Genomic DNA, 72,089 nt, shown 5'->3' with positions numbered 1-72,089 from the left:
TGACATGGGAACACAATTGTAATACAGTCAAGTTGCTACTGTGGGCAGTATGGTAGCATGGTGGTTAGCACAACAGTTTATAATACCTGTCACCCGGGTTCAATTCCCACCCCGCCTGTAAAGTGTTTGTACATTCTCCTCGGGACCATGTGTTTCCTCCTGATGCTCTGTTTTCCTCCCACAGTCCAAAGACATGCAGGTTAGTAGACTAATTGGTCATTGTAATTATCCCATGATGAGGCTAGCACTAAATCAGGGAATTGCTAGGTGGCATGGCTCGAAGAGCTGGGAGGGACTATTCCATGCTGTATCCCGATAAATAAATAAACAAACAAACAAACAAACAAACAAACAGATAGATAGATAAATAAATAAATAAACAAATAAACAAACAAACAAACAAACAAACAAACAAATAAATAAATAAATGCATAAATAAATAAGAAAGAAAGAAAGACTGGAGATCAGAGATAGATCCAGCACTCACTCTTTCTGACAGGCAACCTTAAATATAACCTTAAGTCCTGTCCCTGTCCCTGACCTCAAGCTCAACTTCTGTCCCTGATGTGATCTTACCTCATCTCCAGTCATCATGCTGCTCCTTACATCAAACCCAAAGACCAAACTGAACCCCAGTCTTTGAGAAGCCATTGGTGACCATGGGAGAAGGAAGGGAAAGCTCTGACTCAGACAGAAGCACACTGAAGTGATCATGAGGCCAGCACTAACTGCTGCTGAGGTCACAGAAAAAAGTGCTTATTCCACTGCTCTATCCTCTACCCTCATGATGGTGTAACTAGGCACGGCTCTATAAATTCACTGGCGTTGGCAGAATCTGTGCTGGGGATAAGAAGACATACAGGAGTGAGATAGATCAGTTGATTGAGTTGTGTCACAACAAAACTTTGCTCTCGATATCAATGAAGCCAAGGAATTGATTGTGGGTGTCAGGAAGTGCATACCATGAGAACACACATTAGGTGTCATTGAGGGGTCGGTCATGAAAGGGGTGAGCAGCTTCAAGGTTCTGGGTGTCAACATATTGCAGAATCTATCCTGAGCCCAATATACTGATGTAATCACAAAGAAGGCACACCAGTGCCTATATTAGATCCTCAGTTTGAGGAGATTTGGTATGTCACCAAAGAGTCTCTCAAATTTCTACAGATGTATCTCAGAGTTCATTCTGTCTATAAATCTAAATAAATTTATCTGTCTAAATAAATCTAAGATAGTGAGCAGAAAAGATGTCGGGAAAGATAGGCAGGTGATGGGGCAATTGTGTAGCCATTGGGATGAGTTGAAGTGCAATAAAGTTGCAGTGAAATCAAAGCAAAAAGTATCAAATACTGGTCTTAAGGTGTTGTACTTAAATGCACGCAGCATAAGGAATAAGGTGGATGATCTTGTTGTACAGCTACAGATTGGCCGGTGTGATATTGTGGCCATCACTGAGACCTGGCTAAGGGATGCATGTCTCTGGGAGCTGAACGTCCAAGGATACACGGTGTATCGGAAGGATAGGAAGGTAGGCAGAAGGGGAGGCGTGGCTTTATTGGTAAGAAATAATATTAAATCATTAGAAAGAGATGATATAGGATCGGAAGGTGCAGAATCTTTATGGGTTGAGCTAAGGAATAGCAGGGGTAAAAGGACCCTAATGGCAGTTATTTATAGGCCTTCAAACAGCTGCAGGGATGTGGACTGCAAATTACAACTGGAAATAGAAAAGGCTTGTCAGAAGGGCAGTGTTATGATAATTGTGGGGGATTTTAACATGCAAGTAGATTGGAAAAATCAGGTTGGCACTGGATCTCAAGAGAGAGAATTTGTAGAATGTCTGCGAGATGGCTTTTTAGAACGGCTTGTTGTTGAGCCTACTAGGGGATCGGCTGTACTGGATTGGGTATTGTGTAATGAACCGGAGGTGATTGGAGAGATTGAGGTGAAGGAACCTTTAGGAGGCAGTGATCATAACATGATTGAGTTCACTGTGAAATTAGAAAAAGAGAAGCCGAAATCTGATGTGTCGGTGTTTCAGTGGAGTAAAGGAAATTACAGTGGCGTGAGAGAGGAACTGGCCAAAGTTAACTGGAAAGAGACACTGGCGGGAAAGACGGCAGAGCAGCAGTGGCTGGAGTTTATGCGAAAAATGAGGAATGTGCAAGACAGGTATATTCCAAAAAAGAAGAAATTTTCGAGTAGAAAAAGGATGCAACCGTGGTTGACAAGAGAAGTCAAAGCCAAAGTTAAAGCAAAGGAGAGGGCATACAAGGAAGCAAAAATTAGTGGGAAGACAGAGGATTGGGAAGTCTTTAAAACCTTACAAAAGGAAACCAAGAAGGTCATTAAGAGAGAAAAGATTAACTATGAAAGGAAAGTAGCAAATAATATCAAAGAGGATACTAAAAGCTTTTTCAAGTATATAAAGAGTAAAAGACAGGTGAGAGTAGATATAGGACCGATAGAAAATGATACTGGAGAAATTGTAATGGGAGATGAGGAGATGGCAGAGGAAATGAACAAGTATTTTGCATCAGTCTTCACTGAGGAAGACAGCAGGATACCGGACACTCAAGGGTGGCAGGGAAGAGAAGTGTGCGCAGTCACAATTACGACAGAGGAAGTACTCAGGAAGCTGAATAGGCTAAAGGTCGATAAATCTCCTGGACCAGATGGAATGCACCCTCGTGTTGTGAAGGAAGTAGCTGTGGAGATTGCAGAGGCATTAGCGATGATCTTTCAAAAGTTGATAGATTCTGGCATGGTTCCGGAAGATTGGAAGATTGCAAATGTCACTCCGCTATTTAAGAAGGGGGCAAGGAAGCAAAAAGAAAATTATAGACCTGTTAGCTTGACGTCGGTGGTTGGGAAGTTGTTGGAGTCGATTGTCAAGGATGAGGTTACAGAGTACCTGGAGGCATATGACAAGATAGGCAGAACTCAGCATGAATTCCTTAAAGGAAAATCCTGCCTGACAAACCTATTACAATTTTTTGAGGAAATTACTAGTAGGCTAGACGAGGGAGATGCAGTGGATATTGTATATTTGGATTTTCAGAAGGCCTTTGGCAAGGTGCCACACATGAGGCTACTTAACAAGATAGGAGCCCATGGAATTACGGACAAGTTAAATATGTGGATAGAGCATTGGCTGATCGGCAGGAAACAGAGAGTGGGAATAAAGGAATCCTATTCTGGTTGGCTGCCAGTTACCAGTGGTGATCCACAGGGATCAGTGTTGGGGCCGCTTCTTTTTACATTGTACATCAACGATCTGGATTATGGAATAGATGGCTTTGTGGCTAAGTTTGCTGACGATACGAAGATAGGTGGAGGGGCCGGTAGTGCTGAGGAAACGGAGAGTCTGCAGAGGGACTTGGATAGATTGGAAGAATGGGCAGAGAAGTGGCAAATGAAGTACAATGTTGGAAAGTGTATGGTTATGCACTTCGGCAGAAAAAATAAACGGGCAGACTATTATTCAAATGGGGAAAGAATTCAAAGTTCTGAGATGCAACGGGACTTGGGAGTCCTCGTGCAGGATTCCCTTAAAGTTAACCTCCAGGTTGAGTCAGTAGTGAAGAAGGCGAATGCAATGTTGGCATTCATTTCTAGAGGAATAGAGTATAGGAGCAGGGATGTGATGTTGAGGCTCTATAAGGTACTGGTGAGACCTCACTTGGAGTACTGTGGGCAGTTTTGGTCTCCTTATTTAAGAAAGGATGTGCTGACGTTGGAGAGGGTACAGAGAAGATTCACGAGAATGATTCCGGGAATGAGGAACGTTTGTCCGCTCTTGGACTGTATTCCTTGGAGTTTAGAAGAATGAATGGAGACCTCATAGAAACATTTCGAATGTTAAAAGGCATGGACAGAGTGGATGTGGCAAAGTTGTTTCCCATGATAGGGGAGTCTAGTACGAGAGGGCATGACTTCAGGATTGAAGGGCGCCCTTTCAGAACAGAAATGTGAAGAAATTTTTTTAGTCAGAGGGTGGTGAATCTATGGAATTTGTTGCCACGGGCAGCAGTGGAGGCCAAGTCATTGGGCGTATTTAAGGCACAGATTGATAGGTATCTGAGTAGCCAGGGCATCAAAGGTTATGGTGAGAAGGCGGGGCAGTGGGACTAAATAGGATAAAATGGATCAGCTCATGATAAAATGGCGGAGCAGACTCGATGGGCCGAATGGCCTACTTCTGCTCCTCTGTCTTATGGTCTTATGGTCTGGTGGCATCATCACCTGGTATGCTGGCTCCAATGCCCAGGATTGAAAGATGCTGCAGAGTTGTAGACTGTCACAAGCCAGTCCTTTCTCTTTCTGCATGTTCCAGTGACTCCTCAGGCACCAGGGAGTAACCCACTGATGCAGTTATGTGTCCATCCTTCATCAGGGACAGCAAACATTTTAAAATATTAAAAAACATACACAACAAGAGCCAGAGAGAAATGGAACCAGATAGAGCAGAGGATAACGCGCACACAGCAGAGCTTAACACATGCAATTCAATCCAGTTCCTTAAGGTTGTTATAGCCGACAGTTGTCGTGGGGCATAAGCTCCCACTACCTATTAAGTGCTCGAAATAGCCTGTGGCTCAAATAGTCTTTGACAACCATCCTCCTGGCCTTCACCTCTGGCTCAGCTACAAAGTCCAGTGGAACCACTTCTACTGACAGAATGGGCAAAGGAAGGTTCTTGGTGTCTCAAAACCAGTCGCTTCGTGCAGATGGGGTTCAGCTGCTGTGGTTGGCAGTTCATCTAGGTGAAAGAAAACTCTGATCTCAAACCTGCACTGCTTTGTGGCTATACCCACTTTTGGGGAAGGCCTCGGAAGTAAACCCCTGCAATCCCTAAGACAGTCCTACATTGAGTTCAATGCTGACTGGCAGCTGCTACGACACTGCTGGTGCCAAACTGTATCGGTCTCTGCCATTCCTTTGGGTTCATCAGATGCATGGAGAGGGAGAGCTTGCTATATGCGTAACAACTTGCTCTCCATATTGCACGGCCCAGGCTTGGATATCTAGACAGCTAGGATGCAACATCATGGTCGACCCTGACCAACGGACTCCTCATCATCATCACCTCATCAATTCAGAGTAAACAATGTAACATCTTATACATCGGAGAAACAGGTAATAGCTTAAGAGTAAGGTTCACAGGCATCCTTATTGATGTTATGGGGAGAACAGAACAGATCTGATAACAGGCACCTCCAGTAGCATTAGACCCGCTCTTTGGAGATGTTGGGCCAGGAATTAACATGTACTGGTCACCCTTCAGAAAAAGAGTTCAGAGTCATTACGAACCTATTCAGCAAACAGACTCAAAAACTGTAATCAAAGGTATAAAATTCTGTCCACAGAGTCACACCTTCCCTATTAATTTATATCTAACCGGGGACTCAAACACATATACATAGAAGCATAGAAAACATACAGCACAATACAGGTCCTTCGGCCCACAAAGCTGTGCTGAACATGTCACTACCTTAGAACGACTTAGACCAGCGGTCCACAACCACTGGGCCGTGGACCGGTACCGGGCCGCAAAGCATGTGCTACCAGGACACGAGGAAATGATATGATTTGGCGATAGGAGTCAGCTGCACCTTTCCTCATTCCCTGTCACGCACTGTTGAGCTTGAACGCACACGAGGCCATTACGCACGCGAGGTCATTACCCGCACGTCATCCATGTCAGCGCGGGAAGGAGATCAACTCCTCGAGCTTGCAAATGACAGCGGGCAGTAGAGGAGGCCATGTATGGACACAGGATTGGGGGACCACTTCGTCGAGCACCTCCACTCCGTCCGCCACAACAGACAGGATCTCCCGGTAGCCACCCACTTCAACTCTGCTTCCTATTCCCATTCAGCTATGTCCATACATGGCCTCCTCTACTGCCATGATGAGGCTAAACTCAGATTGAAGGAGCAACACCCCATATACCACCTAGGTAGTCTCCAGCACCTTGGTATGAACATAGAATTCTCCAACTTGCGTTAATTCCCTCCCCCTCCCTTCCTCTATCCCTATTTCACTCTACCCCCTCCCCCAGCTCCCTCATGGTTCCGCCTCCTTCTTCTACTACCCATTGTTTTCAGGGCTATGACGTCAATGCTTCCCCTCCCCCACCCCTTTGTCTTTCAAATTACTTGTCTCTCAACTGAAGCTACAAGCATACTTCAAATCCTTCCCCATCTTTCATTCTTCAGTCCTGACGAAGGGTTCTGGCCCAAAACGTCAACTCATCGTTTCTGACTGATGCTGCCCCACCTGCTGAGTTCATCCAGCGTACTGAAAACATTGTGTTTACCCCAAGAAAGACTACCATGACCATGAAGCCTTGCGTGGGCACCTGTGTGCGCATGCGTGGCTTGCGCCTGCGTGTACGTGCCGATTTTTTTCTACAATCGTTTTTGGCGATTCTGTGTTTTTGTGGGGGGGGGGTGGAATCACGACCGGAATATAGGTGATAAGTGGCTAATACACTCAATTTCGTTTCTAAAAGGGTTTATCTAACGAATTTAATATTAAACACACAGCGCATATTTTCTTCGCATGAATATACTGATAAGTCAATTATCAGGGGAGGAGAGGGGAGCTTGAAGTAAGTGTTGAACGAACTTCCAGTAGAAGTGGTAGAGGCAGGTTCAATATTATCATTCAAAGAAAAATTGGATAGGTATATCGACAGGAAAGGAATGGAGGGCTATGGGCTGAGTGCAGGTCGGTGGGACTAGGTGAGAGTAGCTTTCAGCACGGACTAGAAGGGCCGAGGTCGTCTGTTTCCGTGCTGTAATTGTTATATGGTTATATGGTTATATAAGTCACTTATAAGTCAATAGCATCATAACATTTTAAGTAACGTTTGGATATTAAACACACCACATATTTTTCCCATATGAACATATAAAATCATTGCAACGCACCAATATCGCTGAATCAGTGGAAGCCCTGGGCTTGTTCTCCTGCAACAACACAGTCCTATCGAGGGGTGATGGGAGACGGCGATACTCGAAGGGGCTTCCTTATGTCCAGTCTATTCTGCAATTTAGTTTTCGTTGCATTCATTGCAGAGATATGTTGGAAATGGAAGCAACGTTTTCAGTGCTTTCATGGCTATCTCAAGATGTTTAGCCTTGAGTTTGATCCAGAATGCCAGCAGAGATGTTATGTCAAACATACTTTTCAGCCCGCCGTCATTTGCAAGCTCGAGGAGTTGATCTCCTTCCCACGCTGACATGGATGACATGCGGGTAATGACCTCACGTGCGTTCAAGCTCAACAGCGGCCGTGACAGGGAATGAGGAAAGGTGCAGCTGACTCATATTGCCAAGTCATATAATTTCCACGCGGCCCGGTACCCGTCCAGGGCCCGGTGATTGGGACTAAAGAGACCCTATCATTTCCACCTCCACCACCGCTACCGGCAGCCCATTCCACACACTCACCACTCTCTGCGTAAAAAACTTACCCCGGACATCTCCTCTGTACGTACCTCCATGCACCTTTAAATTATGCCCTTTCGTGCTAGCCATTTCAGCCCTGGGAAAAAGCCTTTGGCTATTCACATGATCAATGCCTCTCATTATCTTGTACACCTCTATTAGGTCACCTCTCATCCTCCGTCACTCCAAGGAGAAAAGGCCGAGTTCACTCAACCTATTCTCATAAGGCATGCTCCCCAATCCAGGCAACATCCTTGTAAATCTCCTCTGCACCCTTTCTATGGTTTCCACATCCTTCCTGTAGTGAGGCGACTAGAATTGAGCACAGTACTCCAAGTGGGGTCTGACCAGCGTCCTATGTAGCTGCAATATTACCTTTCGGCTCTTAAACTCAATCCCACAATTGATGAAGCCCAATACACCATATGCCTTCTTAACCACAGAGTCAACCTGCGTAGCAGATTTGAGTGTCCTATGGACTCAGACCCCAAGATCCCTCTGATCCTCCACACTGCCAAGAGTCTTACCATTAATGCTATACAGTATTCTGGGGTGTATGGGGTTTCAGGGAGGGGTAGCAGCTCTGTTGTGGAACATGTCGCATCCTTTTCAAGGCAGTTAGTCCACCTTTGGTCCCCACCTGGCACTCAGCTCTCACCTGTGGCTCCTCGTAGTTGTTTGCAGGCGACAGCGGCCACACCCCGGGCAAGAGCTTCGACAAGCCGGCTAAACCAGGTGAGGGTAGCCGACGGGTCTCAATCCCTCGGTGAGATAGGGAGTTGTCTATCCCAGCATGTGAAAACAGACTCCGGCGGATTGAGTGGACGAGACCAATGGAAAGTCCAATGGTCAAGAAGGCGGTCTCTGCAGGCGTCATGGAACGTATAGAGCACAACAAGGCACAGAAGACGTCCAGGTCATCCTCTGAACCTAATCCCATCTCCAGCCAACTCGACTCTGTCTTGCTACTGGATCCAGATGGGAATTAGGAAGAGAGAGTGAGGCTGACTCTCCCTCACTTAAATCCAAATCATGCGCTAGTGCTGACACCATCAATGGTGTTGAGGTCTTCATCAATGACGACGATGGACGAACAACATTCAGTATTCTGCCATCATATTTGACCTACAGTGCCTATACTGTGCACTGCAGTTAATTGGGCTATCGGTTTATCAGGGCAGCTATTTATTTGGGATAACACTGAAAGAAAGAAGACTAAATCAGGAACATAGCTGGGATTTCCATCATTTATTTGGGACACTATGCTGCTTAATTGGGTCAGTAATTTGTTGCCAAACAATTTCTAACTAGTGTAATCATATCCACATGTGTGGCCATTTGACACTACATCTTGCTAAGAGCAATTAGTTTTTAAATAGTGTCACTTATGTGTTTGTGTTCAAAAAGCAGTGCTGTTGTCACTGATAGTTGGTGAGAAACAAGCACTAAGACAATTCACAAATGTTTTGCTCACCGTAGTTTCAAGCATTCAGGTATGGAGATGCCAAAATCAGCTGGGAGTGAAAAGGAAACAATTTCACTACATCAACAAGCAAGGAATTTTGAAGAATTTGAAGGCATCTTGAAAGTTACAATGAAAATGAAGATTTGGAAGATGCAATCATCTAAAGCATTATAGGAAAGCAGTCCATTATCTGCACTAGGTTCTACTTTGGTTCATTTATGGTCAACCATATGAGCTCAGCAGCTTAATTATTTTGCAGATAACCATTTTGAAATAGTACAGTTTTGTAGTACGGTGGAGGTATTGGCAGTGTTCTAATTTGTTCTGTATTTCATTTACACACATGAAATGTTACTCGATTAAATAGTAATTTGTCTTTATTATCCCTTTTAACTAATTCCATGAAACTTTGGCTAATTGGGGCAGCTGCTTAACTGGGGCAAAATGTACTGGTCCCAATGTATCCCAATTAACCGGAATCCACTGTAGATACAATGAAGGTCCTGCCAATCCTGGGAAAATCAGACGGACAGAAAAGATAACATCCTAATAACCTTTGCCCCACAGCACATAGATGCCGCTACACACACTAATTTAACCCCGGGATGTCCGCTCACATGGTAGACTATAATGCACTGTCGGGTAATGTTATGGGTGACAGATGACCCATATATTGATAATAGAATCTGTTCTGCATAATTCACAAACAACGTCATTGAGGTATTGTGTTCATTTCAGAGACAGTGTTTGACGTTATGACATCTATGTAAGGTGACTATTTCTTGTTTTTTTTCATAAAGGAAGTAAAGGACTGCAGCTTTTGTTTCGCATGTAAAACGATTCTGGCATGTTTTATTGACAAAATCCTGTGTTAGTGATCCCGACTGTCTCTGATGATTCCAGAGTTACTCAATGACATTTTGACGGACTCAGTCGCTTTGATGCTGCTGGAGTTTTGGGAGCTGAACGCAACCATGTAGTTTGCACCGGCTGCGAGAAACTACCATGGCCAATAACAAATTTTAGTACGTTAAGTGGCAACATCTCTCATTCGTTCCACTGCCTCCAGAGTGGTGAATCTACCCGCAGATCCGCCTCACTCTGAAAACTCTCCTATCACAGACTTCTGGATTGTCCGAGTCTCAGCACGCCAAACAGTTGCTCTCCTTTACCCGCGCTGGAGGGCTTCAGAACTAATGGACCACATGCTCTCTTCTCCTGGGCAATCACCATCCTTATTCTATTTTTAAAGAACTCTTTATGCAACAAATAACAGATCAAATTCACACAGCTCTCAATAATATACCCGTGAATGTCTATATGTACCTTGCAAAAATGCTGATAGTCTACATTATGATATACTTGTACATGCTGACGATTAAAGTTGGTGCATTCGCGCCCTTGTTTTTATCCGAAATATCTGTCTCGAAACATGGTGGCAGCGGTGGGGCTCAGAAAATTGCTCTTTTTCAACCGCAGCGCCCGATTTTTTCAACTTGCGGTTGGCAGCGTAATATAGCGTTACTCTGAAACATCGGAGGGTGAGTGTAAGGGTAGAAAAATGTCGACCGAGACGAGCAACCAGCACAAATAGTAGCAATGCAGTAGCAATGCCTGGAGGTGAGACGGCAGAATCTCATTGGCACCCAGCACCCGAGGGCGACCCCGTGCCGGGGAACCATGGTCGGGGCAGAAGTCCTCCCCAAGTCAGCGGCATGGGCCTGCCACCAGCCATGACGGTCAAGCACGGAGTGACAGACGGGTGGAAGATGTGGCGGCAGATGTGGACTAACTACAGCATCGTAGCACAACTACACAAACCAGTTCTTGCATTCCAGACGGCATTATTTTTGCATACAATTGGACCGTCAGGACTTGAGGTCTGAAACAGTTTTGTGTTCGCAGATGAAGCCAAGGCCTCACAAAGATTTTAGCTGCATTTTACAGATATGCTGTCCGTGAGAAAAATGAGACATATGAACGGTACTTGTTCAATAAGCGGCAACAAGAACAAGGTGAGATCTTTGCATCGTTTCTTGCCAGCCTTAGATCTCTTGCAAAGACACGTAATTTTTGCTCGTATATGTCAGACAGTCTGCTGAGAGACAAGATTGTACTGGGTATTAACAACTCCTAAACCAGAAAACATCTGTTACAACAGCGGTCCCCAACCACCGGGCCACAAAGCATGCGCTACCGGGCCGTGAGAAAACGATATGACTTGGAGATATGAGTCAGCTGCACCTTTCCTCATTCCTTGTCACGCCCACTGTTGAGCTGGAACGCTCGCGAGGTCATTATGCAGGTGAGGTCATTACCCGCGCGTCATCCATGTCAGCGCGGGAAGGAGATCAACTCCTCAAGCTTGCAAATGATGGTAGGCTGAAAAGTATGTTTGGCATATCATCTCTGCCGGCATTCTGGATCAAAGTCAAGGCTAAATATGCTGAGATAGCCATGAAAGCACTGAAAACGTTGCTTCCATTTCCAACATATCTCTGCAATGAATGCAACGAAAATTAAATTGCGGAATAGACTGGACATAAGGAACCTTCTGAGTATTGCTGTCTCCCATCGCCCTTCGATGGGATTGTATTGTTGCAGGGAAACAAGCCCAGGGCTCCCATTGATTCAGCGATATTGGTGTGTTGCAATGATTTTATATGTTCATACCAGGAATATGTGCTGTGTGTTTAATATCCAAACGTTACTTAAAATGTTATGATGCTATTGACTTATAAGTGACTTATATAACCATATAACAATTACAGCACGGAAACAGGCCATCTCGGCCCTTCTAGTCCGTGCCGAACGCTACTCTCACCTAGTCCCATCGACCTGCACTCAGCCCATAACCCTCCATTCCTTTCCTGTCCATATACCTATCCAGTTTTTCTTTAAATGATAATATCGAACCTGCCTCTACCACTCCTACTGGAAGTTCTTTCAACACTTACTTCAAGCTCCCCTGTCCTCCCCTGATAATTGACTTATCACTGTATTCATGCGAGGAAAATATGCGCTGCGTGTTTAATATTAAATTCGTTAGATAAACCCGTTTAGAAACGAAATTGAGTGTATTAGCCATTTATCAGCTATATTCCGGTCGTGATTAACTCGGCAAAAACGATTTGCAGAAGAGAAAAATCGGCATGTACACGCATGCGCACTTGTGCCCGCGCAAGGCTTAATGGTCATTGTAGTCTTTTTTGGATAAGCTCAACGTATTTGACTGCTACTCTTGTCCGTTCGCAACCCTACCCCCCACCCCCACCCCCTACCCCACCGGGTTGGCCGGTCGGCAAAAACATTGTCAATATTAAACCGGTCCACGGTGCAAAAATGGTTGGGGAACTCTGTGTTACAAGAGAGAAAGCTATCGATCAATGACTGCATTGAAATCTGTAAAAGCACAGAAATGGCTGAATCACACATTGACGCATTTAGTACAGCTGCAGATAGCAGGTCCGCTACTGTCCATGGGATTAAACCTCGCACTAACAAGAAAGGTTCAAAGCATCCTGGACAGAAGGCTAGTGATAGTGGTGGAGCCAGAGCAAACGCAAGCAAAGTGAACCCTTGCAGGGACTGTGGCACGGAACACGCAGGAGAAAAGCATCAATGCCCAGCATACAGACAGGTGCGCAAGGCGTGTAGCATTCAAAATCACTCTGCACAGATATGCGAGCAGAAGCCCGTGTATCGGGTCGAAGCACAAAGCGATGACCAAACTAACAGTGACAGCAGTACCGAGTTTATCGACAATGTCACACTGGTGGTCAACAGTTTGAAGACAAAGGATGCCGTATTCGCACAGATGCTCATCAATGGAAAGCCAATGGATTTCCAAGTCGACAGCGGGGTGAGCATTAACATTGTGCCCCACAAATACTTGGAGGGAGTGACGCCAGCAACAAAGGCCTAGGGGCAGCACTCCTCCAGAATGGACGTCCGATCGCATATGCAGGTAGAGCGCTAACGGACACAGAAACGCGTTACACAGCGATCGAAAAGGGAATGCTCGCAATTGTTTTCACACCTGAGCGTTTTCATCACTAGACTTTTGGCCGCTTCACAAGATTACTCAGTGATCACAAGCCGCTCGAAATGATAGTTAAGAAGCCGTTGGTGAAAGCACCAAAGCGCTTACAGGGAACGCTTCTTCACCTGCAGAGCTATGACTTCGGTATCACCTACTGTCAAGGAAAGCTCATGCACCTCGCGGATACGCTATCGCGATCAGTTAGCGGTACTCCAGGCCAGGAAAACAGCCTCGACGAAGTCAACATGCTATCGCACCTGCCAATCAGTGATGAGCGTCCAGAGCAGATTCGCATTGAAACAGCGAAAGATGACACACTACAGATGTTGAAATGCGTAATCGTCAGTGGATGGCCGAGCGAACGTGACGCGCTACCAGAACAACTCACACCTTACTATAGCTATAGGGATAAGCTCGCAGTCCAAGACGGCTTAATCTTCAAAGGTGAGCGTGTCATCATTCCGCAAAGTGAGCGAAAGCAAACGAAGGAAATAATTCATTCGTCACATTTGGGCGTAGAAGGATGCCTCAAACGCGCACGCGAATGTCTTTTTTGGCTAGGCATGAGCAGCGACATCAAGCAATATATTGCTCCATGTGATGATTGTCGCACATACGAAATGAGTCAGCAGAAAGAATCGCTTATGAGTCATGAGTTACCCGCTCGGCCGTGGGAAAAGATAGGTACCGATCTGTTTACATTCGAAGGAAAAGAGTACCTCGTCACCGTTGATTACTACAGGTAGATCTTCTCTGCTATACGACCAGTGCAGCCATTATTCACAAATTGAAGGCTCATTTTGCGAGATATGGTAGCCCAACACAAGTGGTTAGTTACAATGGGCCACAATACACTTCAGCAGAGTTTCACAGATTTGCAAGAGAATGGGATTTTGAGCACATGTGTAGCAGCCCGGGAAACAGCAGAGCGAACGGAAAAGCTGAATCAGCAGTTAAAACGGCTGAGCGGATCTTCACAAAGAGCAACAAATCGCGAGCAGATCCCTACCTCGCACTTCTAGACCATCGCAACACAACTTTGCAAGGGCTCAGCACGAGTCCTGCCCAGCGTTTGAATGAATCGCCCACACGCACTCGGATAACGACACCTCCATTCTTAGTTTGGAGTTCCACGGCAAGGCCTGCACCACGGCTATTGGAGTTCAAAGGCACCTCTCCCGTCGCCCCCTCCCCTTGGAATCGCTATAAAGATCGGTTCCGAAGCCCGAAGGCTGCAACGTTCATGGTCGAATGAGGTGCTGTTCCTCAAACTGGTGTCAGTCCTCACAGTCACCGGGCAGGAGAACACACATCAATAGGACCGAGTGAAGATAATAAACTGACAGGAGGCACTGGAGACTGCAGCTGCTGGAATCTAGGGCAACGGACCAGCTACCGGAGGAGCTCAGCAAATGAAAAAGTGCAGGTGAATCACTGATTCACCTGGAAGGAATGTTTAGGGCCCTGGATGATGGGACGGGAAGAGGCAAAGCAGTTGCAAGGGTAAGTACTGTAAGAAAGTGGGTGGTGGGTGGTGGGTGGGAGTGGACCAGGCAGTCACGAACTGAATGGTTCCTGCAAAACCCTTACATTGTTACGCTGGAAAGAGAGCAAAGGATTCTGAGGTGTTGCTGCGACTCGAGGGTCTGAGTGTTTGAAGAAGGTTGAACAGGATGAGTCTTTCTTCCCCGGGGCGTAGGAGAACGTAAGATGCCCTTGTAGTGGTGTATATAATCATTGGTATGTTGGTTTATTATTGTCACATGTACAGAAGTACAATAAAAACTTTTCTTGCACGCCGTTCATGCAGATTCAAATTATTACATGGAACATTGAGGTTGACCAAGGTAAAAAAATAGAATAATTCAGAATAAAGGGACATTGCAATGCAGGTCGGCAACATGGGGCCAGATAACACCATGTAGCAACTGTCCTTGAGTTTGAGAGTTCTACTTTCAGGCTTTTCTCTCTTGTGCCCGAAGGCAGTGAGAGAAGGGAGAATGTCCGTGCGGGTGGGATCTCCGAGGAGCACTGATAGGGTAAATGTAGCCAGTTATTTTCCAGGTTTGGGGAACCTAGAACTAGAGGACAAAGTCTTAGGCTAGAGATAAGAGATTTAACTGTCCTCTCTGGGACAATTTCTAAACACAGAGAATGGAACATATTTGGAACTAGCTAGTGTGGTCGAGGCAGGTTAATGAACAAACACTGAAGATCATAAGACATAGGAGCAGAATTCGGCCATTCAGCCCATGGCATTCACTCCGCCATTTCATCTGGCTAATCCTGAATCCCATTCAACCCCATACAACTACCCCCTCTCCATATCCCTTAATGTCACAACTATTCAGGAATCTATCTCCTTTCTTTAAAATATGCCCACGTACTTGGCGTCCACTGTAGTCTGTGCAGAGCATTCTACAGATTCACCATTCTTTGGCTAAAAAGAATAAATCTTGCTTTCTTCTGTTCTAAAAGGTCACCCCTCAATTTTGAGGCTGTGTCCTCTAGTTCTGGATACCCCCACAAGTGGAAACTTTCTGTCATGGTCCAGTCCGTCAAGTCTGCATTCCAGTTCATGGTCTGGTCCAGTGACCCTTATTCCAGGTTTTCCTGTTTTCCCCGTTTCTGTTGGGTGCTCTAATTGAGGCACATTATTCTCGTTGCTGGATTGCTCCTGTCCAAACCCCTGTCTGAATCCCTACTCTGCCCCTTCCTCCTGAAGCCTTGCCCTGCAACCAGTGTCTATAGCCTTGCCTCACCTGAAGCCTTGCCTTGCCTCACCTGAAGCCTTGTCTTGCCTCACCTGCAACCCTTGCCTCGCTTGAATCCTTCCCTGCAACCTTCGCCTACACCGCTGTCAAGTTTAACCATCGGAGCAAGACCGGAGACTTTCTGTGTCTAAATAACTAACTGTCTTTCGTTGTTGGAACTCTCTCTGTGTCCACGGCTTCGCTAGGTAGTTCTGGCTGTTTGCGGCTACCTTGTGTTGGGAACCGTCTCATCGTGTTCAGCATTCTGTGCATGAGTCCCAGCCCTATGTCTTGTTCTCAAGGAGGGGTCCCGGCTCTGTGTTCCATGATCCTGTCTCCCTCGACCAAGGCTCTGAGTGTCCTGTCTCCCTCAACCAAGGGTCTGTGCGTCCTGTCCGCATCCAGTCCACGTCCTGCCCTAGCCATGTTTGTAGTCCTCGAGTCCTTGCCTAGGCCCAGGCTCCTTTTCTGAGTCAAGACCCAGATTCCGGATCCTTGTCCAGGCTCAGGTTTCAAAGTTCCCGAGTTCCAAGACCAAGCTCCTTATTCTAAGTTCCACGTCCCAGTCCCATGTTCCTTGTCCTGTTCATAGTATTTCAGTGTCTGTCTTGCATTTGGGTCCGCCACTAACGCCCACCTTATGACACTTTCTCTCCACATTCACATTATCTGGTCCATTCAACATTCAGTATGTTTCAATGAGATCCCCATGTATTCTTCTAAATTCCAGTGAGTACAGGCACAAATCTGCCAAACACACCTCGCATGTTTATCCCGTCCTTCCCAGTATCATCCTTATAAACCTCCCCTGAATTCTCTACAATGACAATACATCCTTTCTGAGATAAGGGGTCCAAAAACTATTGATAATACTCGAAGTGTGGCCTGACCAATGTTTTATAGCATACACATTAACTCCTCGTTTTTATATTCTATTCTCCTTGGAAATAAAACCTGTGAATTAACTTTATGGGAGGTTTGCACGAGGACTCCTAAGTCCCTTTGCACCTCTGATGTTTGACTTTTCTCCCTATTTAGGTTATAGTCTGCACTATTGCTACTTTTACCAAAATGCATTATCATATATTTTCTACACTGTATTTATCTGCCACTTTTTTTGCCTATTTTTCCAGTTTGTCTAAGCGCTGCTGCAATGCATTTCTTCCTCAGCACTACCTACCCTCCACTTGCCTTCGTATCATCTGCAAACTTTACCACAAATCCATCAATTCCACTATCTAAATCATTGACAAACAATGCGAGAAGTAGTCCTAATACTAGCTCCTGAGCAACATCACTAGTCACCTGCACCCAACCAGAAAAGGACCCTTTTAGTCCCAGCTGCTGCCTCCTCCCTGTTAGCCATTCATCTACCACGCAAGTATATTTCCTGTAACATCATAGGATTTTAAAAGACATTTGGAGAGGTAATTGGATAGGAAACTTTTAGAGGGATATGGAGTAAATACGGGCAGATGGGACTAGATCAGATGGGAATCTTGAACGGCACAGAGAGCTAGTTCCGTGGATTCAAAATCTGGCTTGCCCACCTACTCATGCTCAATGGCTCAGAGACATTATGTCCTGCTTAGACCTTGAAAAGATTCATTATTCACTTGTGAGGGGACCCAGGAGGGCCCCTATTAACTGTTTGAAGAGAGACAGAGAGAAAGTTATTTATCATCAATGGTTTTTTTTGAAAAGAGAGAGAGACGAAGATGGATGGTTGGACTGTCATGGGAGGTAACTTTGGAGTTTTACTTTGGAGATAATACTAAGCAGCTCGAAGGTTGATATGGTGACTGACAGCACATTATCGATGTTACTTTCAAGGACTTGTTGCTTGCTTGCATTTCCTTGCAGACAAAGGAAGGAGGGACTCTTTGAATGACAGGTGATGCTCAGCCTGGTGAGATAAATAGGAGGTCAGATGATACAGACATCAGACACATGATTGGGACACCGAATGAGCATTGCTGTGCCCACAGAGAAAGTGGGTTTTGGAGGATCGATCCAATTGCTCTGCCAGTGAAAATTCAAAGGCAAGACCGGTGGGGAGTTGTCCATGTGTCTGACCCTGGCCTGAGTTGACACCTCAACCACACCAAAGTATGGTCCCCTTTGTTGTTAAGTCACAGTCGGTGACTTGTGAAGGATTTCAGAAGACGACGACAAAATCGACGGCAGCAGCTCACCTGAAGACTCAATTCACTCTCTCTCTCTTTCCCCCCATCACTATTCAACTAAATACCACGAATTGAACTGAACTTTACTCGGCATCGTAAGACTGTATCTTTTTACCCCTAGACTTAAAGAAGCTTGGTTTTCATACATATTTTTCCACACTTACTGATTTACTTACTCATATATATAAATCTTGCTAACCTGTTTGATTAATCTTCACTTAGTTTACTGTATTGCATAGTTATTAATAAATATTAAAAATCACATCAGGTGACCTCCAAAAAACCATTACATCATTCTCACAAAAAAAAACACATCTCCTTGAGCATGTAACACCTCCCTCCAAAAAAAAATAATAATTTGGTCTCTTGAAGAACAAAATTTTAACAATTTATACAAAAAAAAGGTATAAAATTTACAAAATACACAATATATACAATCTTATCTTTCAGCCCTTTACAAACTAATGTACAGTGGGAGTGTTACAAATGATAAAATATCACTCCAAAAAAACCAAATTTTCATTGTACATTTAACATCTAGACAAACAATCAGTGATCACATTGTCTTTACCCTTCATGTGGGTGATCAAAATATTGTACTCCTGTAACATTAGACTCCAATTTAATAATCTTCTATTTTTGTTTTTCATTTTACTCAAAAACACTAATGGATTTTGATCTGTATACACTGAGTGGTTTATGAGTAGAGGCAACATACACTTCAAAATGTTGCAAAGCTAAAATAAGAGATAACAATTCTCTTTTCTATTGTTGAATAATTTCTTTGATGGGCATTAAATTTCTTAGAAAAATAAGCTACCGGACGATCAGCTTCATCACCATCATCTTTTTGAAGTAACACTGCTCCTGCAGCTTCATCATTAGTACCTACAGCTAACGAAAAGGGTTTTTCAAAGTCAGGAGATTTATGTACAGGTTGACTACATATTATATCTTTCAATTTATCAAATGCCTCCTGACAAGACTCTGTCCAAACAAACTTTTCATTTTTCTTCAAGAGATTAGTTAATGGAAGAGCAATGTTTGCAAAATCCTTACAAAATTTTCTGTAATATCCGACCATACCCAAGAATCTTCTGAGAGTTTTCCTACCAGTTGGAATGGGTACTTCTAAAATTGCCTGAACTTTTGCTTGAACAGGTGCTAATTTTCCCTGACCCACAACATAACCAAGGTAAATCACTGTGGCATGACCAAACTCACTTTTAGCTAAGTTAATAGTTAAGTTAGCTTTTGAAAGTCTCTCAAATAATTTCTTCAACGCCGTAATCTGTGCTTTCCACGTATTATTCCCTGTAACCAAATCATCAATGTAGTCATCTGTATCTTTTAATCCCTGAATCACGCCATTAATCATCCTCTGAAAAGTACGTGGTGCATTCTTCATCCCAAATAGAAGAACATTATATTCATATAACCCAGATGGGGTTACAAATGCTGAAATCTCTCTACCTCTATCCGTCAATGGAACACACCAATAACCTTTTAACAAATCAATTTCTGTAAGAAATTTGGCCTGTCCAACTTTGTCCACACAATCATCTACCCTAGGGATTGGATATGCATCTGTCTTTGTCACAGCATTTACCTTTCTGTAATCCATACAAAACCTAATACTATGGTCTGGCTTAGGCACCATAACACACGGTGAACAAAATTCGAATTAGAATGTCTAATAATATTATTCTCTAACATATACTTAATTTCCTGTTCAGCAAGTTCACATTTTTCCCTGTTCATTCGATATGGATGTTGTTTTATGGGTTTTGCATCTTCCACATCCACATCATGCGTAGCTACGGTGGTTCTTCTAGGGACGTCTGGAAATAAATCTCTATATTTAAAAATTAACTGTTTCATCTGCTCTCTCTGCTCTGGCTGTAAATGAGCTCATTTTTCATCAATATTTTCCAGAATTTTTGAATTTGGTAACCTGGCTGAAATAATGTTGGGTTTAAAATGAGTTTCAGATGAATCCTCTATTAAGTTCTCATCAAGATCAGACTCATTATTGATCACAACAGTCATAGTAGCAAATTTTCTCTCATAATACGGTTTCATGATATTTATATGACACAGCTGTGTTGTCTTCCTTCAATCTGGGGTTTTTACCACTTAATCCACATCATTTACCTTTGATTTAATCTCATAAGGACCATGGAATTTGGCTTGTAGTGGGTTTGTTTGCACTGGGAAAAGAACCAACACCTTATCTCCAGGTTTATCTCCAGGTTTAAATGACCTCATCCTAGCTTCCTTATCATACCAAGTCTTCATCTTCTCTTGAGCTAACTTTAAATTTTCCTTGGCCAAGCTACAAGCTTTGTGCAATCTGTCTTTAAATTTCAAAATCATAATCTAGCAAATTAGTGTGTACTTCTTTATTAATCCACTGTTCCTTCAACAAAGCCAAAGGTCCTCAAACTCTATGTCCAAACAGAAGTTCAAAAGGACTAAAACTTAATGATTCCTGTACTGCCTCCCTTATTGCAAAAAGTAGTAAATGTATACTTTCATCCCACTCCTTTTCATTTTCTACACAATATGTCCTAATCATAGTTTTTATTGTAGAATGAAATCTCTCCAAGGCTCCTTGTGATTCTGGATGATATGCTGAGGAAATAATCTGATTTGCCCCCAGTTTATAAACTATCTGTTGAAACAACCCATACATAAAATTACTACCTTGATCTGATTGTATTTCCTTAGGCAACCCAAAATAAGTAAAGAATTTTATAAGAGCCTTTGTCACAGTTTTGACTGTTATATTCCTAAGAGGTACTCCCTCTGGAAACCTAGATGCTGTGCACATAATAGTTAATAAATATTGATGCAACACACATCAAAGTTGCTGGTGAACGCAGCAGGCCAAGCAGCATCTATAGGAAGAGGCGCAGTCGACGTTTCAGGCCGAGACCCTTCACCAGCAACTTTGATGTGTGTTGCTTGAATTTCCAGCATCTGCAGAATTCCTGTTGTTTGCTAATAAATATTGATGTCCAGTTTTAGTTTTTGGCAAAGGACCTACACAGTCTACAATGATTTTTGAGAACGGCGCACCAAATAGAGGAATTGGTTGCAGTGGGGCCATTGGAGTAACTTGATTAGGTTTACCAACAATTTGACATGTATGACACATTCTACAAAATGTCGCCACATCTTGTCTTAAACTAGGCCAACAAAAATGTTTAGAAACTTTGTTCATAGTTTTCTTTACACCTAAATGACCACCCAAAGGATTACTATGAGCCATAGTCAAAATCTTATTTTGGTAAATTTTAGGAACTACTACCTAATGATTAACTTCCAGGAATTGTAGGCGATCTCCACTTTCTCATTAATACTCCCTTTTCAAAATAATATCCTACTGGCACTTTTTCAATTTCACTATCTGGAAGAGCTTGTACTTTTAATTTAACTATCACAGGATCTCTACCCTGCTCTGCTATTATCTCCTTTCGAGATAAAGACAAATCTTCCTGATCAGACATACCATCAAAATCCTGGTCAAATAATGTAGGCAAGAAAGTTTCTGATACATCCTCAAAATTGGAATCTTGATTTGAACTGTCATGGGTAACAACCTCATCCTTTACATCAGCCTTTTTAGTCATAGATCTTGTTACAACACAGGAAGAATCTGTGTTAGAACCCCTCTGTGATTCCTCAGAATTTGAATTTATTGTCAAATGCACTTCAGGAAAAACTTGTCCACCTGCTAAGTCATTCCCTAACAAAAGAGAAACATCATTCACTGGTAAACTGGATTGTAATCCTACTTAACAACCTCTGTAACTAATCCTGACCTTAAATTTACTCTATGTAAATGTGCTGGCATAAGGGCACTCCCTGCTCCTCTTATATAATTTACCTCACCAATGACAGACTCAACACTAAACCTTAGCACACTGTCTAATATTAGTGATTGTGAAGCTCCAGTATCTCTAAGTATCCTTATTGGTACTGCATTGGATCCTTCTTTCAAGGATACAAATCATTCTGTTATAAAACTTCATATCCCTTCTTAACTTGGTCAGACTCTGACACATCTTCATTAGTATTTTCTAAACCCTGTGGTTTTACAGGTTTTTCAGTATGCTGCACACAAGCATCTGGGGCCACTTCTTTCTCTTTCCTTTTCAATCAGAAGCAATTAACTATTACATGTCCCAGTTTCTTACAATAATTACAAATAATATCAAAATGTCTTTCCTTCACATGTCTCCCTTCATCCTTACTTTTCTCACTAACTTCAGGTTTAATGTCTGATTTACCTTGACTCTCTGTGCTAGTTTTCCTTTCAAAAATTTTACCTGGAGAAAATTTATTCTTTTGAATTAAAACATACCCATTGCCAATTTAGCAATCTCCTGCAATGTAGCAGTGTCCCGTTCATTTAAATATGTTCTCACTTCAACAGGAATGCTTCTTTTAAATTCCTCCTGCAAAATCAGCTCTTTTAATTTATTATACTCCCCATTCACATTTTTAGAGGAAACCCATCTCTCTAAACACACAGATTTCTCATAGGCAAATTCCACATAAGTTTTTTCCACTGATTTTTTCAAACTTCTAAATCTTTCTCTATACGCTTCCGGAACCATCTCATATGCATTTAATATTTGTTGCTTAACAATATCATAATCCAGTGCTTTCTCAGCATTTAAAGTTGTATAAATGTGTTGTGCCTTGCCTTTGTAACATCACTGGCCATTGGTCTTTTGGCCACTTTAAACTCAGAGCAACTATTTCAAAATGTTGGAAATATGTGTCCACATCAGCTTCATTAAATGGAGGAGCCAAAATAACCTCAGGACTAGCAATAAACTGTTTGGTAGAACCAGAAGACTGACTCCCGGACTTTAATTTCTGCATCTCTAGCTCGAATTTCCTCTGGTTTTCAGCTTCTCTTTCTTCAAATTCCCTTATTTTATTAGTCTCTCTTTCGGCCATTTCCACTTTAAATCTTTCAAACTTTAACTGTTCAAGATGCAACTGCACTTCCAGATTACTCATTGGAAACTTCTCTAACACCTCAGCATCAAACAATTCCAAATTAATATAATGTTCAGCAGTTTTTCATTGTATGAAAGCCTTGGTGGAATTTTTCGTAATTCCTTTAATATCCAACTTCCTAGCAATCTCCAATACCTCAGGTTTTCTGGCATTCTCTAAAGATCCCAAGTCAGGCGTCTTCAAAAACCTGTCAATATCCATTGTTGCCGAATACAACACACACACACCAATAAAACCAAAAAAAAAAAATATCAGGTATTTCCCTTTTCCATATCAAAATGGCAATTACCAGCACTTAAACTCAAAATCAGAACATTTCCTGGCCGAGCCCCACTGTTTATGTTACGTAACCAGCAACAATGAATATCAATCAAGACAGGTTATATAAAAATAACCAAACATTTATTAAACGCAGATAGACGATAAGGAAAAAAAACAAATGAAAACTTTAACCAGAAGTTAACAGATATGCAGCCGTTCACCAACTCACCACTCGGCTCTGGTTCTTAAAGCGTTAAATGCGAAAACAGTTCATAAAGTGATACAATCAGATATAGTTCTTACAGCGATAACTTCGAAAGTCCAACAGATTTACACGTTCAATTGGGAGAGACTTCTCTGGAGAGGGATTTCTTCACAGACGCAACTTTCCTACTGGTTCTGTCCACAGGATTCACGATGCCGAAAATAAACAGTTTAAATCAACTGACCTTAAATTCCTGGAGAGAGAGAGAGCACCTTTTTGCATGAACTCCTTGCTCTTTTTGGCAAGAGTTATCCTTAATGCAGGTAGCTACTACTCCAACGAAGACTCAATAAGGTCGATCCTTTATTAAACTGCCCAAACGATGCCGACTCCTCTCGATCCTTCGATCCTGTAACTTTGGTAAATTCTTCACTCTCTCTTCCAATGTTGGAATTGGGTAAATCAACACATCTAGCAAAAATTTCCAGTCCAAATAATAATGGTATCTTGCAACAGAACGCACAACCATTTTAAAAATGAAACTGTGTCACCAAAAACAAACACGCAACAGAAACAGTGATACAGCAAGTTCTACCTGGAAATCTGCAAACTAAAAACCCTGCGTCACCTGGGTCGATCCTTACATAGTCATGAGACACATGTCATCACATGACCTCACAGCAGCAGGAAAATCACATCAGGTGAGCTCCAAAAGACCATTACATCATTCTCACAAAAAAAACACATCTCCTTGAGCATGTAACAATAGAAACATAGAAATCTACAACACATTATAATTCCTTCAGCCCACCGTGTTGTGCCAACCATGTAACCTACTCAAGAAACTGTCCAGAATTTCCCTACCACATAGCCCTCTATTTTTCTAAGATCCATGTACCTATCTAAAAATGTCTTAAAAGACCCTATTGAATCCACCTCTCCCAGCTTTGCTGGTAATGCATTCCATGCACTCACCACTCTGTGTAAAATACTTACTTCTGACATCCCCCTTGTACCTACTTCAAACCACATTAGAACTACGCCCCCTCATGTTAGCCATTTCGGCCTTGGGAAAAAGCCTCTTGCTATCCACACGATCAATGCCCCTCACCATCTTATCCACCTCTATCAGGTCATCTCTCATCCTCCATTGCTGCAAGGCGAAAGGCCAAATTCACTCAAATTCTTCTCATAAGGCATGCTCTCCAATCCAGGCAAATCCTTGTAAATCTCCTCTGCACTCTGTCTATAGAATCCACATCCTTCATGTAATGAGGTGACCAGAACTGAATACAGTACTCCAAGTAGGATCTAACTGAGGTCCTATATAGCTGTAACACTACCTCACGTCTCTTGAACTCAATCCCACGATTGATGAAGGCCAACATACCATACATTTTCTTAACAACACTGTCAACCTGTGAAACAGCTTTAAGTGTACTATGGACATGGACCCCAAGATGTTGCTCATCCTCCACACTACTAAGAGTTTTACCATATGTTGTGAATTGTGTTACCTTTGCGGCAGAAGTACGATGCAATATATAATAAATAGAGAAAAAATGTGAATTACAGTGTGAATATTTGTAAATTAAATAGTTAAATAAGTAGTGCAAAAACAGAAATTAAAAGTAGTGTTCATGGGTGCACTGTCCATTCAGAAAGCAGATAGTAGAGGGCAAAACTGTTCCTGAATTGGTGAGTCTGTGCCTTCAGGATTCTCTACCTCCTTCCTGACGGTAACAATGAGAAGAGATCATGTCGTAGATGGCTGGGATCTTTAATGATGGATGTCATCTTTTTGAGGCATCACTCCTTGAAGATGTCTTGACTACCATGGTAGCTAATTTACAACTCTGCAATTTATTTTGATCCTGGGCAGTAACACAACACCTCCCCCATACCAGATGGTGATACAGTAAGAATGCTCTCTAGAATAGAAATTTTCGAGTGTTTTAGGTGACATATCAAATCTGATCAGTTAGGGAAGTGAGCCAAAGATTGGCACTTGCACTTCATAAATGGTAAGTGTGAGATGATGCATTTTTGAAAGTTAAATCAGCATAGGACATATCAGGGGTGTTAGAGCACTTGATAATGTAATAGACCTTCAGACCCAGTAGCAGAATTAGGCCATGAGGCCTGGGACTCTGCTGCACCATTAAAGGGGATTATTTTCCCCTTTCAATCCCATTCTCCTGCCTTCTCTCTAAACTATAAACCCTTACAAATTAAGCACCTACCAACCTCTGCTTTACAAAAACCTGGTGACTTGAACCTCCACAGCAATCTGTGGGAATGAAATTTATGGGTTCACAACTCCCTAGCTACAGAAATTTCTCCTTCTTAAGGCGGTCTTAGGGCAGATAAGTCACCTGGACCAAATGGCCGGCATCCCAGTGCCCGAAAAAATGGTGCTGAAGAGATAACGGATGCATTGGTCATGATCTCTCAACTTGATTTTGGCAGGGTGCTGGTGGACTGGGAAATTGCAAATGTCCACTCTTTAAGAAGGGAAAAAGACAATTGAGAGCAACTTTTAGGCCAGTTAGCCTGACCTCAGTGGTTGGTAAAGTGTTGCAGTCCCTCATTAAGCGCAAGCTTTTTGGGTGCTTGGAGATTAATGATAAAATACGTCAAAGTCAGCATGGTTTCTGTAAAGGGAAATCATCCCTGCCAAATCTGTTAGAATTCTTCGAGGAAGTAACTAGCAGGGTAGACAAAGGAGAGGCAGTGGGTGTCATTTACTTAGATTTTGAGATGCTATTTGATAAGGTGCCACATGAGATTGCTTAACAAGGTAAAATCCTATGGTGTAACAGGAAAGATACTGGCATGGATAGCGGAATAGCTGACAGGCAGGGGGCGGTGAATGGTTGAAAAGGGAGCATTTTCGGGTTGGCTGCCAGTGGCTACTGGTGTTCTTTAGGGGTCAGCATGGGAGCTATAACTTTCACATTCTTTGTCAATGATTTAGGCAATGGAATTGATGCTTTGTGGAAAAGTTTGCAGATAATACGAAGATAGGTGGAGGGATAGGTAGCGCTGAGAAAGCAATGTGATTGCAGCAGGACTTGGACTAATTGGAAGAATGGGCAAAAAATTGGCAAATGGAATGCAGTGTTGTGAAACGTATGATAGTGCATTTTGATAAAAGTAACACTGGTGCAGACTATTATCTAAATGGAGAGAAAATTGAAAATTGAGATGTGCAGAGGAACTTAGGAGTCCTCGTGCAAGAGTCCCAGATGGTTAACTCACAGGTGGAGTCTGTGGTAAAGAAGGCAAATTACAATGTTGGCATTTATTTCAAGTGGAATAGAATATAAAAACAAGGTGATAATGCAGAAGCTTTACAAGACACTGGTCAGGCAGCACTTGGACTATTGTCAACAGTTTTGGGTCCCTTACCTCAGAAAGGATGTATTGTCATTGGTGAGAGTACCGAGGAGTTTCACAAGGATGATTCCAGGAATGAAGGGGTTAAAATATGGAGTGTGTTTGGTAGTTTCTGGCCTGTACTCACTAGAATTTAGAAGAATCATGGGGATCTCATTGAAATCTACTGAATGTTGAAAGGACTAGATAAGGTGAATGTGGAGAGAGTCATTCCTCTGGTGGGGTATCCGGAAATAAAGGGCACAGCCTCAAAGTTGAGGGCTTTCTCTTTAGAACAGAATTTAGGAGGAATTTGTTTAAACAGGGAGTGGTGAAACTGTGGAATGCTCTGCCACAGACTGCAGTGGAGGCTAAGACTGTGGGTATACTTAAAGTGGAAATAGATAGATTCCTGATTGGTTGGGACATCAAGGGGTATTGTGTGAGGGCAAGAGTATGGGGTTGATTGCGATCCAGAATCAGCAACAATAAATGGCGGAGTGGACTCGATGGGCTAAATGATCTAATTCTGCTTCTATGTCTTATGGTCTGATGGGTCTCTAGCACTGTGTCTGGCTCAGAAGAGAAGAGAGGCGAAGAGAACTGCAGTGGTGATCAGAGATTCCATAGTCACTGGAACAGATGAGATTCTGTGGACGTGATAGAGACACCCGGACCGTATGTTGACTCCCAGTTGCCAGGGTCAGATATCAGATTGGGTCCACGACATTCTCAATGGGGAGGGTGGGCAGCAAGGAGCCTTGGTACATATTGACACCAATGGCATAGGTAGGGAAGGTGAGGAGGTGCTGAAGAGAAATTTTAGGGAACTAGGTAGAAAGCTGAAAAACAGGACTTCCAGGCTAGCAAAGTCTGGATTGCTACCTGTGTCATGCGTCAGTGACAGCTATAATACGATGGTATGGCAGATAAATGTGTGGCTGAGAAACTGGTGCAGGGTGAATGATTTCAGATTTATGGATCATTGGGATGCCTACACACTGTACATAAGGGACAGATTACACATGAACCTAAGGGGTACCAGAGCAGGTTTGCTCGAGCTGTTTGGAAGGGTTTCAACTAATTTGACAATGGGTTGGCAATTGGAAAGACAGTGCTGAGGAAGAAGTAGAAAATGTTATATTTGAGTGCGCTTAGTATACGAAATTAAGTAGATGAACTTGTAGCACAGTTACAGATTGGCATGTATGACGTTGTAGATATCACTGAATTGGGGCTGAAAGCAGATTATAGCTAGGCACTTAATATCAAACGATACACATTGTACCAGAAAGACAGGCTGGGAAGCACAGGAGTTGGAGTAGTTCTGTTGCTAAAAAATGAAATGAAATCATTAGAAAGAGGTGACACAGGGCAGAAAGTATAGAATTGTTGTGGGTAGATTTCAGCAACTGCACAGCTGAAAAAGACGCTGATGGGAGTTATATACTGATCTCCAAGAGTAGTAATGATGTGGTCTACAAATTACAATGGGAGATGTAAAATACATGTCAAATAGCCAATATTCTGATTGTCATAGGGTATTTCAATATGCAAGTAGATTGAGAAAATCAGGTTTGTGCTGGATCGCAAGATCCAGAATGCCAAGGAGATGGCTTTTCAGAGCAGCTCATAGTTGAGCCCACAAGGGGAGAAGCGATTTAATCATAGTCATACTTTATTGATCCGGGGGGAAATTGGTTTTCATTACATTTGCACCATAAATAATTAAATAGTAATAAAACCATAAATAGCTAAATAGTAATATGTAAATTATGCCAGGAAATAAGTCCAGGACTAGCCTATTGGCTCAGGGTGTCTGACCCTCCAAGGGAGGAGTTGTAAGGTTTGATGGCCACAGGCAGGAATGACTTCCTATGACGCTCTGTGTTGCATCTCAGTGGAATTAGTCTCTGGCTGAATGTACTCCTGTGCCCACCCAGTACATTATGTAGTGGATGGGAGACATTGTTCAAGATGGCATGCAACTTAGACAGCATCCTCTTTTCAGACACCACCGTGAGAGAGTCCAGTTCCATCCCCATAACATCACTGGCCTTACGAATGACTGTTGATTCTGTTGGTGTCTGCTACCCTCAGCCTGCTGCCCCAGCACACAACAGCAAATATGATAGCACTGGCCACTACAGACTTGTAGAACACCCTCAGCATCGTCCGGCAGATGCTAAAGGACCTCAGTCTCCTCAGGAAATAGAGACAACTCTGGCCCTTCTTGTAGACAGCCTGAGTGTTCTTTGACCAGTCCAGTTTATTGTCAATTCATATTCCCAGGTACTTGTAATCCCTCACCATGTCCACACTGACCCCTGGATGGAAACAGGGGTCACCAGTACCTTAGCTCTCCTCAGGTCTACCACCAGCTCCTTAGTCTTTTTCACATTAAGCTGCAGATAATTCTGCTCACACCATGTGACAAAGTTTCCTACCGTAGCCCTGTACTTAGCCTCATCTCCCCTGCTGATGCATCCAACTATGGCAGAGTCATCAGAAAACTTCTGAAGATGACAAGACTCTGTGCAGTAGTTGAAGTCTGAGGTGTAAATGGTGAAGAGAAAGGGAGACAGGACAGTCCCCTGTGGAACCCCAGTGCTGCTGATCACTCTGTCAGATACACAGTGTTGCAAGCACATATTGTGGTCTGCCAGTCAGGTAATCAAGAATCCATGACACCAGGAAAACATCCACCTGCATAGCTGTCAGCTTCTCCCCCAGCAGAGCAGGGTGGATGGTGTTGAACGCACTGGAGAAGTCAAAAAACATGACCCTCACAGTGCTCTTTTTGGGCTGGGTATTGTGTAATGAACTGGAATTAATTAGACAGCTTCAGGTAATGGAATCTTTTGGGGTAAGTGATTATAATATGGTAGAATACCCCCTCCAATTTGAGAAAGAGAAGTGAAAGACATATACTTTACTATTACAGTGGAGTAAAGGGAACTACAGAGGCATGAGAGAGGAGCTGGCCAAAATTGATTGGAAAGGAACATGGCAGTGTTGACAGAAGAGCAGTAAAGGCTGGAGATTCTGAGAGCAATTTGAAAGGTGGAGGATATACAAATTCCAGAGAGGAAGAAGTATTCTAAAAAGCAGGATAACATAACTGTGGCTGACAAGAGAAGTTAAAGCCATCATAAAAGCAAAAGTGAGGGCATATAATATTGCAAAATTTTTGAGAAGTGAGAGGGTAGAGAAGCTTTTAAAAACCAGCAGGAGGCAACTAAAAAGTCATAAACAAAGGTAGTTAATAATAGAAAAGAGGACACCAAAAGTTTATTCAAATACATAAAGTGTAAAAGAAAGGCAATAGTAGATTTCGGACCGCTGGAAAATGATGCTGCAGAGGTAGTAATGGTGGATAAGGAAATGAGAGATGAACAGAATAAGTATTTTGCATCAGTCTTCACAATGGAAGATACCAGCCATATTCCGGAGGTTTGAGTGTATCAGGGGTCAGTAGTGTGTAAAGTTGCCATTACTAAGGAGAAGGATCTTGGGAACCTGTAAGGTCTTAAGGTAGATAAGTCACCTGAAACAGATGGTATACACCTCAGGGTTCTGAAAAAGCTGGCTGTTGTGGAGGCATTACTACTGATCTTTCAAAAATCAGTTAATACTGGCCTGTTTCCAGAGGAATGGAAAATTGCAAATGTCACTCCACTCTGCAAGAAGGGAGAGAGACAGAATAAAGGATAACACAGGCCTGTTAGTCTAAAGTTAGTGGTTGAAAAGATGTTGGAGTCCATTGTTAAGGACATGGTTTCAGGATATTTGAAGGCACATGATAAATTGGTTAAATTCAGTTAGTTCCCTTTGGGGAAAATCTTGCCTGTTGGAATTCTTTGAAGAAGTAACAAGCAGGATAGACAAAGGAGAGTCAGTAGATGTTGTGCACTTGGATTTTCAGAAGGCCTTTGACAAGGTGCCTTTCATGAGGCTCTGTGCATTTGCTGAACTCTTAACAAGTTAAGAGCCCATGGTATTACAGGAAAGATAGTAACATGGATAGAGCATTGGCTGATTGGCAGGTGGAAAAGAGTGGGAATAAAGGGAGCCATTCCTGGTTGGCAGCTGGTGACTAATGGTGTTCCACAGGAATCTGTGTTTGGATCGCTTCCTTTTATGTTATATGTCAATGACTTGGATGATGGAATTGTGAATTTGTGGTAAAGTTTGCGAATGATACATAGATAGATGGAGGAGTAGGTAGTTTTGAGAAGGTTACATCGGTGGGGAGGAAGGCAAATGTGTTGTTTACATTCATTTCTAAAAGTCAACAATATAAAAGCAAGGATGTAATACTGAGGCTTTGTAAAGCACTGCTGAGGCATGACTTGGAGTATTGTGAGTAATTTTGGGCCCTTATCTAGAAAACGATGTGCTGATATTGGAGAGGGTTCAAAGGAGGTTTACGAAAATGATGTGCTGATGAAGAGTCTCGGCCCAAAAATGCTGACTGTTTACTATTTTCCATAAGTGCTACCTGATCTGCTGAGTTCCTTTCACATTTTGTGTGTGTTGCTGGGATTTCCAGCATCTACAGATTTTCTCATGTTTATGAGACTGATTCCAGGATTGAAAGGCTTGTCATATGAGTGACTTTTGATGGCTCTGGGCCTCTACTGACAGGAATTCAGAAGAATGAGGGGTGATCTCATTCAAATATATTGAGCATTGAAGGGCTTCAATAGAATGGATATTGAGAGGAAATTTATAATGTTGGTGGAGCCTAAGACCAGAGAACATAGCCTCAGAATAGAGAGGAACATTCATTTAAAACAGAGATTAGGAGGAATTTCTTTAGCCAGAGAGTGGTAAATCTGTGGAGGCCAAGTTATTGGCTATATTTACGGCAGAGATTGATGGATAATTTATTTGTCAAGGCACAAAAGGATACAGGGAGAAGGCGGCAGATTGGGGCTGAGAGGGAAAATGCATCATCCATGACGAAATGGCGGCGCAGACTCAATGGGGCAAATGGCCTAATTCTTCTCCTATCTCTTCTGGTCTTATATATATTTATTCAATTCATCTGCCGTTTCTTTTATCCCATTACTATGTTTGCAGTACCAATTTCCAGCCGTCCAATACCCATTGCCTCTCTTTTACTCTTCATATATCTAAAAAAATGTTTTAGTATCCTCTTTTAGATTATTGGCTAGATCATCCACATAATTCACCTTTTCTCTCTTTATTACTTTTTAGTTGCATTTGCTAATTTATAAAAGCTCCCCAATCATTGTCAAGTTCACTAATGACACGACATTGAGACGATTTACAGAGAGGGTTTGAGAGAACTTGAAGCCTGTTGTCAGAAAAAGAACCTCTTCCTCGGTGTCAACAAGACCAATGAGTTGGTTATTGACTTCAGGAGAATTCAGCCACTCACACCCCTCTTTACATCAGGTACACAGCAGTGGAAACTGCAGGAGTTTCAAACTCCTTGGAGTGCACATCTCACACAACCTCTCATAGTCCCAGAACACATCCTACTCCATCAGAACAGCTCACAAGCAGCTCTACTTTCTGAGGAAGCTGAAGAGACCCGGACTATGTGTATCTATACTCAAATCGTTCTGCAGATGTGCAGTAGTGAGAATCCTAATGATCTGCATCACTGCTTGGTACAGAAACTGCACTGCAGTGAGCAGGAAGGTTTTACAATGGATAGTTAAAGCTGCCAAATTCATCACCGGCACCAGCCTAATACCATCAAGTACATGTACACAGAAAGGTGCCGGAGAAGGGTCAGTAATATCATAAAGTTTCCCCTACACCCTTCCGATGGACTGTATGTCCCAGGGACGGGGTACATAGCATCCACACCAGGACCACCACACTCAAAAACAGTTCCTTTCCCCAAGCAGTAAAGCTGATCACCACCTCCAACCACTAATACATCCCTCCACATCTCGCATCAGCACTGCTTTATCATTTCCTGTCCGAGTCATTTGATGTGCAGGCACTCCTGTGCCGAGCATCACTTTATAGATATACAATCAATCTGTGTACACAGGTTATGTATTGTGTTTGTTGTTTTTTTTATTACTGTGGTTTTATCTTATTGCAATTCTTTTTCTGCTCCAGAGTAACAATTATTTTGTTCTCCTTTACACTTGTGTATTGGAAATGACATGAAACAATCATGAATCATAGCCTCCCACCAATTTTTGATATTTGTCTGCCCTCTGTTTTGCTTTTATGCTGCCTTCTACCTTCTTCAGCCACGGTTACCTTTTCCTTCCTTCTGAATGCTGTTGCATCTTTGGAATGAACTGATCTAGTGAATTCCCAATTACTCCAGAAACTTCAGCCATTGTTAATTTATTCGTATTTTTCCAAGCTGCCCAACCATCCATACTATATAGTTTTAAGCCCTATCCAACAGTGGGTCCTGGGGGAGTGTGTCAGTATCGACACTGAGTGTCCAGGGAGTGTGTCACTGTTTACATGGTTCTGGATGTGTGTGTCAGTATTTGCAGTGGGTCCCTGTGGGCTTTGGCAGTTTTTACAGGGAGTCCTGTCAGCGTATTATTACTGACAGTGGGCCCAAATTGTGTACGTGTTTTTTTTTTAATGCAAGCACAAGGAATTCTGCAGATGCTGGAAATTCAAGCAACACACATCAAAGTTGCTGGTGAATGCAGCAGGCCTCTTCCTAGAGATGCTGCCTGGCCTGCTGCATTCACCAGCAACTTTGATGAGTGTTACGTGTTTTTCTTGCTTGTTTTCGGGGTTCCCAGAGGTGTGTCAAAATTTACAGGATGTCCTGGGAAAGGTGTCAGTATTTGTGTGGTGTTCCATAGTATTACAGAGGGTGTCATGGAGGTGTGCCAGCATTATTGACATCCTCCTAGGAGTGTTTCAGTATTTACAGGGTCTCCCAGGGAGTGCGTCAGTATTTATAGAGGCTCCCAGGGAGTGTGTCAATATTTACAGAGGGGCTCCTGTGAGTGTATCAGTGGTCCCGTAGATTGTGTCATTATATTTTCAGGGAGCTTCTGTGGATAATTTCTCTATGCCATTGCCCAGCTGTCTCTTTACTGGCCTGGCAGTGCCCTGTTCTATAACCAAAATATTGTCATTTTCCAAACTAATTTCACCATCCCACAATCTCTACCCACACCCCTGTGTTTAACCTCAGACTAACTCCACTGTCTTATTTATTCTCTTTCTCCGCAACTCTGCCATTCCTCAAATAATCCCAGTGCCCCTTCTTGGCCTCACAACACTTTGCCAGTCCTCAAACTAATCCCACTTCCTTCTACTAACCTCACAAAGATGTATCGGGTCCCAAATGAATTGCACTGCCCTTCTCTGACCCACACTCTGCGTCAATCACCAAACTCATCCCACTGCCCAGCCCTGTCAACACAACCCAAGATAGTGACGTGGTGTGGGAAGGGGATGGACTGAACGGTGTGTCTTAGTATTTGCACAGGTTTCCCAGGCAATGTGTCAGTATATACAGGTGAACTTTGTGGTGGGTGTCAGTATTTACAGGGGGTCCAATTTGAGTGTGTCAGTATTCACAGAGTGTCCTGGGCAGTGAGTATCAGTCTTTACAGGGTTCCCAGGGAAGCGTGTCAGTATTTACATGTGGTCACGGGTATTATGTCAGTATTGACGGGGAGTCCCAGAGAGTCCCATAAAGTGCTTGCAGGGTGTCCCGTAAAGTGTGTCAGTATTTAGAGCGGGTCCTCTTGGGATGTCAGCTTCTATAGGGGGTCCTGTGAGGGATGTCACTATTTACAGGAGGCCCTGTGGGGTGTGTCAGTATTTACAGGGGGTCCTGTGAGATGTGTCAGTATTTATAGTGTGTCCTGTGGAGGGGATGTCAGTATCTAGGTGGTTCTGTGGAGAGTGTCAGCATCTATAGGGGGTCCAGTGTGGTGTGTCAGTATTTTAGGGGGTCCTGTGGGGGGTGTCAGTATTTATAGGGGGTCCTGTGGGGGGTGTCAGTATTTACCGGGGGTTCTGTGGAGATTGTCAATATGTACAGGGGTCCTGTGGGGGTGTCAGTATTTATAGGGGGTCACCATTTACAGGATGCCTCCGTGGAGTGAGTGTGTTGCAGTATTTATAAGCTGTCTCTTCTTCTGCGTTGATTGTCTCAGTATTTGTCTCGGGGGTCCCTGGGACAGTGTCATTATCAAGAGCGGGTCTCCAGGGTGTGTCAGTATTTACAGAGGGTCCCCGGGGAATGATTCAGTATTTAAAGGTGGTCCCATGCAGTGTGTCGGTATCTTCCGGTAAAATCGCAATGCGCGCAAATGCAGCGGCTTCTCTGAATCCAAACAAAGGTGTAATTGTTCAATCTTTAATATTTTCCGCACTCCATGTTTATTTAAAAAGATCTCCCAATCAGTGCATTAGTGTGGGGTCATTGTTTCGGAGAGGATTGATTACCTCACGGAGTCGCATCTTCGCTCCCCCGAGGTTCTGATTCTGATGTTTAATATCTTGTTTCCGCTCTTCCTGGGGATTCCGCCGTTCCTCCGCACCTGGGTCCTGTCGTTCGAGAGAGCACCATGACATTATTTCCACCATTTGAAATGGGAGATCATTATGACCCATATCATCCGCTCCCGATCTTTCCTCGTTCCTCAGGGACCTCTCACTTTGCCTCTCTACAAGCCCACAGCACTCAATTACACTCAGCTGCCGATTAACCTGAATCACCATTTTGCCAGTACGTGAAAAGTAGCAGAATTGATTGTGGTTCAGCGCCAAAGCATAAAACAAGGGTCAAACCATAACGGACAACGCAATAGCAACTAATAATTTACAAGACAATAGTGCAAACAGCCAATAGGCTTCAATGGGAACATTTAATGTCAGAGAAATGTGTACAATATACATCCGAAATACTTTTTTTCCGTAAACATCCTCGAAAACAAAGGAGTGCCCCAAAGAATGGATGACAGTTAAATGCGAGATTCCCAAAGCTCCCCCAGCTCCCCTTCCCACACACAGGCAGCTGCAAGGCAAAGACCCTCCTCCGCCACCACAGAGCCCTCAAGCACTCAAGCGGGCAGCAAAGCATCAATAAAGACACAGACCTGCAGTACCCCAAAGACTACTCGTTCACCCAGTAGTTCAAAATAACACAGGCTCTCTTTCCCTAATAAAGTAAATAGAGGTGTCCCTCGGCACGAATGACAATAATCAAACTTAAATAAATTTGAACATATGAACAGACAGAATTATCAACAAAGCAAGGAGAGTAGGAAAGGCCATTTAACAGGTGTTGTACAGGGACAGTTGGGGTATTACACGGAGTGAGCTTTGCGCAGAATCTGGATAGCTACAGGAAATAAGCTTTGACGATCTTGTACAGTCCTGGAGGTGATGGACTTGTAGCATGTCCCTGGTGGTAATTTGGTGAATTGGTGAATACTAGGGTGTAATTTTCCAGCTTTTTTTTTGCTTTGGTGATGAAAAGGTCTCCAGATGACGGTAGTTGACAGCCGATGATCTTCTGTGCCGATTGGACCTAGACTACCTGAGTAAAAATTGTACTAACCTGTACGTATTTAGAATGTGGGTGGAAACTGGAGCGCCTGGAGGAAACCCACGCAATGGGAGAAATTATGACCTACTTACAGACAGCGGCTGTATTGAACCCTGTTTCCTGGTGCAATGACAGCATTAAAGGCTACACAACTGTGCCGCCCAAAATTAATCGGGTGATCAATAATAACTTGTGACTGTGGGACATGTGGACCAGTCAATCAATTATCGAAAAAAGTCCTTGTTTACAAATGAAGCTGATGCAGAGCAATGATTGTGCGAGATCAGAATAATATTCGTTTGCCAAGGGTTATGGAAGATCTCAGTACTTCCCGTCTTGTTTTGACGACAAAGCCCAAAGAGATTCTACTCAACATCACAGATGTAGAGGCCAGGTGCTTATCAAAAGTAGAGATGCCCGACACAGCATGAAGGGTGTATCAGAGACCCTGAGACCCAGGCATGCTCTCCGCTCATTGATGCCATCAGGAAGAAGGTACAGGTGCCTCAGGACAACACAAAACCAGGTTCTGGAATAGATATTACCCCTCAAGCCTCAGGATCTTGAATCAAAGGGGATAGACATAGACATAGACATAGACATAGAATAGTACAGCACAGTACAGGCCCTTCGGCCCACAATGTTGTGCCAACCCTCAAACCCTGCCTCCCATGTAAGCCCCCACCTTAAATTCCTCCATATACCTGTCTAGTAGTCTCTTAAACTTCACTAGTGTATCTGCCTCCACCACTGACTCGGGCAGTGCATTCCACGCACCAACCACTCTCTGAGTAAAAAACCTTCCTCTAATATCCCCCTTGAACTTCCCACCCCTTACCTTAAAGCCATGTCCTCTTGTATTCAGCAGTGGTGCCCTGGGGAAGAGGCGCTGGCTATCCACTCTATCTATTCCTCTTATTCTCTTGTACACCTCTATCATGTCTCCTCTCATCCTCCTTCTCGCCAAAGAGTAAAGCCCTAGCTCCCTTAATCTCTGATCATAATGCATACGCTCTAAACCAGGCAGCATCCTGGTAAATCTCTTCTGTACCCTTTCCAATGCTTCCACATCCTTCCTTAACACTTCTTCACTTACTCAATCATAAAATGTTCCCACAGCCTATGGACTCACTTCCAAGGACTCTTCATCTCACATTCTCCATATTTATTGTTCATTTATTAATTATTAAATTATTTTTTTTCTTTTCGTATTTACAAAGTTTCCTGTCTTATGCACATTGGTTGTACACCCAGGTTTGTGCAGTCTTTCATTCCTTCTGTTATGGTTATTATTCTATGGATTTATTGTAAATGCCCACAAGGAAATGACCCTCAGTGTTGCAGATGCCGCCATGCTGTATATGTACTGGGGTAATAAATTTATTTTGAACTTTCAACAAAGGCCATCAAATGTGTCCGTGACAGTTTGATAACTGCAACAAAATGGAAAGTGCTGGAATGTCAGCAACTCAGCATCATTTCAGGAAAATAGAACAGAAGAATGAGGGGAGATTTGATAGAGGTATATAAAATTATGATGGATATAGATAGATGGATGCAAGCAGGCTTTTTCCACTGAGGCAAGGGGAGAAAAAAACCAGAGGACATGGGTTTAGGGTGAGGGGGAAAAGTTTAAAGGGAACATTGGGGAGGGGCTTCTTCACACAGAGAGTGGTGGGAGTGTGGAATGAGCTTCCAGATGAGGTGGTAAATGCAGGTTCTTTTTTACCATTTAAGAATAAATTGGACAGATACATAGATGGGAGGTGTATGGAGGGATATGGTCCGTGTGCAGGTCAGTGGGACTAGGCAGAAAATGGATCGGCACAGCCAAGAAGGGCCAAAAGGCCTGTTTTTGTGCTGTAGTTTTTCTATGGTTTCTAACACCTGAAGTTGGGATTAACAACCTTTCATCAGCAATCAGAATTAGAATCACATTTACTATCACTAGCATGCGTCATGAAATTTTGCAGAAGCAGTACAATGCAATACATAATAATATAGAAAGAAAAAATAAAGAAGCAAGTACACTAAGTGTGTATATGTATATTAAATAGTTGTATTACAATAGTGGAAAAAAGAAATGTACTACAAAGGTGAGGTAGTGTTCATGGGTTCAATCTCCATTTAGGAATCAGATAGCACAGAAGAAGCTGTTTCTCAATCACTGAGAGTGTGGCTTCAGGCTTCTGTACATCCCTGATGGTAACAATGAGAAAAAGGCATGTACTGGGTGATCGGGGCCCTTAATAATGGATGCTGTCTTTCTGAGACACCGCTCCTTGAAGAAGTCTTGGATACTATGGAGGCGAGTGCCCAAGATGGAGCTGACTAATTTTACAACTTTCTGCAGCTTCTTTTGGTCCTGTGCAGTTGCCCTCCCCCATACCAGACAGTGTTACAGCCTGTCAGAATGCTCTCCATGGTACACATATAAAAGTTTTCAAGTCTTTTAGGTGCAATCCAAATTTCTTCAAACTCCAAATGAAATATAGCCATTGTCTTCCCTTATTTATAGCCGCATCGACATGTTGGGAACAGGTTAAATCCTCAGAGATCTTGACACCCAGGAACTTGAAATGCTCACTCTGTCCATCTCTGATTCCTGTATGAGCATTGGTTCATGTTCCCTCATTTTTGCCCTTCCTGACATCAAAAATCAGCTTGTTCATCTTATGGCCGCTGTGTGCAAGTTTGGTGCTACAACACCACGCAATTGCCTAGTATATCTCACTCTTTAATATCGCAGAATTTAATGAAGCAGAACCATAGATCATCCACAGTTTATGAAGAGGCATTCTGTTCTTCCTGTCCGTGCTGGTCAATATAGACACACCAATCAGCTTCAATTATCAACAGCATGTCCATGTCACTAACGCTTTCATGCCTCACCTATCATTCCACACCGTGATCCAGACAAGTAAAGCGTTCTGCATGAACGGATCATTATCCTCTTACCTTTTGGCCAGTTGCTTTAAAACTAAAACAATCATTTCCACTTTCACCAAAAGCCACATTCCCGGCGTTTGTACTCTCCTTTACAGAATTAATTACGTACTTCACTTGAACTCGACCCATTGTCTTCAGTGAAAATTCCATTCAACAGCCTCTGTTTCGTAAAATGCAACATAAAATAATCGATTCTTCCCTCAAAACAACAACCTGTTTAAGCAACTCAGCAGGTCTAACAGCATCTGTGGGTGGAAGGAATTTTCAACGTTACTACAATTGCTAAGTTTGTCACAATGGCGGGGCATTGGGAGCAAGGGTGGACCCAAATGCAAGACACATCTTGTGAGGTTACTTAGATTTAGTTTGTTGTTCGATACCAGGAGAGCAAGGCAGGAGCAGGAAATAGCGACCTGGACAAGGACTCAGGACTACGACTAGGCTGGGACTAAGGGACTGGGCCTGGACACAGAATCGGCTCCCAGAACTGGAGGAGACATGAAGAGGCTAGGGTATGGACTCCGAGCCAGAGACTGGACCCCTCCTTGGGTACAGGACATAGGGCCGGGAGTCGCACACAGAACAGAGAGCCAGGACCCCTACTTGGGTACAGGACATAGGGCCGGGACTCATGAGCCCCCGCAGGACAATGATAAGATGGCCTGACTTACCCCACGGAGGCGAGGACAAGACAAGACCAACACGAAAGAACACCAGTCAGTACCTATCTAACTCCAATGATAAAACTAGACCGAAGTGCAGGCGAGGGCTGCAGATGAGGGCTAGAGGCGGGAGGGGCAGAGAAGGGATTCAGACAGGGGGGTAAGACAGGAATCACAGACCGCTAGGGCCAGGACTTGACTCGGAACTCAAATGCCGCCAGGGCCAGGACTTGACTCAGAACTTGGATGCCGCCAGGGACGAGACTTGACTCAGTATGTGGATGCTGCCAGGGCCAGGACTTGACTCGGAATTTCCGGGTAGTGGCGAGCTCTCGACTCATTCCGGGATCAGTAGACAGCAGTTCTTGATTCCCTCCGGCGGGTTAACTGACTGACCCACCTCGGTGAGGAAACTTTGCAGGCTCGCTTTGGTGAGGTAACTTGACAGGGTTGCTCCGGTGAGGAAAGGCGAATTACCGGCACTCGCTTCGGGCGGAGACTTGGTGTCGGAGAGCTGATGGAGGCTCGAAGTTTTTGGACGACTCAGAGTCGGACTATGGTCGGGCATGGCAGAGAGAGTTTTTCTTCCTTCTCCCGTCTGGGTGAGATGTGGGACATTTGAGAGACTACAAACTTTTTACTGTGCTCAAGGACTGTTCTTCATCAAGTTATGGTATTGTTGCACTGTTGTAACTATATGTTATAATTATGTGGTTTTGGTAGCTTTTTTAGTCTTGGTCTGTCCTGTGTTTTGTGATATAACACCGGAGGAAATATTGTATCATTTCTTAATGCATGCATTACTAAATGACAATAAAAGAGGACTGTGTGTCTTCATAATCTAATCTAATATCCCAGACCCAGGAACCAGACAGATAACATTGCCTTTGGGATACTCAATCCTTGTGACAGAGAATTATGCCTATTCCATTGTCTATACAATCACCAGTTACAAATACATTTCTCTTCTCTCCCCCTTCTCGAATGGCTCCATGAACCACAGTGCCATGGTTCAGTTGCTCATCTTCCCTACAGTCCTCTGTCTCATCCTCAGAAGGAGCATCAATCTCAAACAAGAGAAAATCTGTGGGTGATTGAAATCAAAGTAATACACACAAAATGCTGGAGAACCTCAGCAGACCAGACAGCATGTATGCAAAGGAGTAAACAGTAGACGTTTTGGGCTAAGAAATGAAGGTTCTCGGCCCAAAATGTTGATTGGTTATTCTTGTCCATAGATGTTGCCTGGCCTGCTGAGTTCCTTCAGCATTTTGTGTGTATTGCATCAAATTCAGACCAAGTTCAGGGTCTGAGATTCCTCCAACACTCCCTGTTGGAACCCCCCTCCACCCCAAGTGCCTCACTCGCATTCGCACTGTCTTGGCCCTGATCACCGACTGAGCACAGAGTCTAGGTAACTTTCACTCTCTCTGATGCATCGCAGTATTTGAAGCTCAGATTCCAGCTCCTCAAATTTGAGCCTGAGTCCCTTGAGTAACTAACACTTGCTGCAGATGCAGTCACCAGGAACCACAATGGGGCCCACCAGCTCCCATATCATTCAGCTAAAAAACGTCCCCTAATCCTGCTTCCATATTTTACTTAATTTGTTATAATTTGATTTTATATAATTTCTATATATTAGGCATCCGTGAGACCATGGATTTGCACCTTGGAAGGTTTCCAGGACGCAGGCCTGGACAAGGTTGTATGGAAGACCGGCAGTTGCCCATGCTGCAAGTCTCCCTTCTCCACGCCACCGATGTTGTCCAAGGGAAGGGCACTAGGGCCGATACAGCTTGGCACCGGTGTCGTGGCAGAGCAATGTGTAGTTAAGTGCCTTGCTCAAGGACACAACGCGCTGCCTCAGCTGAGGCTCGAACTAGCGACCTTCAGATCACTAGACCAACACCTTAACCACTTGGCCATGTGCCAATTTTATATAATAAATTGTATATAATACCTTTGAGACCTTTGCACAGTACTGTATTTGTCAATATGGAGTGGGGAGCGGGGCCATTGTTCTTGTTGCATTTTGTGCAGGGGAGGGGGTTTGGAGGGTGGTTTAATGATCATGTTACCTTTCATTTTTGGTGAGGAGGGAGGGATGGGTTTGCTGTTTCTCTTTGAACTGGTAGTTCCTGGGTCATCACTAACCACTGGTGCCTACTGAAAGAGTGTGATTCTTTTTGCCACACTCTGTGAAGATTCAGCCTGGGATCAAAGGCAGTTTTCATTATGTATGGGAAGAAACTCTTGTGTCTACAACTGATCTATTTGAAAACAAACTTTAAAGATCAAATTGTCCTTGCAGAATCCAAATTAGGTGTAGGTGTGCCTGTGCATTAATGATTCTTGAGAGTCCCATTATGGCAAAGCCCATTGCTTTGATGTTTTATTTTCACCGGATTTGGTAGTCACTAGCTGTACTGGATTTGACACCTGAGCAATGTTATGTCTTGTTGTGTTGGTACCTACATTGAAAGAGCAGAGGTCTTCTGTACGTTATTTACATGTTCAGGAAGTTGCCGGTTCCTGTTGCCATTTGACCTGGTTATTGAATACCATTCTTGTGAATATTTCAGCCACATCTATAGCACTCACAATGGTTGAGGATGGGCATGTTCTTGGAAAATGTTTGTCTCCTTTTGCCCTCAAACTACTTGACTGTGCAGCATCATGTGTTGAAACTAGATTATTGACTGTGGTGGAGCTTATCAATGATAGAAGCATGCCAGGTTCAATATGAACCGTTCCCATTCCCATTGATGCACCGGGCTACAGACAGAACGCATCATCTGCATAAGAACTTCTAATAACCACTCCACTTCTGCACCCTATCAACCAATTACTAGCACCCTCACAGTATAGGGCTTCATGTGCTCCAAATCTCCCATCACTAACTTCACCTGCAATATCATTTCAGAGAGGCAAAAGCTAAGATAACTTTGTTGCTCTAAGATGAGATGACATGATGAAGAAACGTGGGTGAACAGAATTAAAATCGTAGAATATGTGAAGATGCTGCTTTGTGGACAAACAGGTTGAGATCTAGGTGCTCCATTAGTTACATCAATTGTGATTAAGCAAAGTCAAAGTATATTAATCTGTCAGAGGGTCGTGAGAGTGTGAAATAAGTTGCCAGCATAAGTGGTGCTTGTGAGCTTGATTTTAACGTTTAATGATAGGAGTATGGGGGGCTATAGTCCCAGTTCAGGTCAATCCCTGTTTCTGTGCTGTACTTTCCAACGACTCTACTCATGCTCATGCACGTTATAATACCAACTACAGGTACCCTGTCACTGTTGCATAGCAAATTGTAACAGCAAGAGCACTTGGACCATGAATAAGAAGGACTGACATGATGATGTTCTGTGAAAGATGTGACATGCATTACAAGTAGAAATTCTTCCAATTGAGAACGTTAATGGAGCATATTTTATTTTAGTGAACCAGTGGCAGAGACTGAGACCCCCTCATTCTTCACACAGGAAGAACTGAGCAAACTAAAGGCTGATTTCGAAACAGGTGGGGTGGAAAAAGTTCAACCACTGATACAGAAGAAAATAACTGATCTGGACAAAACAGAGCTTAACATCGCAGTGACGGGAGAAACAGGTACAGGAAAATCCACCTTCATCAATGCCATGAGAGGACTTCGGAGCACTGATCCGGGAGCAGCTGAAGTTGGGAACACAGAAATAGCAAGGGAGCCAACCGGGTACTCACATCCCACTCTGCCCAATGTTCGCTATTGGGACCTGCCAGGGATCGGAAATACACAATTTCCAGCAGCTAAATATCTCACAGAAATGAAATTCAAAAGATTTGATTTCTTTATCATAATCTCCACTGTTTGGTTCAGAGAAAGTGATGTGGAAACTTGCCAAAGAGATTAAAAGGCTGGGGGAAAAGATCTATTTTGTCCGCTCTAAGATTGATGTCCATCTTTGGTCCATGAAGAAACTAAAGGGGGTTATTAATTAAGAAGAAAATCTGGAAAGGATTCGGAGTGACTGTGTCAGGAGGCTGAAAGATGCGGTGTTTCCGGATCCAACTGTGTTCCTGATATCCAGTTTAGAGCCGGATCATTTTGATTTCATTCGGTTAAATGAAAGATTCGAAGGTGAAATAAATAATGTAAAGAAAAATACCTTTGTCCTGGCCCTTCCGAATCTAAGTGTGGAGATAGTTCAGAAAAACTTTAAGATTCTGACAACATTTATCTGCATGTTTGCAACACTGTCAGAGGTACTGGGTGCGATCCCAGTTCCTAGTGCCTCTCTCACTTGTGATATCAATATATTGATTGGAGCCATTGTCCACTTCGGAACTGCCTGGGTCTAGATGGTGCTTCTCTTCAAAGACTGGCCAACGGAGCCAGAAAACCTGTGGAAGAGTTGAAGGCGACAGTAATAGCTCCGCTGCTGGAGGAAATAACCATAGATGCAATTATGAGGTTAGGTTGGGGGGGTGGAGGTGTTGCTGTCGTTAATTGTTTCAGCCCTGGGATCTGCTCTCGACTTTGTCCAAGTCATTGGCTCCATTTCTGGAGCAGGCTCATCATTTCTCAGTACAAGATACTGCGTGCTGCACTGAAATATCTTACAGAGAATGAAGAGAGAGTGGTGAAAGTTGCCTTTGCAACTGATTAACTGAGCTTTAAATGTATAGAGCCAGTGAATTTATATAATGCCATTGTTAAACATTTGATATTAGCTAACACCAAATCTTGCAGTTAGATGATGTTCACTTCCCCTGCATTCATTCCTAGAAATATTTCTTATTCACTACTGAAGTGGGTTGGGAGGGAATTTCCGATTTGCAGCATTTGGAAAATTGGTATAAGATTAACAAAGTGCTACTCTATGAACTAAACTTTAAAATAATGCTATATCTGCCTTCAGAAATGTTCATGAACAATGTACCCAATAAACATTGACCTATAGATGGCACAGCTGGATGGGCTGCCAAGCAATAGTCTGCAACACTTTGCATGATTCAGCCAATTACTTCTGTTAAAATAGAAATGCACAGGTGAAATGATAGATGATACTTGGATGCAGTGTATAGATGTCTGTATCAATTGAGATGATAGGAATTATTGGTTGAAAGATCGTGCCACTCCAACCATCTGATGTTAGTTATCAGGAAGAATATCAAGGCCCGTGTTTAGTGCTCGTTGACCTGTACAGTTTCAATTACCTTTAAGAGAACTTCTGTCTAAGTTTAAAAATAAAACACAGTTTGAGAATATGGCCCAAAGCTATGGCAAGAACTGCGATCAATGAAGCCTTGCACATTTAGATCTCATTTAAAATTGTCAAACAATTGTCGATTATTCCTCCCTTCTGCAGTTTCTGTGAGTTTTGCATGAACACTTACCCATACAGCACAAGTCAGAATTATTCTGTGGTTTATTAATACTTGTTAATAAATCGCAATACAAAAAGTAAGAAATAATACAAAATATTGCAAGATAACAGAATAAATTACATGTTATTGAAATAAACTCATCAAACTTTACATCTCAATTGTAACTATAAACTAAGCTCAGGTAATATTCTTTTCAACTCTGATTGAGCTTAACTCATCATTTATGTTCGCTTGGAGGAAATTGCTTTGGATGATACCAGTGCTGTGCCACATCTAATATCTCAAAATATTCCAGGCTATTGCAAAAATGAAACTCACTTCTGTGAATTTATTCAAAACACACTATTTGTGATAGCGAATATTACATTCAGTCTTTTCCACTGCAAGTCCAGTATTCGTGAATTTAATTATATCCCATCATCAATATCAAGCTCGATTTTTTTTTTGTCAGTTGGAACTTGAGGACTGAAGAGATCTTGCCCTGCTAAATGCTTACTTGTCGTGACTGTTCTGTGGCATTCCTTGCACAGAAGCTCTGTGATAAACAGATTAATAACTTTTCTTGCTTCTATCTGAACTATTGCTTTCGTGGATACCCTCGTCCACCTGGTGAAAAATAAGAGAAAATGCCATAGTTGCCCAAAAACTGAAATGAAAAAATGAAAAAAAAGGAAATACTCAGTAAATCAGGCAGAGAGAAGGAAATTTCATGATCCAAGTGTATTCCCTTCATTTGAAACTGTCATGGTCCAGATCCGGGTCTCTTTAAATTTACTTTGTTTATGCTACGATCCGGACCATTGACTCCCTATTTCCCTTTGGTTCCCTGTTTTCCCGTGTCCCTCGGCCTTGGTGATTAGAGACAATTTACTCTCAGCTGAACCGGTAGTTTATAGTCTCCGGCTTTCAGCCCTTCGGCGCGAGAGCATTTGCAAAGTCACCAAGGAGTACCGAGCACCATCTCTTTTCAAATGATTCGACCTCAATCTCGGTCGCCAACAGCAGGCAAAGCCGGGGATTTTGAGGCCTTCCCTCCGGAAGATTCTCGATCGCGCAGTAACAACAGCAGCAAACGGGCGTTTAAGAAATTTCTCTAGATGTTTCTCTGTGCTTTCACGTCAGTCTCCATCAAATCAGAATTGTCCACAGCCCCTATTTAACGGATATGATATCATTTTCACCGGAGGGCTGCGCAGAAAAATTGCAGAGAAATTATGCATGGGAAGGGGAAGGGTTCCGTTTTTGTGGTTCATGTCAGTACCAGTGATCTTGGAAGCTAGGGACTAAATCAAAATGCAGAAACAAAAAGTTAATAATCTCTGGATTGCTACATAAGCAACGTGTAATTGGCACAGGGTTAATAAAATCAGAAAGATAAATGTGCTGTTAAATTTTGGTGTGGGAGAAGTGGGTACACATTTGTGGAACATTAGCACCAGTGTTGGAGAAAGGGAGCTATTCTGATGGGATAGGCTGTACCTGAACTAGGCTGGGACCACAGTCCTGGCAAATTGCATAACTAGGGCTGTGCTGGGTTTTAAACTAAATTGCAGGGGTGGATTGAACAGATCAGAAAGGTCAGGATAATTTTAAGTTGAAGGAGAATCCAGGAGAGATTACAGAAGTCTCCAAATTAATGAATAAGACAAGTTTAGAACGGGATAAGAAATTATCTTCAGAAACGTGCAGACAATATTGAAAACAGAGCTGAATACAGAACTGTATCTGTTATATTTCAATGCATGATGTTTATATAATAAAGTAGATGATATCATAGCACAGTTATAGGTTGCTGGATATGGGCATCACTGGGTCATGGTTGAAGGAAGAGCAGAGCTGGGAGCTTAACATCCGAGGATACATATCGTATGAAAAGGAAAGGCAACTGGGCAGAGATATTGGATGGCTTTGTTTGTTTAATAAATAAATAAATTCACTAAAAAGATATGGCATATGATTTGAAGATGCAGTCTACAAGGGATTAAAAAAAGACTTTCCTGGGATCTTTATTTAGGCCTCCAAATGGTAGCAAGGATATGTGGTACAAATTACAAAGGAGGACAGAAAAGGCATGTAAAGAGGGTAATATTATGTTAGTCATGGAAGATTACAATATGCAGATTTATTGGAAAATCAGTTTTCCACTCGATTCCAAGAGGAGTTGGTAGAATGCCTATAAGACCTATTTTTCAAACAGCTTCTTGTTGCGATCAGGAGGGAAAATTCTGGACTGGGTGCTGTGTAATCAGATTTGTTTAAGGGGCTGAAGTTAAAGGAACCCTTAGGAGGCCGTCATCATACTAGTATGAATACACCCTGCAGTTTGAGAGGGAGAAGATAAAAATGGATCAGTATGCAGAGCCTTAAAGGGAATAACAGAAGCAGAAGAGGAGAACGGGCCAAAGTTCACTGGAAGGCAACACTAGCAGGGATAATAGAAGAGTAATGGTTGGAAACTTTGAGAACAATTACACCATAAGACATAGGAACAGAACTAGGCCATTTGGCCCAATGCATCTGCTCTGCCATTGCATCATGACTGATCCATTTCCTTCTCAACACCATCCTCCCGCCTTCTCCCCAAAATCTTCATACCCTAACTAATCAAGAACCTATCAACCTCCACCTAAAATGTACTCAATTATCTGCCCTGCACATCAGGCAGTGGCAATGAATTCCAGAGATTCGCCACGCTCTGGTTTAAGAAAGATCATTTTCATCTATACTCTGAATGAAAGTTCCTCTGTTTGGAGGATGTGCCCTGTGGTCATAAACTCTCGCATCATAGGAAAAATCCTCTCCACATCCAAAGTATTTAGGCCATTCAACAGGTTTCAGTGAGATTATCCCCTGGTTCGACTAAATTCCAGCAAGTGCAAGTCACTGCCACTAATAGCTCCTCATACGATAATTGCTTCATTCCTGGAATCATTCTTGTGAACTTTCTCTGAACCCTCTCCTATGTCAGCACATCCTTTCTTAAATAAAGGGCCCAAAACTGCTCACAATACTGCAAGAGAGGCTTCACCGGTGCCTTCTAAAGCCTTGGCCTTAAATCGTGGTTTTTATATCATTGACCACTCAAAATGAATATTAACTTTGCGTTTTCCTTCCTCATCACCAAATCAACCTTCAAATGGACCTCTAGGTAATCCTGTATGAGGACACCCAAGTCACTTTGCAATTCAATTTTTAAAAATTTCCTCCTCACTTAGAAAATAGACTACTCTTTTATTCCTTCTACCAAAGTGCCTGACTGTATATTACCCAACACTGTATTCCTTTTGTCACTTCTTTTTGCTTTCTCCTAATCAGTCTAAATCCTACTGTAGCCTCTCTGCTATCTTAAGACTACCTGTCACTCCACCTATCTTTGTATCAACTGCAAACTTGGCCACAAAGCCATCAATTCTATCATCCAAGTAATTGACATACAACGTAAAAAGAAGCAACCCCAACACTGACACCTGCAGAACACTACTAGTCACAGGCAGCCAAGTTTGAAGACAGAAGATCGGTTCTAAAGGGCGGATGAGGCTACCATGGCAACAAGGGAAGTCAACACAGCATTAAAGCAAAATAGAGGACATACAATATAGAAAATAATACTGGGAATTTTAAGGATTGGGAAGTGTTTAAAAAACTAAAAGTAAGCAACTGGGGAAAAACAGTAACAAGGGAAATGATAAATATGAAGGTAAACGAGCTAATAATATAAAGGAGGAAACCAAAAGCTTATATTTTATAGATACTGTTATGTACCCCGTAACTGAGTTGCCAAACCAGCAGAAATGGAACGCTCGTTGGAGTCTGTGATTACTAGGAACTAATAAGGTTTTATTAAAGAAATAAGTAATACAGTACACCAATCACAAGGATATAAATATAACAGGTTAGCAATGATAATACACACATATACACAGAAATAGGGTAATAGGAATCATCCAAGCTCTATCGCAGTTTAGGGGTAAAATGATCAGTCTTAAGTGAAGCAGAGTTCAGTTCAGTTTAGTGCAGTTCGAAGTAATCGCTGTTGTTGTACCATTGGAGAGAGAGAGAGAGAGTGAGAGATGCAGTTGGTTTCAGGCAGACCTTTTGATGTCTTCGCAGTTGGTTTCGGGCAGACCCTTTGATGTCTTCTAATCCCGCTGTGGTCACCGACTGTGATCCCTCTGTTCTGTATACGATCGTTCTTCCGGGGTGAACCCGGCACCCAGGCAGGTGCGGACACACACCCCAGGTTCCCACTGATCGTACCTTTACACCTTGTGAGCCTCTGATCGGTTCCTGCGAAACGGTCCTCCAATCTCCCACCAACTTGTGGGGGCACACTGATCTTTCCAGGGTCTCGTGGCATGTCTTGTGCCTTAGCAAACCTGCTCTTTTTATCGCCCTGCTGGGGTATCACCTGTCCAGTAAACTTCAAACAGTTCAAAGCAACTGGTCTGTCAATATCTGAATTGTGTTTCTTTCTCGTTAACCTCTCTCTTCTCTCTTATTAGCATTTTGAATGTTTCTCCATTGTCTTCCATTATCTCTCTCATTAGCATCATCCGTCCGGTAGCTCTGCTTGGCGTCACACATGACAATACATAAATACTAAATGAGAGGTAAGACTTAACACAGATCTGCTGAAAACTGACAATGGAAAGGTAGTAATGGGGACAAAGAAATGGAAGATGAACTGAATAAGTATTTTGCGACAGTCTTCTCTGTGGAAGACCCTAGCAGCATGCCAGAAATTCAAGCGTCAGGGGGTAGAGGTAGTGTATATGTGATTACTAGGAAGAAAGTGCATGGGAAGCTGAGAAGTCTGAAGGCAGGTATTCACCTGGTCATGATGGTCTACACCCCAGGTTCTAAAAGTGGGTGTTAAAGAAATTGTGGAGCAATAATAGTGATTCTTCCAGAATTACTGGTCTCTGGAATGATTTCAGAATGGAAGGAGGCAAAAGACAGGAAATTATATGCCAGTTAACTTGACTTCAGTGGTTGGGCAAGATGTTAGGGTCTATTATTAAGGATGAGGATTCCGGGTAGTTGAAGGTACATGATGAAATAGGCAGAACTCAGTATGGTTTCCTGAAGGAAAATCTTTTCTGACAAATCTGTTGAAATTCCTTGAGGAAATAGCAGGCAGGATAGATAAAGAGAGACAGTAGATATTGTTTTCTTGAATATTCCGTAGGCCTTTGACAAGGTTCCGCAAAGAAGGCTGGAAAGAAGATAAGATTAAAAAAAAACCTGCATGAATAGATGATTGGCCATCTAGCAGAAAGTAATGAGTCCAAATAAAGGTAACACACATAAAATGCTGTAGGATCACAGGTCAGGCAGTACATATCTATGGATAGCAATAATGAGCTGATCTTTCAGGCAGAGACTCGTCATCCGTCCTGATGAAGGGTCTTGGCCTGAAACATCAGTTCTTCATTCTTTTTCTGGTTGGCTGGCAGTGACTAGTGGTATTCCATATATATCAGTGCTGAGAAAGCAGGGATTCTGCAGAAGGACTTGGACAGATCAGGAAATGGGAAAAGACGTGGCAGCAGGAATACAGTGTAGTAAAGTGTATGGCCGGGCATTTTGGTTGAAGGGATTAAGATATAGATTAGTTTCTAATGTGGTAAGGAGGGCAAATGCAACATTTCAGAGGACTAGAATATTATAGGAAGGAGGTGATACTGAGGCTTTATCAGGCATTGGACAGACTGCTCTTGGAGTACTACGAGCTTTCCTGGACCCCATATCTATAAAAGGATATGCTAGAGAGACCAGCATATACTCACGAGAATGTACCAAGGCTGAAACAGTTAATGTAGAAGAAGTCATTGATAGCTTTGGGCCTGTAGTCATGTGAGTTTAGAAGAAAGTGTTGCGGGGGGGGGGTGGAATCTTACTGAAAACTCTTGACACCCCAAAAGCCTTCTACTACCTGAGGCAGAAGTCATATGCATGCAGGATTACCCCTCAAATTCCTATAATGAATCAAGCTCGTTAGCACTTCAAGAAGTCAAACTGTTACACCACATGCTATTCAAAACAGTCACACTTTCCACCAGTACCACATAGAAGATGAAGTAAATATCACTCACAAGATTTAAAGATGCTGCCTGTTTATGCTATTCGAACAATAAAATGACCACGAAGAGAATGGACCAGGGCTTTAGTGTGAGGGGGACAGCCTTCCTGGGGGAGACAACAGTGGCCGTGCCTCTGGCACAGAGTCTGGCCCTGTGACTCAGAAGGGTAGGGAAATGAAGAGGAAGGCAGTAGTGATAGAGGACTCTATAGTTAGGGGGTCAGACAGGCGATACTGTGGATGCAGAAAATAAACTTGGATGAAGTTTGCCTCCCAGGTGCCAGGGTCCAGGATATTTCAGATTGCGTCCAAGATATTCTGCAGTGGGAGAGAGAACAGCCAGAGGTCGTGTACATATTGATACCAATGACATAGTTAGGTAAAGGGAAGAGGTCCTGAAAAAAGACTACAGGGAGTTTGGAAGGAAGTTGAGAAGCAGGACCGCAAAGGTAGCAATCTCATGATTAATGCCTGTGCCTTGCGACAGTGAGAATACGAATAGAATTGAGATGGAGGATAAATGCGTGGCTGAGGGATTGGAGCAGGGGACATGGATTCAGATTTCTGGATCATTGGGACCTGTTTTGGGGCAGGTGTGATCTGTACAAAGAGAACAGGTTGAATCCCAGGGGGACCAATATCCTGGCGGGGAGGCTTTCTAAGGCTACTGGGGAGAGTTTAAATTACAATTGTTGGGGGGTGGGAACCGAACTGAAGAGACTGGGGAAGAGGAGGTTAGCTCACAACTAGAGAAAGATTGGAGACAGTGCGAGAGGGAGGATAGGCAGGTGATAGAGAAGCGACGCGCTCAGATGGACAGTTTGAGATGTGTCTACTTTAACGCAAGGAGTATTGCAAACAAAGCAGATGAGCTTACAGCATGGATCAATACTTGGAGCTATGATGTGGTGGCCATTACAGAGACTTGGATGGCTCAGGGACAGGAATGGTTACTTCATGGCCAGGCTTTAGATGTTTCAGAAAGGACGGGGAGGGAGGCAAAAGAGGTGGGGGCATGGCACTGTTGATCAGAGTTAGTGTCAAGGCTGCAGAAAAGGTGAACACCATGGAGGGATTGTCCACTGAGTCTCTGTGGGTGGAGGTTCGGAACAGGAAGGGGTCAATAACTTTACTGGGTATTTTCTATAGGCCGCCAAATAGTAAAGGGATATTGAGGAGCAGATAGGGAAACAGATGCTGCAAAGGTGCAATAATAACAGAGTTGTCGTGGTGGGAGATTTTAATTTCCTAAATGTCGATTGGCATCTCCCTAGAGCAAAGGGTTTAGATGGGGTGGAGTTTGTTAGGTGTGTACAGGTAGGTTTCTTGACACAATATGTAGATAAGCCTACAAGAGGAGAGGCTGTACTTGATTTGGTATTGTGGAAATCAACCTGGTCAGGTGTCAGATCTCACAGTGGGAGAGCATTTTGGAGATAGTGATCATAATTCTATCTCCTTTACAATAGCATTGGAGAGAGATAGGAACAGACAAGTTAGAAAAGCGTTTACTTGGAGTAAGGGGAATTAGGACGTTATCAGGCAGGAAATTGGAAGCTTAAATTGGAACAGATGCTCTCAGTGAAAAGTACAGAAGAAATGTGGCAAATGTTCAGGGGATATTTGTGTGGAGCTCTGCATAGGTACATTCCAATGAGACAGGGAAGTTATGGTAGGGTACAGGAAGCATGGTGTACAAATGCTGTAATAAATCTAGTCAAGAAGAAAATAAAAGCTTAGAAAAGGTTCAGAGTGCTAGGTAATGTTAGAGATCTAAAAGATTATAAGGCTAATAGGAAGGAGATTAAGAAGGAAATTAGGAGAGTCAGAAGGGGCCATGAGAAGGCCTTGGTGAGCAGAATTAAGGAAAACTCCAAGGCATTCTACGTGTATGTGAAGAGCAAGAGGATAAGATGTGAAAGAATAGGACCTATCAAGTGTGACAGTGGGAAAATGTGTATGGAACCGAAGGAAATAGCAGAGGTACTTAATGAATACTTGACTTCCGTATTCACAATGGAAAAGGATCTTGGTGATTGTAGTGATGACTTCCAGCAGCATGAAAAGATTGAGCGTGTAGATATTAAGAAAGTGTTACCAGGTGGACGTTGCTAGCAGACCCAAGTGCAAGACACAGACACTGAAGTACTAGGAACAGGACAAGGTTTATCGACATAGCAAGGTGAACGATGCTGGACATTGACACAGACCTTGGACGTGACTAGGATTCAGGGCCTGGGCTAGGACTTGGACTAGAAACATGGGACCTGGACAGGGAACTGGGAACGAGGAGCCTGGACTAGGAACACGGAACTCCAGAACCAGAGCCTGCACAAGGACCCGGAACCTGGGTCTTGGTTGGGACTTGGAACCAGGATTTTGACTCAGAATTGGAACCTGGGTCTAGGCTAGGACCAGGGACTAGAATCTTGGCAAGGACAGGACGTGGCTATAGGACAGGATGAGGTACTCTAGCACAGGATGGGGAACCTCCAGCACCGGGTTGGGCAAGGAGCTCCTGGCTTGGGTGAAGAACTCCTGGGTTGAGCGAGGCACCAGAACTAGATGAGGACACGAATCTCAGATTTGGACAGGGCTGGAACACGGCGCCTGAACTTGGTCTTGGAACACAGGAACACAGAGCCTTGGACTTGAACTGGACTCTCGGAGCCTTGGACGTGGATTGGATGCTCAGAGCCTTGGACGTGGACTGGATGCTCAGAGCATTGGAAGTGGACTGGATGAGGTATTCCAGGGCAGGACGTGGCTCCTGGACTAGGGTTTGGCTCAGCTCTTGACTCGGCTTGGTTAGACTCTTGGGTGCAGAACCGGGACTCCTCCTTGGAGCGCAGGGCTGGGACCCTTTCTAGGACGCAGGGCCGGGATCCTTTCTTGAACCCAGGGCCGGGATGCTTTCTAGGACGCAGGGCCAGGATGCTTTCTAGGACACTTGCAGAGGTAAACTGCTGAAAGACTCCTGGACTGGACGAGAACACAAAGCCTTGACTTGGACAGGACTGCAACATGGCGCCTGGAACTTCTAACACAGGAACACAGAACACAGAGCCGGGACGCCTCCTTGGAAACAGGACTTAGGGCCGGGGCTTTACACAGAGTCAGGACCTCTCCTTGGGAAAAGGACCTAAGGCCGGGACTCCTCTTTAACACAAACACTAAACACGGGGGGACACAGTGATAGTTCCAAACTAAACGATAGATAGTTCCTTATCTTAGCGTGGCAAGGCTCCGGTCTCACTCTAGCAGTTGAACTTGACGGGGATGCAAGCGAGGCTTCAGAAGGAAGGGGAAGGGAACAGTCCAGCAGGGAATCCTTGGTTTGAGAGGTATTTATGTGACAACCCAAAACAAGAATCAGGTGCCTCAATTAAGGCACCCAATGGAACAAGAGGAAACAGGAAAACCTGGCTAAGGAATTGACAGACCGGACTGTGAACTGGAATGCAGACTTCACGGACCAGACCATGACAGAAAGAGGATGTGCTGGAGTTTTTGGAAAGTATCAAGTTGGATAAGTCACCGTGACTGGATGAGATGTACACCAGGCTACTGTGGGAGGTGAAGGAGGAGATTGCTGAGCCTCTGGTGATGATCTTTGCATCATCAATTGGGACGGGAGAGCTTCTGGAGGATTGGAGGGTTGCGGATGTTGTTACTTTATTCAAGAAAGGGAGTAGAGATAGCACAGGAAATTAAACACCAGCGAGTCTTACCTCAGTGGTTGGTAAGTTGATGGAGAAGATCCTAAGAGGCAGGATTTATGAACATTTGGAGAGGTATAATATGATTAGGAATAGTCAGCATGGATTTGTCAAGGTTAGGTCGTGCCTTAAGAGCCCGACTGAATTTTTTGAGGTTGTGACTAAACATACTGATGAAGGAAGAGCAGTAGATGTAGTGTATATGTATTTTAGCAAGGCATTTGACAAGGTAGCCCATGCAAGGCTTATTGAGAAAGTAAGGAGGTATAGCTATAGTCATACTTTATTGATCCCGGGGGAAATTGTTTTTTGTTACAGTTGCACCATAAATAATTAAATAGTAATAAAACCATAAATAGTTAAATAGTAATATGTAAATTGTGCCAGGAAATAAGTCCAGGACCAGCCTATTGGCTCAGGGTGTCTGACCCTCCAAGGGAGGAGTTGTAAAGTTCGATGGCCACAGGCAGAAATGACTTCCTATGACGCTCTGTGTTGCATCTCGGTAGAATGCGTCTCTGGCTGAATGTACTCCTGTGCCCAACCAGTACATTATGTAGTGGATGGGAGACATTGTCCAAGATGGCATGCAACTTGGACAGCATCCTCTTTTCAGACACCACCGTCAGAGAGTCCAGTTCCATCCCCACAACATCACTGGCCTTACAAATGAGTTTGTTGATTCTGTTGGTGTTTGCTACCCTCAGCCTGCTGCCCCAGCACACAACAGCAAACATGATCGCACTGGCCACCACAGACTCGTAGAACACCCTCAGCATCGTCTGGCAGATGTTAAAGGACCTCAGTCTCCTCAGGAAATAGAGACGGCTCTGACCCGTCTTGTAGACAGCCTCAGTGTTCTTTGACCAGTCCAGTTTATTGTCAATTCGTATCCCCAGGTATTTGTAATCCTCCACCATGTCCACACTGACCCCCTGGATGGAAAGAGGGGTCACCGGTACCTTCGCTCTCCTCAGGTCTACCACCAGCTCCTTAGTCTTTTTCACATTAAGCTGCAGATAATTCTGCTCACACCATGTGACAAAGTTTCCTACCGTAGCCCTGTACTCAGCCTCATCTCCCTTGCCGATCCAAGGGGACATTGCTTTGTGGATCCAGAACTGGCTTGCCCACAGAAGGGAAAGGGTGGTTGTAGACAGGCCATATTCTGCATCGAGGTTGGTCACATTTGGAGTGCATCAAGGATCTGTTCTGGGAGCCTTACCCTTCGTGATTTTTATAAATGGCCTGGATGAGTAAGTGGAGGAATGGGTTAGTGAGTTTGCTGATGACACAAAGGTTGGAGGTGTTGTGGATAGTTGGAGGGCTGTCAGAGATTACAGCGGGACATTGATAGGATGCAAAACTGGGCTGAGAAGTGGCAGATGGAGTTCAACCCAGATAAGTGAGAAGTTAGTTCATTTTGTGAGGTCAAATATGATGGCAGAATATAGTATTAATGGTAAGACTCTTGGCAGTGTTGAGGATCAAAGGGATCTTGGGGTCTGAGTCCAAAGGACGCTCAAAGTAGCTGCGCAGGTTGACTCTGTGGCTAAGAAGGCATACGGTGTATTGGCTTATATCAATCGTGCAATTGAATTTAGGAACCGAGAGATAATGTTGCAGCTATATAGAAACCTGGTCAGACCCCACTTGGAGTACTGTGCTCAGTTCTGGTCGCCTCACTACAGGAAGGATGTGGAAACTATAGAAAGGGTGCAGAGGAGATTTACAAGGATGTTTCCTGGATTGGGGAGCATGCCTTATGAGAATAGGTTGAATGAACTCGGACTTTTCTCCTTGGAGTGACAGAAGATGAGAGGTGACCTGATAGAGGCGTATAAAATGATGAGAAGCATTGATCGTTTGGATTGTCAGAGGCTTTTTCCAAGGGCTGAAATGGTTGCCACAAGATGACACAGGTTTAAGGTGCTGTTGAGTAGATACAGAGGAGATGTCAGGGGTAATTTTTTGTCAGAGGGTGGTGAGTGCGTGGAATGGGCTGCCAGCAATGGTGGTGGAGGCGGATACGATAGGGTCTTTTAAGAGACTTTGGTAGGTACATGGAGCTAAGAAAAATAGAGGGCTATAGGTAAGCCTAGTAATTTCTAAGGGAGCGACATGTTCAGCACAAATTTGTGGGCCAAAGTGCCTCTATTATGCTGTAGGTTTTCTATGTTTCTATAACATTTTCTCATGTACATTCATCTCCATCATGCACCATGCTTATGAGGATAGATATCATTGTTCCTCTAGTGTTGCCAGGTCTACTATGATGAAATCATGAGCCAAACCCAAGATGGGATCAGATTTATCCAGAATGCAGATTTTCAAGAAGGCAGGTTCAAGGCTATTGGGAAGTTGTAATAGCTGCTGTTCTTGAAGTCAATACCCACATCTCAAAAACAAACACAAGGAATTTAGTCTGCCAAAGAGCCAGATCTGTCTTGTTCTAAAGAGAAAGCTGAGCACTGTAGGCTTCTGCTCTGGCAGGTTTTGTTGATGCAGGAGAGCTGGGAAGAAACAATGTGCGTAATTTCCGACCTACCTGGAGCTTGACCCTCCCATTCCTGATCTCTGTCTCTCGCTGTCCGGTCTGTATAATGATCCAATGATGACAGGGCTTTAAACATATGCTCAGCGAGCCATTTTGTCTTTTCTTGTGTGTTTTTTTTCTGCTTCCAGAGGAGAAGGCAGAATGAATTGTTTTTCTTACATATATCAGACATATCCCAGACACTGAGACAAATCACCATTAGTAACATTTGGTTTAATGCAAGCAACTAGAAAATAAACAATAGCATTTACTCACCTTGGCTTAGTCAACTTGAAGAAAGAGATTGTGTGGGCAGTCGTACTTCCTTCTCAGTGGTCCAAGGAAGAAGGACCTGTCATGAAGCTCAGTGCAAAGAGAACTGAAGGTGAATGGGAACGGTGACAATTACTGGACTCTCAAACATCATCATAGATCATGTCACCTTGAAGTGATGTGACAAGAAAGTGCTGCAAAATTCCACCTTACTGTCTCAATGGAAAGCCCAAGACAATCACTTTGGGGGAAAATAATATTTTGCACTCACACTCACAGCAATTTACAGAAATATGTTAATTCTATAGGCAGAAGATGTCAGTGAAATTACAGTTAAATTAAAATAAAATGCTGACTTGTCGAACATTTGCTGTCTTCACAGAAAGTAATAAAATACTGAAGATATAGTTAAATACAAAACTAAATCAAGAGGATGAGATTTTTCAGTGTTGTATCCTTTAAGCATTGATAAGTGAGAATACAGTGAGACAATGTTACACCGTGGAGTGAATTCTAACTGGCTGCATCACCATTGGGTATTATTGTGGGTGGGTGACCAATGTACAGGATCGAAACAAGCTGCAGAAAATTATAAACTCAGCCAGCTCCATCATAGGTACTCGCCTCCCCAACATCCATGGCATCTTCAAGGAGCAATGCCTCAAAAAATTGGCAGCTAGCAACACCCAGGACATGTCTTCTTCTCATTGCTATCATCAGCGAGGAAAGACAGGAGTCTGACCTGAAGACACACACTCAACGAATTATATAATTTGTCGATTTCAATTATTATCCGGATAAGAGCTATCCTTTCTGGAACCAGAGAGGCCGGGGGAATTGTGTTTTAAATCCCAACTATCCTTTGCGGGATGACCAACCACCCCCTCCCCCAACTTCAGTCTCTCTCCATCTAAACATCGTGCTTTTCACAAGAAACCCATGCCTTCTGGTTTTACAGCTTCTCACTTTCTACTTTAGCTATGTCCCCGAAATTTCTCTAAATGTATTTTGTATCACTCTTTAAATAACATCTTAAAATAACAATGCCAGATTTGAAATCTCAGCAACGCTCTGCTGGATGGCTCCAGAAACTTCCTCGGAAACTTTCCTCAGAAAGGCACAAGACAGCCAACATCAACTGTGTTCTAATTCTCCATGGACACCTGGACCGCATGGAAACTTGAAAGATGATCCCGCAAACCACTGAGTGATACCATGAGTGATAGGATTTTGTTAGTCTCTCTGTACCTTGTGTTAAGCGGCTTGTGATGACATCTCATTCAGTGCTGGCAATAGTCAGATAGACTGGGAGAGTGAACTAAACGTAAGCTGGAACTTGTTTCTGGACAGTTTTCAATAAGTTCTTGTATTGCAGCACCTTGGGTTGTTTCAATTGTGATTTGCATCTTACATTTATGTTTCCTTTCCTGGAAACACCCTAACCTCTTTATGTATCTGACTACTTTTTATTTGTTGTGTTTTGCACTACTTGATTTTACTTAACTAGTTAATATACACAGATATATACTTGGTGTATTCAGTGTTTATTTTTGCATTTATCATGTGTTGCACTGTACTGCTGCTGCAACATTAACAAACACAGTTAGTCCGCATTGGCAGGAACATCTCTGACTCCATCACACTGAGCACTGGATCCCCACAAGACTGTGTGCTTAGCCCATTGCTGTTTACACTGCTGACACATGACTGTGCAGCCAGATTCAAGGAGAACCTGATCATTAAATTTGCAGATGATACCACAGTGGTGGGGCTCATCAGCAAAAATGATGAAACTATGTACAGGGAGGAGGTCAAACACCTAGAGAGCTGGTGCAGGGATAACAACTTGATGCTTAATGTCACCAAAACCAAGGAGATGATCGTCAATTTCAGACGGTCTCAGCCTGAGCACACACCCTTCAGCATCAGCGGCTCCACAGTGGAGAGAGTGGAAAACATCAAGTTCCTTGGGGTGCAGATCTCCGACAATCTCACCTGGTCCAGGAACACTGCTGGGATTGTGAAACGGGCCCAGCAGAGATTGCACTTTCTGAGGAAGCTTAAACAAGCATCACTCCCCACTAACATCTTAACTACATTCTACAGAGGCGTGGTTGAGAGTGTGCTGACCTTTTGCATCACAACCTGGTACTCCAGCTGCAGTGCTGTCGACAAAAAAGCCTTGCAGAGGGTGGTTAGGGGAGCAGAGAAGGTTATTGGGGTCTCCCTACCTTCTGTCCAAGACCTCTTTCAGAGTCGATGCCTCCAGAAAATACAGTACATCATTAAAGACCCCTCAGACCCTCTCCATGAACTGTTTGTTCTTCTGTCATCAGGCAAACATTACAGGAGCATCAAAACTAAAACCACAAGGCTACTAAACAGCTTCCTCCCACAGGCAGTCTGACTGCTAAATAGCTGCTCTACCTGACTCTGCTTTGGACACTTTGAACTTGCACTGGACACTTATAACTGATTTTAACTGACATGTGGCTATTGTGTTTTACTATTTATTGTTATGTTTATTATTTAGTGTTGTGTTTGTTATGTTATGATTGCACTGCTCCTGGGAAACTCTGTCTCATTCTGCCCTGCAGAGCTGATGTACGGTTAGAATGACAATAGTTTTTTTGAATTTTGAACCCGAATCTTGAAATTTCACGACATATGCTGCCGATATTAAACCTGATTCTGATTGTCAATTTAGGGCAGTTCGCTGCTGTTGTTACGTGCTCAACTTCAATTTCGCTCAAGAACCCACAGATCCCCGATGTAAAATCCCTACATACAAGTAAAGGAGGTAGAAAATAGAACAAGAGTAATATCTGTTCAGGAGTTTTCTCAAATTGTTTGCGCTATACATTGGTTTTATGGTCGTTTACACTGAGACACTGCTTTTAAGCTCACAGGATATGCTGCCCACCATTTTATCAATCGAATAGTATTAAAATCATGGAATGGTAATAAATAGACTCATTTTGTCATTCAATTTCATGTCTTTACCTGCACTGGGACCCGGCTGGTGGCATAGTTGCATCAGTGCCGGACTTCGGGATGAAAGGTCCCGAGTTCGCATCCAGCTGGCTCCCCTGCACGCTTCCATCCGTGCTGGGTTACGAGCTGGTGATCTCTTTGGAAACTCACCCGCAGAAGGCAATGGTAAACCACTGCTGTAACTTGCCTCATATGCAGTTCCACACTACGTCAGAGAGGCGTGGAGGGAAATCATCCGCTCACTGAAGAAACTCCTGATGTGATGTACCTTTCCTTTTTTACCTGCACTAGATCTTTGATGAAGGAGGCTCTGTCAGTGAAGGTCCATTTTGAACGGCACTCCATTGTGATTTGTATATTCTGCGCTTCCGCTCTCATTCACGCTGTGTACCTCTCACGGTTTGGACAGATTGATGGGTGTTATCGAAGAAGAAATAAAGATATGCACGAGATCCTTGTTGCCGGGTGACTTTATTCTTTGCATTCTGCTGGTTCAGTGTGTGAAGAGTACAGATGGTGCATGCAGGTACTGTGTACTTACAGAAAGTGTCATGGTCCGGTCCGTGAAGTCCACATTCTGGTTCACGGTCCAGTCCGTGGACTCAGGACTTCGGGTCTTCCAGCTGTCCCTCATTTGGTTGAGTTAATCATAGGCACCTGATTCCCATCTTGTGCTTGGATTATAAGTGGCCATGGGGTCGAGTGTGAGCTGCTGGTTTATCTCATCAGTCCCCCTTGGAGCAACCTGCTGATGGAAGGCTAGTGAAACCATTCATGATCTCTAGGCCTGGTTGGAGGACCACCGCTTCATGGAGACTTGTTGCCACTCATTGGAGCAGTCATTATGGTATGGATTTGGCCATTTCTGTAGCCAGCCAAGGTTGCTGGCTGCCCCAAGACTCAGAGCCACCCTGGATTGAGCTCCTTTCCTGTCCTTTCCTCTGTTGGGTAAGCCAGGCCGATTGCCATTACCCTGCGGTTGGGTCTGTCCCTCCCTGTCCTTGCCTCTGTGGGGTGAAGTTCCGTGTCCTGCCCAGGAGTTCCGCGTCCTGCCCAGGAGAAGCTCCAAGAACCCAAGCCTCAAAGATCCCAAGCCAAGCTGCAAGAACACAAGGTTCCAAGATCCCAAGCCAAGCTGCAAGAACACAAGGCTCGAAGATCCTAGCCAAGCTCCAAGAACACAAGGCTCGAAGATCCTAGCCAAGCTCCAAGAACACAAGACCCAAGACCCCAGCCTGCAGCCAAGCTCAAGACCCAAGACCCCAGCCTCAAGCCTCTAGTGCAAAGACCCCAGCCTGTTTCCAAGCTCAGGCCTCTAGACCCCAGCCACGTCCTGTCCTCTCCTGGTTCTGGGGTCCAAGCCCGAGGCAAAACCCAGGTTCTGGGTCCTTGTCCAGTCTCAGACTCGGAGTCGAAACCCTGTCTCCTAGTCCATGGTTTCTAGTCCTGGTCCCGCTTTCCCTAGCGCAAGTCTGCGTTCTTGTCCCTGTTCCTTGCCTGTATCCTGTCACATCCCTACTCTAGTCAAGTCCTGTTCCTGGTACTTCAGTGTCTGTGTCTTGCATTTGGGTCCATTCCCAGTACCCCATTGTGACAGGAAGATCCCTAATAACTACAATAGTTAAATAACCACTATGTACTCTGTCACACCTGCCAATCGATTTATGCCTTCCTCAATTTTTCAGCCAGCCAGCTACATTGAGGATAATTTACCGCAGCCAACTAACTGGAAGAGTCATTATGTCTTTAGGATGTGGAAGGACATATCAGCCGCTGGGGAAGCTCTCAGGATCACGGAAAGAATATTCAAACTGTCCTCTGTGTCAGGATCGAAGCCTGGTTACAGGTTTTTGCAGATAAATCTATCCAGCACCATGATATCAATGTAGGAGTTCATCAGGTCCTAGCGTCAAGTAAAACCAATTTCGAATGTATTATAAATCTGGAGAAACTTCTGAAATGCCTGCTTCGCTGCCGCTGCTACTGTGCGATCGAGAATCTCCGGAGGGGAAGGCCCCAAATCCTTGGCTTTGCCTATTGCCTGTTGCCGAGGCTAGGGTCGAAGCACTCGGCAGAGATGGTGCTCGATGTTCAGTGTCGGAGGGCTGGTCGGAGGCTCGAAGTTCGGATGGACTCAGAGTCGGACTGTGGGCGGGTGCTTCCAGGTTGCTGCATCGGCGAGTTTGTGGTGCTGGAAGTTCATGGCAGGGAGAGTTTCTCCCTTCAACCGTCTGCGTGAGATGATGGGACTTTCGAGAGACTTTGAGACTTTTTTTTACTGTGCCCATGGTATGTTCTTCATCATATTACAGTATTGCTTTGCACTGTTGTAACTATATGTTATAATTATGTGGGTTTTGTCAGTTTTCTTTTAGTCTTGGTTTGTCTTGTGTTTCTGTGATATCATTCTGGAGGAACAAATTGTATCACTTCTTAATGGATGCATTACTAAATGACAATAAAAGAGGACTGCTTGTCCTCATAATCTAATCTAATCTAAATAACCTTCCTTCTTCTAAATTCAGAACTAAATCAGAAGTTGGATGTTTGCTGATGACTGCACAATATTCAATCCCATTCACAATGAAAACAAACCAATCTTTGCCTGCAAGCAGCAAGATGACACGGAGTGACACAATGGCAGAGCGGGAGGTGCAGCTGTCCTGTCCTCCTGACCTTCGATGATGTCTGTTCGTGGAATGTGCATGTTTTCTCGTCACTGTGTCGGAATTTTTGGCGTATTCCAGTTTCCTCTCCTATACCAAAGACATGCGGTTTGGTGGGTGAATGGGTCACTCGAAATTGACCCCAATTCAGCTGGACAGACAACATGAGGAGTTGAATAGAACGTGAGAGACTTCTATAAATATAAAATAATGTGAGAGGTAAACGTTTATAAATGCACAGTGGGGAGTGTCCTAACTGGTTGGATTGCATTTTACCCAAATTCCACAAACACATCAACATGGCCACTGGGGGAGGTAAACAGATTCGATCATGTTTATGCAAACAGACACGGTACTCACAAAGTCATCCTATTCCCTCATCCTGGCCTCTCTGAGCGCATCTCCATAATGTTAATCACAGCATTCCGACCACTGCTGAAAATGGAGAAACCAGTCAAGAGGACCATCACTGTGTGGCCTAATAATGTGATTTTTATGCTTCAGAACTGTTTTGAACAGATCAACTGGTAGATGATCAAAGAAGTTGCCAGAAACAGAGAGGACACAGACCTTGAGAAATGTACCTCATCTATCATCGGCTACATCAGTGTGTAGAAAACGTTGGTGACTCAGGAACGACCATTTCACTGTCCAAACAAAAGCCCTGGCTAAATGGTGATGAGCGCTTCCTTTAAAAAGCAAGGGACATTGCCTTCAATTCCAGTGATGGAATGGATCCTAGATGAGCCTGGAGAAGCCTCATCTTAGGCATTAAGAGGGCGAAGAACGCCTTGCCTCAGAAAAGATGAACACCTGTCCAATAATGATCCCTATTGTGCGTGGCTGGGCAGCAAGGGTAATATACAAGGAAAAACTGTCTCAACTCTACCCCTGTACCAGTCATGCCTCCCTTCCTGACACTCTAAACAACTGTTACGCATGCTTTGAGGCATGCAGAACAACACCAGCCACAAAATATACCCCTCTCCCAGGTGATCAGTAACTGTAGCAACAGCAAACGTGAGAAAGACTGCAGATTCAACCTCACTAAGATGGCCGGGTCAGACAATATCCCGGGTAGAGTTCTCAGGGAATGTGGAAACCAGCTCACTGGTGTCTTCAGGGATATCTTCAACACATCACTCATCTAGGCTGCTGTCCCACGTGTTTTGAATCAGTCACCATCATCCCTGTATCAAGGAAGTCTGCACCTTCAGAACCAAATAACTACTGCCCACTGGCACTGACCCAATCATCATGAAATGCTTTGAACAGATGGCAATCAAAAATTCAACTCCTGCCACACTAAACAGTCATCAACATGCTTATTGACAGAACCTCTCGACAACAGATGGTATAACATCTGACATGCGCCTGGCCCTGACACATATAGACAGCAACAACACTTATGTCAGAATGCAGTTTCTGGATTTCAGTTCGGCATTCAACACTATTGTCCCACAGATCTTGGTGAACAAACTACTGCTTCTACTCCTCAGTCTAAATACACCACTGTGCAACTGGGTGTTGGACAAACCAATGGACCTCAGATAGTCAGGATGCAGAACTGCACCTTCCTCCCCATCATCCTCAGAATGGGATCCTCTCCAGGGCTGTGTGTTGAGCTCATTAGGTGTACACTCTGCTCACACATGACTGCAAGGCTAAAGACATTATAGTAATCACACTGCCGAGTTCGTCAACGGTATAACAGTGCTGGGGCTCATCATCAACAACAATGAGATGGATGAGATGTCCAACAGAGAGGAGATGGAAGAGCTCAAATCCTGGTGCATAGCTAGTAACCACTTCCTCAATGTCAACAAGACAAAGGAGATGATTATTGACTTCAGGAGAACTTGCACCAGTCACACCCCTCTTTAATCTGCAGCACGGCAGTGGAAACTGTTAGCTGGTTCAAACTCCTAGGAGTGCACATCACTCACAATTTTTCATCATCCTGCAACACATCCTATACAATCAGGAAAGTTCACCCCAGCAACTGCTTTCCAAAGAGGCTGAAGGCAGCTGGACTATCCACATCCATACCCAGCCATTCTACAGTTCCACACTAGAGACCATCCTAAGAAGCTGCATCACTGCGTGATATGGAAACTGCAATGCAGCAGGCAGGAAGGCTGTGCAAAGGGTAGTCAGACTACCCAACACATCAACACAATACCAGCACCAGCTTATCACCTGTCACAGACATATGGTAGATACAGGAAGGTGCCAGTGAAATCATGAAGGATGCCTTCCACCCTCCTTGTGGATTGTTGTCCCACTCCCGTCAGGGAGGAGGCTACTGAGACCATCAGAAACAAAAACTGTTACTATGCCCAGTCAGTAAGACTGATCAACATCTCCACCCACTAACCCATCCCTCCACACTCCTACCACCAGCAGTTTATTATTTCTTGTCAGTCACCTTCTGTACAAATGCTGCTGTGCCTTGTATCATTTTATGGCCAGACAATCAATCTATGTATGTATATAAACTATCTTCTGATTGATATTTATTATGTTTTTATATTATTGTGTTCTTCATTTTATTGTGTTTTTCTTATGCATCAGATCTGAACTAACAATTATTGAGTTCTCCTTTACACTTGTGTACTGGGAATGACAATCTTTGATCAGAGCCTAGTATAGAAACACCAATGCTGAGGAATGGAAAAGTCTACAGAAAGTGGTGGATGGAGTCCAGTCTGACACAGGCAAAGGCCTCCCAACAAGTGACCACATTTGCAAGGAGCTCTGCCACAGAATGCAGCATCCATCATCAAGTACCATCCCATCGAGGCCACGCACTCCTCTCACTACTACCATCAGGCAGGTGGCACAGAATGCTTAGGTCCCACACCACCAGCTACAGGAACAGTAATTACCCTACAGCCATCAGACTGCTGAACTGGTGTGAATAGCTTCACTCACCACAGTCTGGAACTGTGACCTACAGACTCAACTTTGAGGACTATTTACAACTCATATTCTCGGTATTATATTTTGTTTTTTCTACTTTGGTACATCAGTCTTTGTTTATACTAGTTTTTCAGCAATTTCCACCCCAATGAATCCCCTTGTTCCCAGCTGTAGAAATGGCCTGGACAAACCCAGCATCACGTACATGATCCCTTTTACAGTATAACAATTGAAAGAAATTGTTACAATGGGGGGCGTTGGGAATGGACCCAAATGCAAGACACAGACACTGAAGTACAAGGAACAGGACTTAACTAGAGTAGGGACGTGACAGGATACAGTCACGGAGCAGGGACATGAACGCAGACTTGGGGTAGGACATGGACTAGACAGGGAACCCACACAAGGAACTAACAATTAGGAGCCTGGGCTAGGGAAAGTGGGGCCAGGACTAGAAACCATGGACTCCGAGCCAGAGACTGGACAAGGACCCAGAACCTGGGTCTTGCCTTGGGCTCAGACCCCAGAACCAGGCAAGGACATGACATGGCTTCAGGACAGGACGTGGCTGGGGTCTAGAGGCTTGAGCTTGGAGACAGGCTGGGGTCTTGAGGCTTGAGCTTGGAGACAGGCTGGGGTCTTGAGGCCTGAGCTTGGAGATCGGCTGGGGTCTTGAGGCTTGAGCTTGCAGACAGACTGGGGTCTTGTGTCCTGAGGCTGCAGAGGCTGATAACTCAGAGGCTGGCGGGCTCGGAGACAGACTGGGAACTGTACATCAACATAGAGCCAGGACTATCCTTCGAAAAGCCAGGATTCATCTTTAACATGACACCAACATGAGACAGGACAGTACATAGACATAGAACCGGGACTTATATTTAGACAAGCCAGGACTCAACTTCTTCTCCACACCATTGTGAGACAGGTCCATCCATCGGGTAATGGCAGAACGGCCGGACTTACCCAACAGAGGCAAAGACAAGACAACACAGGTCCCCCACGGGGCAACGACAGAACGGCCTGACTTACCCCACTGAGGCAAGAAGAAGACAAGACAGATCCCCCCGCAGGGCAATGGCAGAGTGGCCTGACATACCCCACGGAGGCAAGGACAAGACAAGACAGATCCCCCCGCAGTGCAACGGAAAAACAGCCTGGCTCACCCCATGGAGGCGAGGACAAGAAGACACAAACACCGAAGAACGACCGACAGTTCTATCTCCACCTCAGAGTTGCTCCGAGTCGCAGTTATGGCCAGCATCTTCGGCTGGCTACGGAAACAGCCAGATCCCTATCCAGCTCAGAGTGGCTGACGACCACTCAGCTGGCCCAGGAAACCGCCAAGTCCATACCGCATAGACGGCTCCGACTACTGACAGGAAGGCTCCATGAAGCGATGGTTCTCTAACGTGGCTGAAAGATGGCAAGTGGCCGCTCCAGCCTTCCACCGGCAGGTTGCTCCCAGGGAATCTTGACAGGACAAACCAGCCGCCCACACTCGACCCCAAGGCCACTTATATTCCAAGTCCCAAGATGGGAATCAGGTGCCTATGATTAATTCAACCAAAACAAGGTACAGCTGGAAGACCCGGTGTCCTGAGTCCACAGACCAGACCGTGAACCGGAATGTGGACTTCACAGACCGGACCATGACAGAAATGGTTAAACAGGCTCGTAAATTTGCACCCCCTCCCACTGGTATGCCTTTCTTCAATAATACTCACTGACAAATGGAACTACATGGTCTGAGAGACTTGGAGAATATTAAGTTAATACCTATGTGTCTGCGCCCCATGCTGTATCCTGCTTTGTCCAATCCCCAGGATGGGGAGGGTGCTCAGAGGAATTTAAGCTGGTGATCCCATCTGCAAATTGACAGAATAGGGAGATTACTGTGGACAGCCTAAATAAATGCAAGCATTGGAAAAGTGGACATCTGATAACATTTCCCATGGAACTTCAGACACACTTTATCTGAGTGCTTGGACAGGTCAACCAGATCAGGCTAAATACACAAGCTCAGGCAAACTCTACAAGGATACTAGTGCCATATACGACTGAGAGTGGGGCAAGAGTGTGCAAGAATTTTTAATCCATTGGCAATGTGAACTGATTGTAGATTTTAGGAAGGAGAAGTGACATGAACACACTCTGGTCTCGTTGAAGAATGTGGTGGATAGATTGGGCAGCTTCACGTTCCTGGGTGTCAATATTTTGCAGGATCTATCCTGGGCCAGAACATAGAGGCAATTATGAAGAATACATGCCACAATCTTATTAAAGGAGGTTCAGCATGTGATTAAAGACTAACAAACTTTGACAGATGTACAGTAGAAGCATTCTGACTGGTTATATCATGGCTTCATATGGAAATTCAAATGTACAGGAATGCAAAATGCTACCGAGAGTAGTGGTCTCAGATAGCTCTTTCATGTGTACGCCTTAACTCAACATCAAGGTCATCTATAAGAAATGACGTTTTGGTTTCCACAGATGTCTGCAGCAATGAATTCCACAGATCCACTACTCTCTAGCTACAGAAATTCCTCGTCAACTCTGTTCTAAAAGGACACTCTTCTATTCTGGGGCTGTGTCCTCTCTTCCTAGACTTGTCCACCATAGGAAACATCACCTCCATATCCACTCTAATTCAGGCCTTTCAACATTCAATAGGATAAAAATAAGTCAGCTCTCATTCTCCTGAATTACAGTGAATGCAGGCGCAGAACCAGCAAATGCTCTTTATATTACAAGCCAGTTGATCATGAAACCATTTTCGTGAACCTCCTTCGAACTCACTCCAATGTTTGTACATCCTTTCCAAGATAAGGGGTCCAAAACTGCTCACAATACTGCAAGTGAAGCCTCACCAGTGCACCAGTGCATTATAAAACCTCAAAATCACATCCTTGCTTTGATATTCTAGTCACCAGAAATGAATATTTACATCACATTTGCTTTGCTCACCACCTACTTAATCTGTAAATTAACCTTTTGGGAATCCTTCACAAGGACTCCCACGTCCCTTTGCACTTTAGATTTTTGAATTTTCTCTCCATTTAGAAAATAGTCTACCTTTTTACTTCTTCTTCCAAAGTCCATGACCATATATTTCTCAACACTGTATTGCATCTGCCACTTATTTGTCCATTTTCCTCATCTGTCTAAGTCCTTCTGTAGCTTCTCTACTTCTTCAAAACTACCTGCCCCTTCACTTTGTATCATCTACAAACCTTGCAACAAATTAACAAATTTTGTCATCCAAGTCATTGACATATGATGTAAAAAGAAGTGATCCCAACACAGACCCCAGTGGAACACCACCGGTCACCAGCAGCCAACCAGAAAAGGCTCCCCTGTTAACCACTCCTTGCATCCTGCCAATCAGCCAGTGCATTATCCATGCTAGTATGTTTCCTGTTATACCAGCGTCTCTTAACATGTTAAGTAGCCTCATGTGTGGCACTTTGTTTCAAATGCCTTCTGAAAATCCACACACACAACATCCACTGATATTCCTTTGTCTATCCTGCTTTTTATTTCTTCAAGGAATTCCAACGATTTGTCAGAGAAGATTTTTCCTTGAGGAAACCATGCTGACCTTGGCTTATTTTATCAGGTGCCTCCAAGTACCTCGAAAACACATTCTTTACAATTGACTCCAACATCCCAAACACAGAGGTCAGACACAATCACATAAATGTTCCCTTCTTCTGACTCTGTCCCTTCTTGAAGAGTGGAGGGATTCTTGCAGTCTTCCAGTTCTCCGGGAATCTGGTGAGTGTAGAAAAATAATTACCAATGCCTCAACAATCTCTTCAGCCGCCTCTTTCAGAACCTAGGGTGTACACCACCTGCTTTAGGTGAATTATCTTCCTTCAGAATTTCAGTATCCCAAGAACTTTCTCCCCAGTAATGGCAACTTCATACACTTCTATACCCTGACACTCTTGAACATCCAGCATACTGTTTGTGTCTTCCACAGTGAAGACTGATGCAAAATACTTATTCAGTTCACCCACAATTTCTTCGTCCCGTCCCCCCCGACTTGTCCAGGTTTCCAGCAGAGTACCACGACCTGGGACAGGTATTCAGTAAATAATGGGCTCTTATCCTGCCTCCACACCGCCCTTATGATTGCGCTATCGACCTTCTCCCCGGGGCTTCTTTACCTACCTAAAAATTGTCCCGGTCTGAGAGAGAAGCCATGGAGAAATACATTAGTGAGTCTCTCGTGGGGGGAATTATTCGACCATCATCCTCCCCGGTGGGCACAGGTTTCTTCTTTGTAGAAAAGAAGGATGGGTCGCTACGTCCCTGTATCGATTACAGAGGCCTTAACAACATAACCGTTAAAAAGAAGTACCCACTGCCCCTCACAAACTCAGCGTTTGACGCACTTCACGGAGCCACCATCTTCTCGAAGTTGGATCTTGGAAGCGTCAACCATCTAGTCAGAATAAGGGCGGGGACAAGTGGAAGACGGAATTTAATACCCCGATAGGTCACTTCGAATGCCTGGTCATGCCGTTTGGCCTCACCAATGCTCCCGCTGTTTTTCAAGCCCTGATTGGTGATATGCTGAGACCCTTTATTAACCGCTTTGTGTTCGTCTATCTAGATGACATCTTATCTTCTCCAGCAACTTCCAGAAACACATTTATTATGACCGTCAAGGCGTACAGAAACTGTGGGAGAACAACTTATTCGTGAAGGCTGAAAAGTGTGAATTCCACCTCCCCTCAGTCAGCTTCTTGGGCTACATCATCGACAGCGGGCAAGTGAGGGCGGATCCCGAGAAGATCCGGGCGGTGGCGCAGTGGCCCAGACCCACGACCCGCAAGCAACTCTAGTGGTGTTTGGGGTTTGCGAACTTCTATCGCCGAACTATCAGGGATTACAGACGGGCGGCGGCGCCCCTCACTCACAACACCTTTCTTTTGGAACTCTGAGGCTGACTCGGCATTCGCTGAACTGAAGAGGCGTTTCACGTCCGCTCCCATCCTGGTCCAACCGGACCTCTCCTGACAATTCATTATGGAGGTTGACGCCTCCGACTCCGGAGTGGGAGCAGCTCTGTCCCAACGTTCAGGTCCTGACCAGAATCTTCATCCCTGTGCCCTGTTTTCTCGCCGGCTATCCCCCGCTGACGGAAATTACGACGTGGGGAACCGGGAGCTACTGGCGGTCAAGCTGGTGTTGGAGGCATGCAGGCATTTGCTGGAGGGGGCGGAACACCCGTTTATCGTCTAGACAGAGCATAAGAACCTTGCATATATCCAAACCGCCAAAGGTCTGAACTCCCGCCAAGCCCGTTGGGCATTATTCTTTGGCAGGTTCAAGTTTTTTCTCACCTACCGTCCGGGGTCCAAGAACGGGAAACCTGACGCGCTCTCCGACCAATACAATTCCAAGGAGGACCTTTCCAGCCCGGAGTCCATCCTCCCACCATCCTGTACGGTGGCGGCCCTCACCTGGGAAATAGAGTCCACAGTAAAAGAGGCCCAACGGGATGACTCTGACCCGGCAACGGACCCGCCAATCGCCTTTTTGTATCCGATTCCGTCAGGGGTCTCAGGTTCTCCAGTGAGTGC

General features: G+C 43.9%; 1 pseudogene; it reads left to right on the top strand.

Annotated features, from left to right (window-relative positions):
- The first annotated feature begins 14,435 nt into the window (after positions 1 to 14,435).
- LOC134352537 (interferon-inducible GTPase 5-like) lies at positions 14,436 to 44,582 on the top strand (annotated as a pseudogene).
- Positions 44,583 to 72,089: the final 27,507 nt, after the last annotated feature.

The sequence above is a fragment of the Mobula hypostoma genome, chromosome 10 (assembly GCF_963921235.1).
Source record: "Mobula hypostoma chromosome 10, sMobHyp1.1, whole genome shotgun sequence".
NCBI classification, from domain to species: domain Eukaryota; kingdom Metazoa; phylum Chordata; class Chondrichthyes; order Myliobatiformes; family Myliobatidae; genus Mobula; species Mobula hypostoma.
The sequence above is the reverse complement of the archived record's forward strand: the minus strand, read 5'-3'. Positions and strand labels throughout refer to the sequence as shown.